Genomic DNA, 68035 nt, shown 5'->3' on the forward strand with positions numbered 1-68035 from the left:
GAAATTTTTTCCTAATACATTTTACTGCTACTATTCTCTTTCCAGGAAGTCTGTAACCACTGGCCACGGTGCCGAAGGTTCCCTTTCCGATGATGTCTTTCAAACAGTACCTTGACATTTTCTGTGTCCAAGTTGCTCGTCAGGCATACTCATGGATTCTCTTGTAGTTTCCAACTTAAGCTGTCAATGGTATTCTCCTATATGCAGTCGAATCTGGACATCTGCCCATTTAATTAGTTTGGTTGCCCAGCAACCAAACTCTTGTGAATTGTAACAGGCATTTATGACATCATTATAATGTCATGCAGTATGACATCACCCCCATTGCTCTTTGATGTGAGTGATGTCATCAGTCTGATAGTGTGTCACAGCCACTGATGACCAGTGACATTCTAGAATCTTCCAAAACTATGACAACCATCAAAACACAACAGTCCTTCAAATTACAAAGAACATTTAATGTGCTTGGCTTGTTCAGCAAAGCATGGCATTAGTGTAAATACTGACGTGCCATTAAAAGGGCACAGCATAAGGACAATGCATAAAACAATAAAATAAAATGTTAAGGTATTAATTTCATTTTGTAAGGTCACTCTATGCGAAGCATACAGTTTACATTTTCAGTTATACATTAGCACCAAGAGGCAAATTCCATTTTAAAAGACACTATACTGTTTAAGTAGAATTATATATTGGAATATATTAGATAGATTTTGATAGATTTTACAGTCATTCTAACCTATGCAGTCAGAAGAATGAAAGTCAAAATAAAACAGCTGCATTTGTCATCTAAAAAACAAACACAAGGCTCTTGTGGTGTAACAATAACACAACCAGATGACAAATGTAGTTTGTAACATGATGTTTAATTTGTCTTTATGTAGTAACAGCGTAGAACAATAATAATATACACTGCTCAAAAAAATAAAGGGAACACTTCAACAACACAATGTAACTAGTCAGTCACACTTCTGCGAAATTAACCTGTCCAGTTAGGCAGCAACACTTTTTGTGAATCAATTTCAGCTGCTGTTGTGCAAATGGAACAGACAACAGGTGGAAATGAGAGGCAATTATCAAGACAAACCCTATATAGGAGTGTTTGGGTGGGCCCATAATGCAGACGGCTTTTTAGGTGAGGCGGGTGTTTGAATTTGTTTTTTGTAAAACTTGTGTGGTTGTTGTTTTGCTGCATGACACACTTTGTCTGATTTCAGAGACAGACTCTGACAGTTTTTGTCATTGTCATTTTGACGTTTTAAATTCACTGGTGTAATTGAGGTTTCATTGTTCCATTAATGCAGCCAAAGTCGTTCTGGCTCAGATGCAGCAAAACAGATCCAAACCATGATAATACCATCACCATGTTTATCAGATGGAATAGAGTCATATACTGGACTGAAATGTCATTTTTTAAGACAAATAATTCTCTTCTGGTCTCATCTGTGCTAAAAATATTTTCCCAGCAGACCTCTGGTTTGTCAACATAATCTTTTGAGTGAAACAGCGCCCCGGGAGTGACCGTGGAAAACGTTTGTGGACAGAAGTCACACATCAGAAAAGAGGGTCATTCAGGAGAAATAAGAAGTTTTAATTAGTTACTTTTAAAATTATTATTTAAAGTTGCTGCTTATAGTGAAAAATGAACCACCCATCCATCCATCCATTTTCAACCGCTTATCCGGCTGTCTAACAATTCTTTACATTTCTTTTTTTTATCGCTAAATGTGATTTCCAGACCGATAGATGGCGGAATACGCTGCCATTTAAATGCGAAGCGGAGAAGAAGAACAGAAGGAGGGTTGTTTTTAGCGTCAGTGTGCAGCAGCAGCCGAGGAAGAAGTCTGTTTATATTTGGGCTTCAGTTTCGAACCCGTTCTGCTGTTTTTCCTTCATATCTGGTTAAACAAGGTAAAAGCAAACTCCGCCATGTTTGATTCTGCTTCGTGTTTCAACAAAATGGAAAATGTATACCGGAAACGATGATTTGTGATCATCAAGGCTCGGTTTATCTGTAATATTCTTTTTTGTGTTTTGTTGTGTAAAGTTTGTGAGGTGGAGGCATTAGTTAAGACATTGCTGTACAGGTGAGAGCAGGACAGGTGAACCTGCTCCCTTCCTGTATACAGACACGTGAGGATCAGAAAAGTTGATTAACCGCAGAGAAAATTGCATCAAACTCTCTCATGTCTCTCTTTCTGGTCGGTTTTCATTGCTGAGTTCTGTAATCACAGAAAAGTATTCCCCCTGTACTGGGGCCCATTATTCTCGTGATAGACACGTTATGGCCTAACATTGTCTATTTCTGTCTTGGTCTCTGCAGGCAGAATGGCGGTCTGTCAGCGATTGTTGATCCACATTCTACTTTTCGCTTCCTCTTTGGCTCATAATGACTTCTTCACATCCATTGGTGAGTCAGTCCACTCTTTGCTCTCACAACTCTGACTTCTCTGCGGCCCTCTGTCTTTGTCTTTGTTGTGTTGGTGGTGATGGTGAACTTTGTTTTTTTTTCTCAGGTCAGATGACAGACCTGCTGTTCCTGGAGAAGGACCTGATCACCTGTCTGAAGAGCTACATCAGAGCAGAGGAGGACAAACTGGAGCAGGTCAAAAAGTAAGACATGCTTCATCATTCTTTAAAGCTAGAAACAGTTCTCAGGATTCATTCTGGGAGTTTCAGTTTCCTGATTATTTGTTATGAACAGGAACACTCTGTTTTACCAGAGTAAATATTTTTCCTGAAACACTATCAGACCTTCTTCCTCCTGTATTGCTGTTTTTGAGGTGTGGCTGCAGGTTCTGTACTCAGAAGCTTTTCGTAGTGTGATGATGTACAGGTAACAGGTCACTATCACAAAGGAAACATTAAAACACCATTCTGTGTGTATGTGCTTCCAGATGGGCAGACAAACTGAACATCCTCTCCAATGCTGCCATTGAAGACCCTGAAGGTTTCCTGGGACACCCGGTGAACGCCTTCAAATTAATTAAGAGGCTCAACACAGAGTGGGGGGAGCTGGAGAACCTGGTGCTCACAGACATGTCTGATGGTACACACACACACAGCAGCATAAAAATCAGGCAATGGATGGAAAATGGAAATTATACATATTTCCATAAACTGAAACCATGCAGAAACAGAGTGTATGGTTGTGTGATGGTCTGTTTTGCTTTTTTTAGTGTTTATCTCCAACCTCACCATCCAAAAGCAATACTTCCCTAATGATGACGACCAGACTGGAGCTGCCAAAGCTCTGATGAGACTTCAGGACACCTACCAGCTGGACACCAACACCATCTCCACTGGAGACCTGCCAGGTTAGTGAAATCATAAGCTGCAAATTATTATGACCCCCACAGCTGTTCAGGGTCGTTTAGGAGTACCTATTACATTTAAAACTACCTCCTATCTCCTACTAATGGAAGCATGTACACATATATACACTTGATATGAAATCTTAGGACCAAGGAACAATTACAAGTTTTTTGTAAATTTTACCAGGTTGTAAAAAAAAAAGAAGAAATGGTAAAATTAGAAAAATTAGACTAGTAACTTTTTCTCCTAAGTTTTTGATTAGCAGTATATTACAGTAGCCCAGTAGCTTCAACCAACTTAGTGCCAAAAATTATTTTAGGCGTTTGACAAAGCACCAAGAACAATTAAACATGTCCCAGTTGTCCTGCAGAACAGGCACCGAGGTGATGGTGCTTTCCTCCTTCAGCTGTCGCCATAGCTTTTGTCCCCCTCTCGTCTGCTCAGGCGCATCCTCAGACACCTCCCTCCGGAGCACCCTGACAGTGGATGACTGCTTTGACCTCGGGAAGGTGGCGTACTCAGAGGCGGACTACTACCACACAGAGCTGTGGATGACTCAGGCCTTGAAGCAGCTGGACAAGGGAGAGACATCCAGCATCGTGGACACTGTCACCATCCTGGACTATCTGAGCTACTCTGTCTACCAGCAGGGGAAGCTGCAGAGAGCGCTGGACTTCACCAGAAGGCTGCTGAAGCTTAGTCAGTACCATCATACACACAGCAATATGAATATGCCCAAAACAGTGATGTTATTGTCTGGTTCTGTGACTGGTTCTGTCTGGTTAGACCCGGCACACCAGCGAGCCAATGGGAACCTGAAATATTTTGAATACCAGCTGGCCAAACAGATCAAGGTGGAGGAGAGGGGGGAGGAAGAGCAGGACAGACAGAGGAGGGAGACCCGGGGGCGACCTGATGACTACTTGCCAGAGAGGAAGGGTTATGAGCAGCTGTGTCGGGGTGAAGGCATCAGGATGGTGGGGAAGATGAGAACAAACTAAAACATTAAGACAAAATCAACATCATCTTACTCTCTGCTTTCTGTGCTCCTGTCAGACTCCTCACAGACAGAGCCGTCTCTTCTGTCGTTACTATGACAACAACCACCACCCAAGGTACGTGATTGGTCCAGTGAGACAGGAAGATGAGTGGGACCAGCCCCATATCGTCCGCTATCACAACATCTTGTCAGACAAAGAGATGGAGAAAGTCAAAGAGCTGGCCAAACCCAGGGTGAGTCACAGCATCAGCTCAGCTCATGTACTGCTGCAATAGTTTATTTATCATTTTTATGAATTTATAAATATACACCATGTGGTGAGTCCATTTGCAGTGTTACCTTACAAAGTACTATAGTTGCATGTTGATCATAGCAGCAAAAACTCGCCTAGGCCTAAATATGACTTGTGGAAGGGGTGGTTCAGGTGCAGGAAGTCTCCTCAGATAATCTCAGCAGGCCGTCTGTCAGGGTGTCTGCCTGTAACTGTCGGCCGATTGGCTCCACAGCTGCATCGAGCCACCATCTCTAACCCCTTAACTGGTGTGCTGGAGACGGCCCACTACCGCATCAGCAAGAGGTAAGATTCGCCTGAGCAGGAAGGGCATCTGTGGGCAGACTTCAGGCGGGTCTGCCCCCTCTGCCTTCCTCCCCTTCCCTCTCTTTTTCGGCTGATGTCCTGGCAAGAAAAAAAAACTACAGAACTGTAAAGTGTACAAATATACAGCCCATTTTTAGTTAACTTACCTATTGTTAAATACGTCACTGTATTTAGCTGAATTAGATTGAGGCCTCATTAATAACATATGGGAACCTGGTTTTGCCTCAGCTCTTGCCAAGAATAAAGCCTGTTGATGAAGATTCTCAGTCATCCAGGTCATCATACGTAGAGAAGATTGAAGCAAGGCATCTGGACTTGTAGAGTTTTCTAGAAGACGTTTCTCTGCTCATCCAAGCAGCTTCATCAGTTCTAACTGTTTGGTGGGGAAACATGGTTTATATGTGGTTACAGACCTATGTGGGTGGGTCTGGGAAAAAACTTAAAAAACTTAAAAACAATAGCACTAAATGTTTCCATACTTACAGTATCATCATATCACAAGTAAGTATGGAAACATTTAGTGCTATTGTTTTAAGTTTTTTAAGTTTTTTCCCAGACCCACCCACATAGGTCTGTAACCACATATAAACCATGTTTCCCCACCAAACAGTTAGAACTGATGAAGCTGCTTGGATGAGCAGCGAAACGTCTTCAAGAAAACTCTACAAGTCCAGACGCCTTGCTTCAATCTTCTCTACCCAAGAATAAAGCCATTTTTCTGCTGTGGAGGGAAGAAAGGGAGACAAGTCTTGTTTGACTAATCAGCTTTTTCATGGAGGCACCAGGTGAATCGGACAGCTTGGCTAGCATCACCTTTAAATCAACTGACCAACATTCATTCGATACTACAGTGATTGCACGAATCTTCATTTACCCATCCCAACACTGAGTTATTCTATCTTTGTGTAGAAAATTATTCACAGTTTTGAATTCTCCGAGCTGATTCAGCATCTGAGCTCCTGCTGCCTTCAACACTGCACTGTTTCTGTCTCAGCTAGTGACCTACCTCTCTCTGTCTTCCTTCTCTCTCTCTCTCTCTCTCTCTCTCTCTCTCTCGCTCTCTCTCTGTAATATAATATAATTGGCAAGCTAGCTCAGACGTGCCACGGTGCATGACCCTCAGACAGGCAAACTGACCACGGCCCATTACAGAGTCTCCAAGAGGTAAGAGCTGGATGGTGGTGTCACAGCACTGCTGCAGCTTTGTCAGTTTGATCCTCTGCTCTGTGTCATAACCATAGACTGTATATAAAGGAAAATGAAGCCAAAACACAACAGTGATGTGTGCTGCCACAGCACAGCTGACGCACGCTTCTTAGTGTGTGTTTGCACGCGCGCATGCATGTGTGTATGCTCTTTAGGGCCACTATGCACATACAGCAGCGGTGAATTTTATAAACGCCACCATGTAGAGACAGAAACCAAATGTCACAGTGCATGTAAGATAAATAACATAAGTTGGCGGGCTGCCCCCCTAATATATAATAAGGGGAAACATTGCTTTGTTTGTTTGTTAGTTGTGTCGTGGTTGTGTTGCAATATGGTGAGAAAGGCAAAGCAGCCTAGCAGTTAAAAATAAATGTGTTTAAAAAGACTGTCCCCATCCCCTGGGTTTAAAGTAAATAAATTGATTGAATTGAAAGATGGCACAACCCTCTGTTTTAACTGTTAGATTTGAAATTAAACTGTGGTTGATTTTGTTTGCATATAGGGGGAATCTGCTGCATCTCCTTTGTACTAATAGCCAGTGATCCTGTATCTGGGTCACATGGTTCGTTCCACTGTCCCACCCCTGCAATAGAATAGCAACAAGTCCTGAACACAGAGGGAAATCACTTTTAATGCTGTCTGGATGCTTACATTCATTTTATGGTCTAGCCATTTTCCCCCTTGACTTCACATTGTCCATCTTTATATGCAGTCTATGGTCATAACAACCTGGTTCTGTCCATTACCTTGCCTAGGCGTTGTCTCTTTCCTCATACTGTCCCAACATTTTGCCATGTGTATACACCAGGGATGTTCAGCCTTCTGCGAGGGCCTGATTTAATAATGCGAAAGTGTCCGAGGGCCAACAGTTCCAGACATTATTTCAAACAATAAATGATGTGCATGCTGTTATTTAAAAATTTAATTTCACATAGCAAAGTAACAACGTTTAAGCATTTAGTTGAGCAGTTCACAACATACCGGTGCATGTTATCTGAATTTACAGCATGAATGTAAAACATTCAGAGACTGTGTTATTGCGAAAATTGAACATCAGGCAAGTTATTGACACTAATGTGAAGGTGAGATATGATCAGTAGCCTGGATATGGCGGGTCTGGTTTAAAGCTGCATTATTGATTGTATGTAGCTGGCTGTCTGCTCTCATCCTGTTGCAGCGCACACATACTGGTAACTCCATGTCCACAGCTATCGCAGACAAATTACTTTGTGAAATGGAAATGGTCGTTACAGTGTTCAGGAAAGGTTGCAGTTTGTCATGCTCCTGCTGTGTCTAATAAAATGTTTATTTTTTTGCAGAAAAAGGTTTTACGATAATTAATACATTAATATAATAAATAATAATATTACAACATATTATTTTTATTTATTTTACAAGAGCATCTGGCCTTCATAGTGTCTGCCGAGAGAAATTCTGGTCCTTGGAGAACTGTTGTTGACACCTGCTGTACAGGATTGTACTTAAACATAGATAAACAGAGAACTATCATTGGCAGATGTTGGGAATGTATGGCACTGTAGTAACATTTTTTTACATAGGTCATCAAATGATTGATAATAATTTGTCTCCATAGAAGAACCATTTCAAATTTAAATTTAGTCTCAGGCCCTTCCTTTCTTCAGCCTCCTCCCCTTTGAGTCCATCTGCTGTCCCCCTCCTCTCAGTAGCCTTCAGTATGCTTGTTTCTAACTAAAACTGGTGTCAGTTGGTGTCCTGCTCTGTCCTCTCAGTGCCTGGCTTGGAGCATTTGAACATCCAGTGGTGGACAAGCTTAACCAGAGGATTGAGGACATCACTGGCTTGGATGTCACCACTGCCGAGGACCTGCAGGTGAAATCTCTTTGTCCTTTAGTTTTTATTAAGACATAAAAATGTAAACCAACGTCAGGGACCCCTGCAGAAAGAAGTTTATTATAATTTCTTTATGTTGTATTTAATGCAGGTGGCTAATTATGGAGTTGGAGGCCAGTATGAACCTCATTTCGACTTTGGACGGGTAAATGAAATTATTTAAAGATGATGATGTGATGGTGGTGGGAACTACAGACGGAAAACCACTGACGTGTCTGTTTCCTTCTGTACGCTGTTGTAGAAAGATGAACCTGATGCGTTTGAAGAGCTGGGGACTGGGAACAGGATCGCCACATGGCTCTTTTATGTGAGTGATGTCGCTCGTTTTAATCGTGTCCTTCTGGTCTCGTTACTCACCCTCTCCTCCTTCCTGCTGCAGATGAGTGATGTACAGGCAGGGGGCGCCACAGTCTTTACTGACATCGGAGCTGCTGTCCTACCCAAAAAGGTACAGTCAATCACTCACTCAATCAACCTTTATTTATATAGCACTTTTTATACAATAACATTTGTAACACAAATTGCTTTCCAAAGTTAACCCATCGTCCCACCCTACCCAGTGCACTCACACACACTTTGCGAGGGTCATAAGACTTCCATAAGAAAAGCAAAGGGCCATGTTTTTTTCATAAATAATATAAATTGGAGACCACTGGCACAGGTATCCATCTTCAAATAAACTGAATTGAAATTCATAAATATACTCTTGTTACATTTTTATCATTGTCATTTGCTGTCATTTACTGCTTACTCCTCTGTCCTCTCCTCTCCCTATCCTTTTTAAGAGCATGCTTTACCATACATTTCAGCATAGTCGCGCAGCATTTTTAAAGTGTAGACAGCACAACTGTGTTTCTCCAAAGAGTAGATGGGATTACTGCAGTACTGCAGCGGGGAAGAGACTTGGAGGGTTGGGAAGACGTTACCAGTAATGCCATGCTCAACAGTTGACTTTTGCTGCCTGTTAATTTTTGGGTGGATGGTCGGTTGTGGGCTAGACGGGCCCCGGGCCATACTTTCCCCAGGTGATCAACACCAGTGATCAACAGTGGCTGCAAAGCACCACAAATGCACCCGGTTGCCTTATTTCAAGCACAAAGCTCGAAAATCGACCTGATGTCTCAGTCATACAGTGACGTGTAATGTGACTGTGTGCCTCCAGGGGACGGCAGTGTTCTGGTACAATCTGTATCCCAGTGGAGAGGGAGACTATCGGACCCGGCACGCTGCCTGTCCTGTGCTTGTTGGGAATAAGTGGGGTGAGTTCATCACACATTTTGAGAGATAATTTTTAATTGTTTCAATGTATTTAAGCAGTACACTCAGAGGTTGGAGTTTCAGCCTTAATTAAGATTCATTGCAGTTTTAATTGATTAAATAAACTGTATGTCCATCGTTGGATCAAAACAGAATCTTAGAGCAGATCTATCAACAAATCTGTTTCTTTTCTGCAGTATCTAATAAATGGATCCATGAACGAGGACAGGAGTTCCGGAGGCGCTGTGGCCTTCAGGAGACGGACTGACGAGGAACTATCCTCCTTCATCTCAGATACCCTCTTCCTCTACTTCCTCAACCTCCCTGCATGCTGCTGAGTATGGCTGCACATGTGATCTGACACATGTATTTTTATCTCTACTGAGTGTGTGTGTGTGCGTGTGTGTAAGAGAAATGGTCTGTGTGAGATATATCACATCCACCACTGATCAGAATCCGGTTTGTGATGCTGATTTTCAGGCGTTAGAGCCTCATGTTTTGTGCACACTGAACTCTGAAGTGTGCACCGTCTGAGGTAAAAAAAAAAACACTCAAGACTGCAGCTTTCACCCAATCTAGTGGCGTATATAAACTGACTGATCTGAGGATTGTTTGCATGTTACAAAGCCAGTGCCTTCTGTTATACTTACGGTAATCCTTGTGAATGTTAACATTGTTCTTGTTTGGGTTTTTTTCCCGCTCATTTGGCACAAAGGCCAAATACTCGAAGCTGGATTTTACTGCAGCCAAACTGTTTTCATGAATTGATAAGCAGAAAATTCAAGAGAAACAAAGTGTTCTTATTCTCCTTTTAAAGACTGTGTTTTAGCCATGCTACACTCCTCTCGCACTTTAAGAATAAGAGTTTGTAGACCCTCACATGCCATTTACAGAAAAAGATTTTTTATGCAGGCAAATTAATTTTATATAGACAAAATTATAATCCAGAAGTGACCTAAGGCTTTTATTATGAAAACACTTAAGTTTGGCAAGATTACCACACTTTATTTCTCTCTGTCTATGTGACTGGCCCACCTACTGTCACCTACACCCCCTTTATCCACCAATGCAGAATATGTGAGTGCGCTCAATGCTCTTTCAGCCTTGAGGTCATTCACTCACTGCAGGGACAACAACAGATAAATGCTGACATTTAGAGAGGGAACACTATGTACCCACCCACATTATCTCTTCTCCCTACTGTATCAATACTTGTTTGTCCTATTTAACTCTAATATATGCACTGTTGTAAACTCTTTAGGAGGTGTGTAAAAACTGATTATTAGTGAATCTTTGTCGTTGAATTGAATCCATCATCTGTGTTACTTCCACATAGTAAAAAATGGAGGTGGATCCTGAGGCCTTAAACAAAAAATATCCATTTTCACTTCTACAGTCTTTTCTATGGTATTCTCAAACTGGCTGGTTTGTCTTTAAGTTCTACATTGTTAAGATTTTTTTAACTCTGTTGGTAAATTTGGAAGCCTATCTTCAGAGTGATGCTAATACTCACATGTACAAAAATAAGGAAACTCAAAAAAAATGTGAGGTAGCAACTTGATGTACTGTTTAAGACTCATCATTTGAGGCTACACATTCTGTTACTTTACACAAAGGGTCAGTGAAGACTGAATTCACGGGCAGCATTAACACTGTCAATGTAAAAGGAATGTAATGGATGGTGTTCTGTGCACTTTATTTTTTGGATCAGAGTAAATATTGCTGCAAGAAGAATACAGCTTCGAGACATCTGTCGACATTTCAAACCCCGAACAGAATGCTCATTTTATAGCCATGGGTGTGTTTTTTAATTCACCTTTACATATTCATTTTACTTAATGAGACTTTAAATACATTTTATTCACACTTAAAATATTTTATGCCACACAATGATTGTTGTACAAAAAAAAATACATTTAATTAAGTAGTTAGTAAAATAAGATTGTTATAGCACACACTGTTCACAGCAAGATGTCACTGACTGTTTAGATGTGTTCTTTGGTTTCAGACGGCTTTTTCTCGGCACTTAGATGACCTGAGAGTTTTTAAATAACAGTCTAATTAGTTCCTGTTGATAAGCAACACAATTAGGTGTCTACTGAAGTAATTGTAGAGGTCCATTAAGGCACCGGCAGGGAGTAGTCCAACGAGTGGTTTCCTTCACGGAGACGTCCAAAACAACTGAGCAACAGGTCCACAGCTGTTCTTACTGTAGATTGGATGTCTTCTTCTGTTTGACCCCTCAAAGGATTCACCTCCACCAGGTCCACAGCTGAGAGAAGACCTACGAAGCAAGTAAGGGTTTAGTTTTGAATCTATTTGTGCTCATTCTGATAATTTTTGTGGTTGTTTGGAGTCTCTTTAAGGCCACTTTAAAACCTATAGTTGTTTTGAATCTTTCTGTGGCCATTATAAGTTTCTCTGCTGTCGTTTTTAGTCTCTTTATGGTCAGTTAAGGGGGGTACCCTTATGTCTATGAACCATCACTTTTTTCAATAAATGTTTGCAAAAATTTGACTAAGAACATTATAATACCCCTCCTTGAACTGAAAGGAAAGGTGCTCCCTGGCTGGGCAGCCCGCTCTCATGCGCCCCGTCAATAACAATACTAATTTGTGGCCACAATTTATTTATTTTTTGACCATGTCATCAGAGGGGCTCCGTAGTTTTGGGCATGCTGGGTCAATATACAAAAATACTACAGCAAAATAGGTTCAAAACAATGAAGCTTCCCAGCTCTTAAAAACTTTTTTAATGCATTAAAGCACATAAAGGGGAGACCCTTATGTGTTTTGGGCATGCTGGGTATAGATACAGTCACTTGTTGATATGGACTCAGCCAAGGGTATAACAGGTATCATAGGGCCGATAAAATCTTTACGTTTATCATAGCTATGCTGCTATAGTGCTATATAGGGTTAGAGTTGAGGGTTACGGCTGACTGTCAGCAGGAAGGTTCTCCCTTATGAGCCGGGTCCTGTTCAAGGTTTCTTCCTGTTAAAAGGAAGTTTTTCCTTGCCACTGTTGCTCTTAAGGGGGTTCAGACTCTGAGTCTCTGTGAAGCGCTTTGAGACAATTCTGAGTGTAAAATGCGCTATATAAATAAAATTGAATTTAGTTGAATTTATAGTCAGACCAGACCCAGTCAGCCAGGCCAACACAGGTAAGTATGAGGTAATTAGAGCTATTGTTTTGTGAGTTTCGCCCAGACCCACCCACTGAGGTCCTCCACCACAAAAAAAAACATGTTCCCACACCAAACAGTTTGAACTGATGAAGCTGCTTGGATGAGCAGCCAAACGTCTTCGAGAAAACTCTACAAGTCCAGACGCCTTGCTTCAGTCATCTCAACATTGGGTTAGTATGCAAAAATACTAATACTAACCTAAAATATTGCAAAGAACATCATAGATTCAAAATCACTTAACCCCTTAAGTGATTTTGAAATATTTGTACCCTTATGTCTTTTTCACTTGTTGGGTCATTATGAATCATCACTTCATGTATGCTGATATACTACTAAATATTATTGAAAAACACATTATAGGTCCAAAGATAGCTAGTCAAAATGTTCTTTTAATTTTTCAAGTCACTTAAAGGGGTACAAACATCTTGCGTCATTACAAACATCATGTTTTCAATAGATTTATGTAAAAATACTATTAAATATTATTGAAAAGCACATTATAGGTTTCCTATTTGACCTATAATGTGCTTTTTTTAGCGTGTCAAAATTTGTTACATTTTTCAATTTAAAAAAAAATGTGTGTATGTCAGATTTGTTTTTCGTTTTTCTAACATGTTTTGTTTGTAGAAATATTGTAGTATAGTATGTAAAACATTTTATATCGGAGTCTCTCTGTGGTCATGATGAATCTCTTTATGGTCAATGTCTGTCTCTGTTAGATTTTTTGGTCTGACTGTGTTGGCTGTCTTACCTGTCTGACAGAGGTGTTCAGTGATGTAGACCCCCTCTCTGTAAGTGAGTCCTCCAACTACAGGTGTCCCAGTTGCGGGGGTAACAGATGGGTCAATGGCATCAATGTCGTAGCTCAGGTGAATTGGTTTCCTTCCTCTTAAAATAAGTAAAAAAAACATCAGTTGTTGTTGTTGGTTAACAGCAGTGAATCTAACAGAAATCTCACTCAGTGTGCATGTATGGTTACCTGGCCGACAGGTATTCACATGTTTCCTCCATGACTCTTGCCACGCCAAGCCGATCCATCTCTGACATGGAAAACGCTTTCACACCAAGCAGCTTCAGGATGTAACTGAGGAGGAAGCCAACAGCTGTAATAAGAGGTCTGTATGTTACACCGACACATTACAGAATGTGCTACACAGAAAAATGGTGGTCTGAGATGGATTTACTGCTCTGCAGGATCCACGTCTCTTAGACCAATGTACACCAGATCTCTGGCCGACACACATGGCTTGATCCATGAGAAGTTTGGTAAGACTGGAATCTGATGTCACAAGAAGAGTTAAAGATTCAGTGTCACTGTGAATGTTTGATGGACAAACATGTCATGAGTTGCACTCACCTTGGAGTGCAACTCATGGAGGAGGTAGGACATGGGCTGCCCATGCAGGTTTCCTGTGTACGAGGTCAGTGGGGTGTTGATGTCAGCGTGGGCGTCAACCCACACAACACTCAGCTCCCCGACTGCTGCAGAGTGACCATGGATAGAGCCGATTGCCAGACTGAGGATGTGAAACAGAAACATTTCTTTCACAGTTTAGGTCTTAGGGCTTTTGTCTCCAGGTGAACTACAGGGGATCGGTTAGCATTAAGCTAAGGTTTTTTGACCTGTGGTCTCCTCCCAGCATCACAGCTGTGTGTCCATCCCTCTTCACACCCTGCACCGCCTCTGACAGCCTCTGGTTGGCACTGCCGACTGCCCTCACACCCTTCACCGTTCCCACTGGCTCGTCAACAGTCACGTCTTCAAACATCAAGTTCCCATAATCCTTCACTGCACAGCCTGCACACACAGCGCCAACATTTTTTTTCTTTTAGATATTCATAATCTAACGTTTGTAGCCCAATTTCCCAGCATGCACTCTGTCAGCAGCAAAGCAGCAGTTATGTTGCAATACAAAATAAACAGCTTTCTACAGACTGAATAAGCAACCTATTAAACATCCCAGTTACTGAGTACCATCATCTGAACCTGCATTTGCAAAAACACATTTCCTCTGACCACGAAGGAGTCTCTGTGAGGCAAAAGGCAGACAGCAGAGCAGAACTGTAGTGTATAAAATGGAGATGCATTCACTGACTTGTTGATCTATACACACACATCTATTTCTGTAGTGTGTTTATGTTTGTTATTGGAGGATGAAGGTCAGCCTCTCCTGTGTTCCATTAATAAAACAGAGTGTATGCAGCATGAGTCAGATCACACACACACACTAATGTTTCCGACAGCGCTGCACTGACCTACACTGTTTGTGTAACCAACTTTGTCCAAATATTAATGTCACTTTAATCTAACCATATCTCATCATGAACCTCATTTTACTATAACCATAATATAACTTCACCTAAACCCAAAATTCATAGTGAAATGTTAAAGTCTTTCTAATCTATTTTAACTTAACATAATTTAAATGTATCTAACCTACTGTCAAAATGGGCAGCGCTGCTGCAGGCAGGACAGCAGAGCCGAGAGAGTGAGAGAATAAGGTTTAAGATGGTCAATACAAAGTCCAAGCTACTGACATGTTACGGGCAGAGAGCTGGAGTTTACTTGTTGCTGTAACAGAGTTCTGGTCTGGTAAATGTGGCCCAATCAGGTCAGGAGAGGGAGAGAGCTATGACAGATTTTTATTAATTTATTAATAAAAGCTTTGTATTCTGGTCTTCATAACTCTCATAGTCTAATTTATAAATATTAACAATTTACCTCAGGGATTAATTAAGTATATCTCGCTATTACCTAGATAAAAATCTAATAACTTTTGTTAAACTGATAATAAAAATAAAAATATATACATATAATAAATTCATAAAACATTTCAGTAGTAAATAATCTCATTTTTTTAATCTGGGTTGAATTGAACTATACCCAGTAATCACGGCCCTGTCACAAACACGTATCATACGTGTAACTGGAAACAATTAACACCCCCATAGCCCAATAATTAACAAACAGTACAGTGACTGAAGGCGGCCGCGTCCTCCTCCTCCTCCTGACGTAGGCTCTTGTGTGTGCCCTGTGGAAAATCCAGTCAGGCTGTGATGCACGTCGGGATCAGGTCAGAAAAGATATAGGTGGACGGAGACCAAAATGTCCGGCTCCGACCTCAATCTAACTTTAAACTGTCCCTAACATTCATTGAACTAATATTTCATTGATGTTAATCTAACCTTCATTTGAAATTAAACATTTTGAAACTTATCAAACCTTGACCTAAAACTAATATAGCCTAACTTGTATTACTTTTATATTTATAATCAGAGGTCGCACTTATTCTAACATCAATCTGACGTTAAATTAACTCAGCCAATCAGTGTCCACGATCTGAACAAGCCGTTTGCGGTCACCTAGATGCTGCAGTCGGGACAGAAGTCCTGCGGCTCTGATCCGGTCCGGTCCTCCCTCCACTCCGCCTCTAGGCTGCAGCACACATTAAAAAACAGAAGTTGTTCACACACATACACGTACACACACACAGTCTGTCCTCGCGCACTCACCTGTCCTTTGGAGAAAGGTGCTCCGATAATTCCCACTGAACGCTGCAGCTCATGATAATAACGATGGTGAAGGCGGCAGGTACGTTTCACCGTCAACGCGAGCTGCAGCAGCGTCCTCACGCTCCTCATTGTGACGAACACACACCGTCACTGACCGGCTGTGCTCGAGCCACCTAAAAACTACACGTGACGTCAGGGAGACACCGCGGGGACGGGAGGAGGCTGATGGGCAGTGCTGTCAAGCAGGCGTTAAGTTAATCTACGTCACTCTTTGTACTGCAGTAACGTGTCTTTTTAATAATTACAAAAAACTTTTTAAAGTGTATTTGAAACATGCTGTAATCTCACCTGGAGAGGCCATCATGTTCTCTGGTGTATTATGTCTCCTGGTATCTCCTCCATGCTCTGGACACTGTGCTGACAGACACAGCAAACCTTCTTGCCACAGCTCTCACTGATGTTCCATCCTGGACGAGCTGCACTACCTGAGCAACTTGTGTGGGTTGTAGACACCGCCTCATGCTACCTCTAGGGGTGAGAGCACTGACAAAATGCAAAAGTGATCAAACATCAGGCAGAAAGGATGAGAGCAGAGAAATGGTCTGTGGTCAGCACCTGCAGAACCTCTCATTTATAGGGGTTGTCTTGATAACTGCCTCTTAGTTCCACCAGTTGTCTGTTCCATTTGCAGTGTTGTTTCCTAACTGGACAGGCTGATTTCACAGAAGAGTGATTGACTTGGAGTTACAATGTGTTCTTATGTGTTCCCTTTTTTAAGTAGTGTATAAGTTATTTATTTTCTTTCAATGCACTATGTACAGCCTTCAAAGACAAAAATGTAGCACATTTGGTTAATGTTTTCACATCCAGGCTTCTGAACCAGGGACATTGATTCTTTTCAGGATGTTAATGAGTTAACATATACAACATATAACACTCAATGCAAATCAATCCAGTGTTCAGACAGAAGAAATGGAATCACTTATTCGTGTCATCCAACATTTATTTCAAAAAACAAAAATACAGCATTTGTTTTTATTGTATTTCTTCTACCTTTGCTCTAAATTGTGTATATATTTATGTTTGTGTATTTGTGTTAGAAGTAGCTCTGCAGTGGCTCCCCCAGAATGTTCTCCATTTCCTGGACAACCCTCTGGACTTGATGCTCAACCTCCTCACACTCATCTGGAAAAGAAACACACACACAATGTTCCAGGTTAACATCTTAGTGCTGCAAATGTAAAATGAGTGTTTGCAGTTGAAATTTCAGTACTACATCTAATTTAAGATGACTGTATGTGTGCTTACCCTCCATAAGTTCAGCCAAAAAGGGGATGGTCTCTGGCAGCAACACCATGTAGTTCTCCTTCAGCTTGGACGCAAGCTCCATCAGCATCAACAGGGAGGAGAACCGTACCTGTTGGAGGGTTGAGGGGTGATAATATTCCATTATTAAAGCTACACATATAAAGCATAGAATCAGCTTGTCAGGTATGGCGCTCACCTTTGCATTAGCGTGTCTGGTCTTGAGGAGAATCTGGTAATTGAGGGTTTTCCACTGAGAGTCATCAGCCAAAGCCACAGAGAACTGACCCACACAGGGAACCAAGTGTTGGGTCACCCTTTTCTGGTAAACCTGCTCCTCGCCCAGACAGTTCTCCAGCTAGATTCAAACAAACAGTCAGATATCGACCCGAAATTCACTGAAAAAAAATTGAAAACTGCTTTAGCAGCTTCTCACCTGGTCAACCAGCGGGCTCAGCAGGGCGTCAGTTCGCTCTTTACTCAGGAAATGCTGAGTGTCATACAGGAAGATTTTGTAGAGACAGTCCAGAACGTACTGGAGCAGTAGACAGCTCTTCTCGACAGCGCGAGAAGAGACAAACAGAAGCTCATCTGACAGACATGAAAAATAATGAGTCAGCTGATCTATTCCATCTCTACCTTGATATTTTGTGAATATTAGAGCAATAACCAGTTTAAGTAAGAACTGGATCCTTTTCAGTTACAGACAGAAATGTAGATAATAATAACTTTAAAGCATTTACTTTTAAAATGTTTAAACCCCAAATGCAGTGTTGAAAAAAAATAAGGAAAAAGGAAATAAATATTAAAAAGCTATAAATACAATTAGTGAAAACTTTAAAAGAATATAACAAAAAAGTAATTAAGAAAGGGATAAATAATAAACAGTAATAATAACAACAATTTAATAAATAATAATTACCTGTCTTGGAGCTGTTGATCTGTCGCAGCAGGTCTGCAAATGGTTTAACAAGGTTTCCTGCAAATAGGACGAAAAGTCCTTTGAGCCGCTCAGCAATGCAGTCGGACAGCCGACAGAACGTCAGCTGACGATCTTTGTTGTCTGATTTACTCCAGTCAAACAGCTGCAAGACAAACCAAGAAACATTTACAGTTATTGTCTGACAGCTCTTCAGCTGAAACATCATCATCAAGACTATTATTGTAGTGAGGTTACCTTAAAGAAGAGTGGCCTGAATGTAACCTCAGACAGTTTCATCACCATGGTGATCAGACAGTCAATCACGCTGCCCTCGATTTGTGACGTCTTCTTCAGATCACCCTGAAAACAACAAAGAGTTTCAGCTGCAGAAACGACTCTGCTATGCGGTCACACACTGGCTATGTGTCACCTGCAGGTGACAGTGTGTGTGACTACATGTATTATATTATATTATATATGTCAGACCTGGCAGTGTTCAGCACGGAAGTCTAGAGCGGTCAGGAAAAAGGTGGTAAGCTCTGACTGATGGAAGTTCAGCTGGTCTTTCTCCATGTGACCAATATGTTCTTTTAGGATGTTCATCAGCGCCCCCAGCTGGCCCTGCAGGGATACAAAAACATCCTTATGTCGATGATGTGCAGTCAAATGAAAAACAGGTTTGTAGAGGCTGTATGATAGAAATTAAAATGACATGGTCACCAACCTTTTTATCGACAACCATGTTGCTGTAACATTTGGTGAGGGTGGGCAGTAGGACCCTGGGCGGTAGCTTGGTAGCCAGGGTGCTCCTCAGGGAGGTTAAACGTATGGAGAGCTGGGCTGAAGTGGAGGAGGAGGTCGAAGGGGAAGATGTCTCTACTAGTCGAGTCAGCCGACACACCTGCAGGAGAAGGAGTTAATTATGTTGTTTCTCCTCCTGTATCGAGATGCATTATGTGATACGCAGGTCTCAGTGACAAAACAAAGAAAAATAACACTGCTTTTTTTCTTTCAGGCATCTTACCTGTAAAGTGGTGTCCTGCAGGTAGGGACTGATGAAGTGAGGCAGAGTCTCTGTGACTCGCTGCAGAGCAGTGACAGCGCTCAGCAGGTAGACCTCATTGGTCAGCAGCTCCATCCTGTCTGCGAGGGCATGCAGCACCGCTGGCATCAACCTGAGAAGCACAAAGTTGTCCAGGTAATCAGCAGGTGAGGGTCAGATATTTGACTGCAACTAAAATCTCATTGTCACGTTGTTCTAACCTTGGTAACTGTGGGATGGTGAGAGTCTTCAAGGTGCTGGCCACCTCAGCAATGCAGAGCAAAGCGCTGCCCGTCACATTCTTCTCTTCCTCTGCTATTGTGACAATTTCCACCGCCTGCTGCAGGACAGGGACAAATGCCTCCTGGTGGTCGGAGCCAAAACTGCGGCAGAGCAGTTTGAGGCTGAAGAGTGCTGTCTGCCGGTTGATGGCCTGTTCTGCCTCCTCCGTGGCCTTACCGTGTACTTTACCCACGATGGCCAGCAGGTCTCCAATCAGCTGTAAGATTGCCGTTGCCTGGACAAAGAAAGACAAAAATCTAATTGAGGAACAAAAACTAAAAAATGATAATCTTGTATGAATTTAAACTTCACTCTAAAAACAATACATCTTTAAATTGCATTCAGTTACCTGCTGCTCGTCCCACTGTGTTCTTTGCTGCAGTTTGTTGTTTAGCAGCTCCATGGCCTTCCTCCTGACTGACGGCAGCTGATTTCCCATCAGCCCCCTCGTCACAGTGATAAAGGTGTCAGTGGGTAACAGAGCATTCACCTGGGGAGCAGCAAACAACAATACAAATGCATTTATAAAGAAGTTTAAAAAACAAATTAAAAGTGTTCCTAAATGCAACACAAACCTTATCCAGAAGATCATAGGATTTATTGAGCAGAACTCTCCAGAACTTAGCAGTGGGTTTATCAGTGTTCTCCTCTACGCAGCGAGCTACACTGTGGATGTAGCGTAGTATCTCCTCCAGCAGCCTGGAACAAACACACAGCATATGTTCATGCAATGCAAACTCATGTTGTCCTGTTACAAGCTCACATCACCTCAACACTCACGTCTGCTGAAGTGGCTGCAGAGCTGCATCAACGACATCACCACCATCCGAAACCTGAAACACACGCACAGCTAATGGTTTCAACTCAGCTGTCATAAAAACAATCTACATTTATAATTGTGAGTGCTGCATTTGTGTCACCAAAAAACAATTTCCCACCTTGCTGATGAAGCTGGACGAGCCGAGCAGCTGAGCCATGAAGGAGACGGAGAGGAACTTAAAGTGTCGCAACTCTTTGCCGCTGTGAGCCTCTACGCTGAAGATCAGCTCCTCCACCTTCTCATCCTCATCTTTCTTCTTAGTTCCTCGCTGACCGACACTTCGCTTCACCGAAGCTGCAAAAGGCAGAAACACCAAAAATAAAACTCTTTTTAGAGGGTTTGCTGCTATTACTTTATGTCAAATACTTCCAATGTCTGTGTTGTCTCACCATCCTCTTTGTCATTCGGTAGCTGTAGCAGGAAGTTTAGGATGTTGATGAGAGTGGTGAGCTGGTCGCTGACATCAAACTGACAGCACAGAGAAATCCAGAAGTCCACGTCTCTTTCCAAAGCAGCATCCTACGTGAAAAAAATGGTATGTAAAAGAGTATGTAAAAGAAAACGCATACAAGTAACCATAAAAAACAGCAGAACAAAAAAAGTTCTTACCCTCTCGCTGGCAGAGCTTGCAGCCTGAGTGGCATGCAGCTTGAACAGGAGGAGTATCAGCACCCAGAGGAAGTGGGCAGGGCCCAGCGTGGTCACCAGCTGACTAAGGATGGGTAGCCGCCTGTGATCAGGCACGTGAGGCAGTGCATCAGCAAACACGTGCACAATCTTCGTCACCACGGCAACAACATGAGAGGAAGAAGTTCCATCAGAGAGCTGGTGTGCCTGAAGAAGAAGGATGGGCCACCCACAGGTAAATCATTAAGGGTCTCTAGTTTATGTCTCAAATCTTTAAACACAACAGGCTGGAAAGTAAAACTGATGATCAAAGATTGACTCACCTTAATCAGTGCAGGTATGACCATCTGCACCGTCTTATCAATGACTTTGAAGCTGTAGGCGTCATCCAGGCGCATGATGTTTGCTCCCATGAAGGTGAAGATGGGCATGATGTTATGGAGGACTTTCTCCTGCAGGAAGAGGAGAAGACATGGATGGTCAACTTTATTATTTACAGTTCACACAAGAGGAGCTGCTTAAACCTTAAACATACTTGACTGTGACTGATATGAAAAGAGAGAAGAAGCACTCACAGGGAAGATGGAGGCCACGGTGCCCAGCAGCAGCAAAGCGTGGTGGTGAGTCTGCGGCATGTCAGATGCTCTGATGCACTGAACCACCAGCTCCACATTGAACTTGTCTTCATCTAGGACTTCTGCAGAGGGATAACAGCACATCGAGTCAACACACACACACAAAGCTCTGCATCCTGCTTTTCCATCTCTGCTGACCCACCTGCAGCCACAGGTCCTCCATCAGGTGACAGCTTGTAGCAGATGTTGAGCAGACAGCTGAGAAGCAGCTGCTTAGTATACTCCATGTTGGTGTGATCACTGGAACTGGGCTCCAGACTCCTGAGTAAAAACAATCAATCAATCTGAGGCTGCAGATGACTGTTCACAATGCTTGTTTCAAACGGACGCAACCGTGAAGTTACCTGGCAAGCAGAGAGAACAGAACTGGCACCAACATCTGGGCTCTCTTCAGCTTCTTCTTGTGCTGTAGCAGCTCCAGGATGAGAGTGATTCTCTGCCATGACACAGAACCCCCCTCAGGACCTACCTCACTGCTCACCTGAGGTTTCCTAATGAGAGAAAACAGTTTCAATTGAACAAATCTGCTGCAATTAACAGAATGCTATTTTGCACTAAATACGACACCCAGGTGCTGCACAACCATGTTACTGACAAGTTATTTTACCTCTGTGCCATTTTACTCCGGCGGGTTTGCTGCACTGTCACAGTGACTTTGTGTTTTTCTGGAGGAGCAAGCTCATTGGCCACCAGCTGACCATCGGCAGCAATCTGTAAAATTAAACAACAGGTTTGAGGATTGAATTCAAACAGAATTTTTATGGCTCAAAAGCCATAAAATCCAGTTGAGTCCAAATGCTTCAACTGATGATTTTATTAGTCAATATTAAAATTAACTTCTTGATTCAAGTCATGAGTTTGTAAAAAGGATGCCGCTCACCACTTTGAAAACACTGCTGACAGTGTTTGCCACCTGTGGACTCCTGCTCTCCACCAGCAGGTCGAACATAACAGATAGCAACTTCTGCTGAACATTTTCGTCTCCTAGAGCTGAGAAGAATGGCTTTGTGATCTGCAGAAATGAAAGAGACACATGTGACTAAGAGATAGCAGGTAGGTGTACTATCCTGGTTCTGACAGAGTTTTTATTTCTGTTTTAATCTCTGCTTTACACACATATTTAAAGCAGATTTCATGACACACTGACCTGTTCCAGAGCGATGATCTGGCAGCAGGGGACATCTGGGTGCTGCTGGGTTAAGGTCCTCAGAACTCGGATGAACAGATCCCGACAGTTCTGATCCTTGGCCAGCAAGGGGGCTGAGCTGTCGTTGTACTTGCACAGGACAAGCTGCATCAGCTGGGCTTCACCTCGCAGCAGAGTGGGTGTATCAGGCCCATTTTGTTCCAGGAGGCGATCCAGAAGAGGAAGTAAGACAGAGAGGACAGACTGGGAGGAAAAGACAGGAAGGTCACTCAGGCGATTGTGAAATTAGAATATTTTATACTTCATTTTATTTTGTTTGCGGTCTTACCGGTCCATTGACCTGGCTCAGTGCTTGCAGCAGTGTGGCAGCACTGTACGAGGGGCAGCTGGGACTCGGTATGGTCAGCAGCAGCTGCTGCAATGATGACTGCAGCTTCTTCTGCTGCTGCTGCTGCTTTGCTTTATTGGTCAAAGACTCCTCATGAAGCAAGCCGAGAGCCTGCAGGGGCCAAAATCAGACTGAACAAATGTCTCATGTCTACACTCATCAGATTATCCTGATGAATTCTTGAGGCATGAGGGACTAGTAATATCTTTTGAAAAATGAATAATCGACCCTCTACTTGCCTGAACACTTTGAGTCTAATTAGGACAACAGCTCCCACTTTATTAAAATAATTGTAGATAAAATGAAATGTGAAGTAAAAGGTTAAAAGTCCTCACTGTGCTCAGGTACGAAGGGTCTGCGATAATCTCCTCTGAAGTCTTTAGAAGCCTCTCTGCGACTGGCTGGAAGGGAGAGGTGCTGACAACTGATACGATCTGCAGGGTGGCAAGAGCTGCTCGTCGAACCTCACGTATAGGTGAGATGAGGCAACACAGCAAGGATGGTACCACTAATGCACACACAGCAAAATATTACTTTGAAGCCCTAAATCAAGGACTGCAGAATTCATATTTAATTTGAACTTCCTTTTATCATTTACATAATTGAAAAATTCTATAATTTAGATTTTATTTTTTTAATTACCTGGTGAGTCAGCAGATGCTAGCTCATCTAGCGTGGCAGCAGGTTGGACACTAAGCAGAGCTCGGCCCATGTACAGAGCCTGAGTCTGCAGGATGGCGTCCACCTTCACATCCAGTTGGTCTCCAAGGTTACTGGTGTATCCCCACAGCACACACAGGAACTTGAAAAGCATAACAGGTTCATGCAGGTGGACCTGATGGAGACAAGAAGTTTAATGAAACAAAAAAGGGAGAATTAATCCTAAACCATCGACAGAAAATGTTGTCCGACCTGGACGAGCAGTTTCATCAAGTCTCTGAAGCTGCGGGCCATTGGTCCAGCTGCAGCACCAGTGATGATGACACTGAAGAGACGGCAGAGGATTCCAAGGTAACAGCAGGTGTTTGCATCCAGCTTCTCTGGGTTCCACCACACCTCACCTGCAGAAAGGCACAACTTGCTGATTTTTTTTGCACACTTTTCTAATAAAACAAACCAAACTCTGCAGGGTTGCTACCTTTAAAGGAGGCATCGTGACACCTGAGAGAACAAATAAAGCCTCTGAGCAGAGAGATTAAAGTGACATTAAACTCTCCATCCAGCCGCTTGCCTGGATTCTGCCCACATTTGCTCAGGTAAAGAGTCAGGCCTTCAGAGAGGGATGAGGGCTCAGCAACAAGATGATCAGCATCCTGTTAAAACATGCAAACATGATAATCTTGAATTTCCCCGTAGTATAAAAGTATACAATTTAAGTCTATCTAGCCATATATGACATTGAGACAAGGAAACACAAACTGAGCTGTCGACATGTTAAAGGCTAGTTAAGGTTTGACTGACCAGGATGTCATTGTTTCTGATAACATCCAGCAGGGGGAGCTCCAGCACCACAAAAACTCTCTGTGCAGCGTGCAGGTGTTGTGTTTCACTTAATTCCCTCAGGCCGAGCAGCAATGTCTGGGTAAGCACCAAGAAGGACACCCTCTCTCTGAGGCTGGATCCTCGCTGCTGCTCCACCAGTGCGGCCAACTTCTCCAGCTGACACATAGACAGACATCAAATCTAATTTTTATGCCTGAAACCAATATTTTAACAACTTCAGAGAGAACACACTGGTTAAAATCAGAGACTAAAGATCTCAACTCACAGCATCCCGCTTGGAGAAGTGCTCCATGTTTGCCAGGTTCTTTGTCAGCGTGGAGATGAGGCGTTCGTTGGCCAACCCTACAAAGCTGGGTTCAGAGCTTCTTTTCATCAGTTCCTCCAGCTCTGTAGACAGAACAAACATTTTCAGCTTGACTAATGGAAACTTCTACTGTAAAGCAGGTGCAGGAAAACACACTGTATCTCTTTTACCTTGTGCCCAGTTCAGAGTTAGTGGGTGTTGGGTGAGGAAAGAGGATTGGGCAATGCCGCAGGCGAGGTCAGGCTGGGCTGAGGTAATCACCAGGAAGGGGAAAAGGTTCCAGCCCATTTTCTGCATCAGTTCGGTGTCTCCCTTTCCAAGCCGGGGGTCAGACAATAAACGCACAACCTCCATTAACACTGGCAGCCTGGAGGAAAAAGCGGATTTGGGGTCCATCATTTCAAGTCTACATGATTAAAATAACAACATGTGTACATCACTGACCAGTGCTCAGCCGCTAATAGATCCACTCTGTGCAAAAGAGACAGTAAACATGATGCAACGTCCTCACGGTCCAAAACATCAAATAATATCTGAAAAATAAACACAAAACCATTAATACATCATCATACACAGAAAAGCAGCACCAGCCATCAACTCACTGACCTCAAGCACTTTGAGAGCTGCAGCTACAACCTCTGGAATGTCATCCTTCAAACGGTCCGTGACAGCATCTTTCAGGAAGGTTTCATCCAAACTGTGCTGCTGCTGAGAAGAAATGTGGTCAAAATGTGTAGTTGTTGATGCTTGTGTTGTGAATAACTGGTTAATAGAAGAAGAGAAGAAACAATAAGGGAAATCTGCTGCCTTACCTGCTCCGAAGTAATGATGCCCATCAGATGCTCCACAGCCAAGACTCTGACTGAAGGTTGTGGGTGTTTCAGACTGAGCAGCAACGAAGTACCTGAGTCACCCAAAATCTACAGACACACAAAAATATAAAAGGCTATAAATTAGCTTTCAGAAAATCAGACTGTTTTGTCACTTTAAAGTATACTAAAAACATTTCCTTTAGGACACGCACACAAATTGTACCTGGTATTTTCCACTGCTCATGGACAGAGAGAGAAACTGATGGAAGAGATGCTTCTGCTGTGTGCTGCTGGCGTCTGGTACATGACCTTCGAGTACGCTGTCCAGAGCCCTGCAGTACCTGACGGAGGAGGTAACATGCCATAAACAAAATATGAAACACTTGGCTTATGCCATTGTACTAAATTATATTTTAAAGAAATGTCACAGCAGCATACTTGGACTCAAACAGGTGAACCAATGGCAGCAAACGTTGGTCAAGGGCTGACATGTTTTCAGCAGAGAGCTCTGTTTGACTCAGATACTCATCTAGCAGCAGCCTGCAGGAAGAAGACAGAATGATTGAACTGAACACAGAATCAAATAAATAAGACTTGTTCACATCTAAAGACTCCATGAGCTTTACCGAGCCACAGTTTGATCTAGGTCTTTGGTCAGGGGAACAGACTTCAGGATGGACTCCAACACACTGAGCTCGTCTGTCTCTGCCTCACCTGTAACGGAGGACAGATAGTTATGTCTGATCAGACCTCTAAAAACACTCAGATCTATGAGTTTGATAAGACATGGGATCCTATATTGAAGTACTTTAACAAGTGATCGTTCACAGACCCTGGCTGACAAAAAGTCTTACTGTATAGAACTTTTTTCTTCTTTCTTGTTTGATTATTTACCTTTTTTCTTATTATTTAACCATGACCATGAATTATTAGCGCAGACATAGATGTGTGTTCTGACTGTTATGTTACAGTTGTGAATGTGTTTTTTTGTTGTTGCTGCTATAAATGCTGTACCTTCAAATTAATATATATATTAAAAAAACATTCAGATCTAAATGTTGCTGATCTCACCTGAGCTGCTGGCAAACACGCTGTGGACCAGGTGAGGCAGCAAGTAACGCAGCAGAGGACTGACATCATGAACTGCTGCCATGACCTGCAGTGTAGAAACCAGCGTCGGCATCAAGCACAGGCGGCTTACAGCTCTGCACAGACAGGAGAGAGAGAGAGAGAGAGAGAGTGCATCACACATGCACCGAACATGTTGACAAAAATACTAACCACGGGTGCTGCTGGTCTCATTCTGTCCTACCTGGGTCCAGCAGAGCCCTTCTTCTGGTTCTGCAGCAACACTATCAGGCAGCCAAGACCCTCCTTTGCAAGGACAGGCTCCTTGACCAGGGACTTGCTGATGTGCACAGCGAGGCTGTCAACTAGACTCGCCTCCATCACTACCTTTACTGCCAGCTGACACACAATCATGTAGGTGGCAGCTTTGTAGTCAGACAGGGGCGACTTCAGACCCTAAGGAGACAACAGGACAGAAAACACACAACATGAATGTTTAGTGCAGATACAGGGCCAACAAACCAAAGCACAAATATCAAGTTAAGGAAGGCTGACGTGACTTTCAGTATAAGGAATGCTGGCAAAACATCACACTGTGTTTTGATGTGTCAGTTACCCTCTGGACATATGGCAGCAGTTTGGAGATAATGGTGTCAGACACTTTGTCCACAGCATCCAGAGCAGGAACGATTGTGGCGGCATAGAAGGAGAAGATCACTCTGAGCTGGGAGCAATTTCCTGAGTGTCCTGAGTAAGCCTGAAAATACACACACAATTTTTAACTGTAGATCACAGAGTGGTTTTATTAGCACGCTAATAATAACTAGCAAATAGTAAAAATTAAACATCTCACACAGGAATCCATCTTAGGACCACTGTGCTTTCATAAAGTGTTTCTGCTCTGTGATCTAGGTTACCTGAATGGACCTGGTCACCATGGAGCAGATGAAGTCCATGAAGCTCAGGTCCGTGTAGCAGTGAGTGATCAAAGTTCCTCTGGACAATGGCACACCTGGTTTCTGAAGCACAAACAGCGCATAATAACATATTACAGGTATATCACTTATATCAGCAGCAGCAGAATCTGAGCTGTGATCAGTTTCTAACCTGCAGGCACTGCAGCCAGTTCCAGCGGTTGGTGGCATCTTTGATCTTGAGGAGCTGCAGCACTCGAACAAATACCTTGGTGTCATGATAAGGCAACGCACAGGCCAGCAGGCTGTCAACGTTATACAGCTGGATATGGAAGCTGCAAAATACATACACATCAAATGTCCAATTACTCAGAAAAAAACTGCTGACTGCACAAAAAACATTCTAACTGTCGAAATGATGCAATATGCTGTGCAGTGTACCGGTGAACCAGCCACTCGATGCACTTGTGAGCTGGTTTGAGGAGGAAGTATGGGCAGAGGCGGGTGAGAAAAAGCGAAATGCTGGCATCCAGCTTCTCGTTGACCTCTTTGGACTGGACACTTCGTTCTAAAGTCATTGAGGATTGGCTAAAAATGGTGTCCTGGAACTCCAGGAAGGCAGGTTCAATTCCCAGCAGCTCCTCCAGCCCTGTGCAGCCTGAATGAGTGCAACACAGGAGAGGATGGTTACAGGGAAAAGACTATAGAAAACTGGAGCAGGACAAGGAGGATAAATATTCACCAAGGGCATAGAAGGTGCTTCTGTCCATGGTCGCAGCATCTTTGGGGTCAAAGAGGAGAGAAGTGACATCTCTACGGGTGAGCAAGTTGGGATCACTCTGAGGCAAAGCAAGCCTCTTCAGCTGGAGAGCCAACGAAGTCATGATGTCTGATGATTAACCTGACAGAAAGAAAAATATTACATACTTATAATGAATGGCAGACAACATTTAAACACAGATTTTAAGTAAAGATCAAACATCTAATATTCGTTTTATTCACCTGTGGTGAATTATGGTAAAAAAAAAAACTTTATAACTTGACTGTAAAACTGCTTAATTAAAATGTAAACTTTTGCCAGACAGGGCACTTCTATTCACTTCTATTAACATTCCTAATGCAAAAGGGCATCCTAAATTTAGAGTTTTCCTAATGGAGTCCGGCATGTAAAATGGTTCTAGGCCAGAAAATTAGCACGCTTCTTGTCTGCTGTATTCTGACTGTATTCCAGAGTAGTAATAGGCTCTAGTATTTGCGGCTGGTTAATGTCTGAAAAGATTTAAACTACATCAACTGTGATGTTTTACGACATGAATGTTAGCTAACTCTCGAATAATTCAGAACAACATTCGCAGTATGAATATAAGTATATAATTACATAGTTAAAAAAATAAAAAATAAAAACAAACCTGCTTTCTTAGAGTTAACACAACGCATGGGTGTACCAGCAGCCCATGAAGGTGCACGTTGTTGGTGGACTGACCCGGAAAATTTTACATCCGGTTCACAGTGATGCGATGCCCATCTACTTCCGCATCCGCCAAAAGATCGCCGTTTACTGGCACCTTTTATTTTGAAATGATGAAGTGTTTTTTTTTGCATATCACGCCGGTGCACAAATATATTGCTTTTATAAAGATACATTTCCCATTTAAGTTTTATTAACCTTTAAAATAATAATAATATTTTTTATAAAGTTTTCGCCAGAGTCATTCACCCCTCCCACCGCGCGGGGGCAACAATCACTGTTGTCGCTATAAAAACCGCACAGCACGAAGCAGAAATTCCAGGGTACCCGGCTGTTTATTCGTAACTTGTCTTTAAGTTTGTTAGTTGACAAATAGGAAAAAATGTCTCTCTGAAATGAATATATGCAAAGAAGAGTTTATAGCCGCTGCGCCAATAGACAAAAGACGCCGTTTAACAGAAATTTGAACTAAACAGTATTTGTTTGATACTTGTTCAGCCAACTATTTCGTCTGATCTGTTCTTTGAGTGGTTCCAGCTCGTCGGAAGCTCCGCTGTGGGTAAGTGCTCTGTTCTTGCGCTGTTCTTGTGCTCCTATTTCAGATTTTACTGCGGCAGATGGGTAGCTAAAGCTAACTTTAGCAAGTGCACTGTTCTTTTTTCGCGGCGCTCCGCCCGTCTCGGAGTTTCATTGGTCCGCAACGTCGTCATTCCTCTGAGCTCTACGCTGATTGGCTGGGAGATGACAGACAGTTATTAAATGGCTGCTGACACGTGGGTGTGTGAATCTACCATAATGATAAATTAATGTAGAAAAATAATATCAGCGAAAAATTATCGTGTTTATTACTATGTTATTGGAATTTATTTGTATCTTTTTAACTTATGAGCCTGGATAATGGTACAAATATGAGAATGTAATTACTTTATTCTTGATAATAAGCCAAGTCTCTGGTAATCCAGAGACTTAGCTTGGCCGCTCAGAGGGAGTGTCTGCAAGGTTCAGGTGAGCTGCAGCTGCTGTCACAGGTGGATTAAGTGAAACCACGGTGTTCACCTGCAGCTGCTGTTGGTAAGTTCCTGCTACAGTTTTCCCGTAGTTTGTCCGATCTGTGCTAATCTTCTTCCACATGTTGAACGTGCTTATTTTCTGGGCTAGGCTGATCATGGTACATGTTCTACAAATAGCTATAGAATTGCATCATGCACAAAAAAAGATAAAACTGCCAGTCGGCAATATCAGAAAACTAAAAACGTATTAAATGAAAAGGTAATCAAATAAATCTGATATTTCTACAGGAAGAAAAATCCCAGAAATTGGTGGATTTCTTTGTCTTGGTGTAAATATGTTTTGTATTTATTGTATTGATAATCTCTGTACTTGTTGTGATGTCACAGTGTGTGGGCGGGGTCTATTTGGCTCACTGACCCACAGCTCAAACGGGAAGTCTAAGCAGGTTTAAAGGTGAACTTGAACTGCTGTCATGCAGTTTGCTGTGTATGCGTTCACTTCCTACTGTGTGTTTGTTTGTTAATGTTATTGGTGATGTGTGTACATGGTGGCTCTTGTTCCTGTAATGATAGACGAGGATGTGGATCTGCAGAGCTGGGGCTGGACTGACCTGTGTGTATCTTCAGCCTCATCCTACTACTGTGTGTTCTGTCGTGTCCGTGGTGTCTTCTTCTGTAGTGTTAGTGCTTGTTGGTATGTAGGTCAGGTTGGCTCAGTGTCTGATAAGGTTACAAGGATTTGTGCAGAGCTGTGTGTGTGTTGTGATCAGGCTGAAAGTGAACACTGCTGTGTGTTGTGAAGCTGTGATTGATCAATATATCAGGATGTTGTGTTTTTCTGCATTTTTATGGAAATCTTTCTCAGCAAAAACGCTAAAGTTTCAGTTTTTCTTTGACACACATCCAGTGATTGCACCTTCATGTGTAGTTGCTGTGTTTTACCCTTAGGTGGCAGGTCGGTTGACTGTCTTTTGCACCTTTTCTCCCTGTCAGCTCCAGCTACTTTTCATTGGTGTCAGACTCTGAAAAGGAGCAGCCCACTGTCTCCTTTGATCAGACAGGAGCCATGTCCAGACGCAGCCTGCGGATCGATGATGGCCTGTTGGACCGCAGTCTGCCGCACAGCAGCGCCTCCTTCAGTGTGGGAGGAGGCAGCTGGAGGAGCAGCAGGTAGGTCAGGAAGTCTGAGACCCTGTCTTTTCTTCACATCTGTTCTTTCCTATTTTTTAATTTTCTTCCCTCTTCAGGTCATTGAATTCTCGTCGTTCTCAGCAGCATTCTGTCTCCTGCTCAGAGTCCCTCCTCCACACTCCTCGTAAACCAGCTAGCCTACACAACAGCAGCCTCCACAGCATGGCATCTGATGCCTCCCTGCTTTCCTCACTGCTGGATGAGTCCTCGGTCCATGAGGCTACAGTGGTGGACAACTTCTGGGGTATGGTTTCCCCTTAACTCCTTTGTCCTCCCTCTGTCTCTTTTCGCTTATGAAGTTAGACATGCAGAAGTTTTAATGCTCATTTCTGTCCTCAGGTTTGGACCATGATTTGGATCCCAAAGGTGAGTTCATACTCCTGTTTTCTGTTGGACTTAATCAAAACAAAGTCTCTTTTCTCCTCTCTGTTGCAGAAAACACCATTTTAGCGGAGCAGAGCAGCATTGTGGCTAACAGCACTCTGATTGGTTCAGAAAACCACTGTGCCAAACACCCAGTCCAGACGCTCAGCAGAGTTTACTGTAAAGACTGTGAGCTTCATTCCAACAGTAAGGAGTCTGCCTCCTCCAAATACACCTCCTCATTAGTAAAGATGGGACCAGGAGGATCCCATCCTGGAGACTCGGAAGGTTCCACCATCTACGGCAGGGATCGTAACCGCAAGAGTAGAATAGGTGAGGACTCCTTCTCCTCCTTCTAGATGTCTGGAATGGTATAGTTCATGCTTTTACTGTCAGTGAGTGATCACTAATAATAATGATGTGCTTGGGGTTATTGCATAAAGCTGTAAGATGTTACAAGTGGATTGTTTTGTAGCTGGACAAACTGGACTTTCAGAGCCTCAGTTTGTTTTCGAAAGTCATGGCTCCTCTTTCATTTTCTGCAGCTTGAGGTCAATGTCTTCAGAACACTATGCCATGAGTCCAGTCTTTGAAAATGTGATTTTGTCTTTTAGCAGGTTTACTGTTTATGTGGGACTCTGGTGTGAATGTGTGCTGGAGGGCAGCAGCTGCTGTAATATCCCTGCTCACTGTGGTTTACCAACAGCTTCTGCTGCAGAAACCTCATGATGTGACAGGTAGAAAGACCTCTTGTGTTTATCAGCTGGGCAGGAAATTAACCAAGCTGACAAAGATCTAAAACTCAATTATAAACCTGTAGTTAACTTCCTGACCTGCTCTGTATGGTTCTACCATTTGTCAGTCACTCTACGAACATGTTTTGTATAAATCAATGTATGTAAATCCTCACTTCCTGTTTGATAACAACCAGCATGTGAATTCGCACTGAGGTATTACAGTTGCTTATGTTCCGAGGTTTGGCTTTTCCAGATGCGCTGCAGCTGTGGCTGGACTCCTCTGTGTTGTGGGTAAGGAGAGCCGCAGCCTCCCTTGTGTCTGTACTGATTCACAGCTGGCAGCTTTGTCAGGGGTCAAAGGTCACAGAGGACAACATCCAGACTGGTAGCCAAAATGGAGGTACTGACTCTGAGAGAGTCTTTATGGGAGGTGGTGGAATTTACGCGTTCACTTTTCCTATTTTGTTAGGCACTGGTGTCAGTCGTTCATGTGACAGCTTGTGAGGGTTTCACTTTGATCAGGTGTATCTGTGGTACTTCTGTAAACAGATGTTTGGGGCTCTTGATCTCATCATGACGTAGTTTTCCTGCTGTGTTTCCCTCTTAAACAAAAACAATGGGCCACACCCTTCACTTTGGCTGTTTCCTTGGCAAAATGCAAATCTCCCTCCCTCCATGCAGCTGCTGTTGGTCCTCAGCTCACAGGTCGGATGTGTACGCGGTGTTGACCTGCTGCTGTGACTGTCCCTTGGCTCCAGGTGAGTCCTGACTCTGTTTCCTCTCTTTGTTTCAGCTCAATCCAGACACTGTGGGGTCATGAGCCTGAAGGAGCCTCATTCCAATGGATCTCTATGTAAGTTGATATATAAGACCATATAACTGAGACCTCATCAAACTTAAATCTGCACATCTCAGTTAAACGAAATGTTTGCAGTAACAAGATTAATACACAAAAATAGGAAGCCAAGATTAACTCACCTGTGACCAGCAGTCACATGACAATAATTTAGCAAATGTTTGGCTGACCTGAGAAAAATGTACAGGTGATGCACAAAAACAGGTTTGTAGAGGGTTTGTGTTACTGTGCAAAAAACTGTCTTGAGTTCTCTCTGCTTGTAGCCATTGTGCTTTCTTTCCAGACAGGTGCAAGCTTGTTTAGTATCTCATTGATTTTAATTGTTTGTTTTTAATGCATAACTTCACATAAACAAACGGGTGCATTTTTACATGTCCATGAGTCAGGGAGGCGACCCAGTTTCTAGAGAAACATGTTAAACGCTCTGCCGCACTCTTGACTCAACAGGTGACGACTGTAAGGAGAAACAGCGCTCTGAGACGGATATGGTCAGCGCCTCTTCATCCTCACCTTCATGGTCGTCTCTGGTTTCCTATTTGTTGTGGTTTATATGGAGAGCTACTGTTTTCACAGGTTAAATAATTAAGACTGAACAACCTATTGTGGATTATTGTGTAGTCCTTAAATGGCATGATAACTATAGACACCTGTGATTCCTGTGGAGCTGCTGTTGTGATGCATACTCCTCTTTGCTCCTGCAGCTTCAAGTCTCTTTCAGCTGACTCACAGTGCAGCTTCAGCCCTCTGGCCTCTGACCAGGAAAATCTTTTCTGCTTTATGGAGCGCAGAACGCTCTGCAGGTTAATGCCGTCGTGTTTGTCGTGTGACTTATTGAAACTCTGATTCCTTAGCTTTCAGTGTTTGGATCCTCTTGTGGTTGTATTGGTGTAGTTTGTAGTAAGTTTCTGTAGTTTTGAAAGGTCACCCTCCTTCCTCTGCTCATCTTTTTTTTTTTTTTTTTTTTTTTTTTTTTTTTTTTACCTCTATGTGCAGTGTTGTAGATCAGTCATTGATCTGTGCCTTCTCTCCCTACCTGTTAGGTTGAGGTCAGAGCCCATGTGGACATGCTCTGTGCATCTTGTACTGTGGTAGCTGTAGTCTGACTAATCTTGTTTTCCTCATGCTTTACCTTTCCTGCAGCTGAAAAATCTCAATTTGTCCTCTGATGCAATTGATGTCTGTTTCATTGTGTGTCTCCAGGTCAGAGAGTAGGTGATGCATTCAGGTGGCTCTGCAGACGATGGCAGCACAAATCCTGGCAGGTTTTCACTACTTACTATCCAAGAATGTCTAAGCTGGAAAAATGTATTGAATTCCTTCAAAAAGTGAACTTTTAACACTGCATTTGTCCACTAAGCAGAGACACTGATACTGTTTCCTAAATCAATTCTCTTTTAATATGTGTAATAAATGTAAGATGTGTTTAATTTCCCTGCAGGTTTCCTCTCAGATTATTGATTGTCATCCTGCTGCTTCTCCTTTTTGGTGAGTTCCTACACTGTTTATTTACAGTTTATTAATCTTCTCATCCTAATTTATTTTTAGCACTGATTTAGTAATTGTAAAGGAAGATGTTATAGTAAGTGTTTTTTTTTTTTGTTTTTTAAATTTAAAGAGTGCATTTTTAGTGCTTCTACTCCAGTTTTTTTTTCCAGTGGAATGTACAGTGTTACTGTTAAAAGAACACTTCAGTGTAGTGAGCAAGTGCTAATAAACAGGACTCTTGGTTCTGTCTCTTCAGGCCTATGTTGGTTTGGTCCAGCTGGTTTGCAGTCCGTGTTTCTAGCTGTCCACTTTGCAGAGTGTAGGACGGCACTCTCCAACATTCCCGGTCTCTCGTCTGTCTATGGCATTGTGTCCTCTCGGAGCCAGTCAGCAGATGTTGCCACTGTGAAGGAGCTGAAGGAAGTCCAGCCCTACGTGGAGCCGCTCTACAGTCCACCCCCACAAACGGAGGAGAAGGTGCCAACAACACAGTTGCAAAGAGTCATCTTTTTTCATGCAGTGTAACTGGTAAAGATGGCCAGATTTTTGCTTCTGAAATGTGTGCATTGTTTTCCAGGAAGAGTTGGGCACAGCAGGTGACTCTGAGCGGCTCCTTCATCTGGAGCGAAGCTTGGCTGCGTTGTGGGATCATGTTGAAGTTGGAGGGCGACAAGCTGAACAGAGACACGGGGAGGTGCTGCAGCTCTATACTGAACTCCGGCAGCAGCAGCTTCATTCTGCTCAGAGCAGCAGTGACGGTGTGGAGCCATGGTTGAACTCCGTGTTGGACCATCAGCTGTCTGACCTCAGGAGACAATTGGATGAGGAGAGACAACAACGGGAACAGGTGAGACATCAGGATGGCCAGGAAAAGGTAAAAATTCCTGTCTTGATTGTTTTTTGTTTCTAGATGCGACAGCAGGAGTTACTGCAGCACCGGAGTCAGTCATCTCGTCTGGACCAACTCGAGCTGCAGCTACAGACACTGGTGGCCAACACACAGGTAGACTGCATGAATATGGAGTATTTGACTCTGCAGTTTATCGAGTAGTTCACAGGGTACTTGTTTCTGTTATACAGGAAGTGCAGCGGCGACATGAAGCTGCAACAGGAGCCTCGTCCTCTCCAACAACACTTCCTGCTGCATTTAGGTAATCTTCATGGTCAATCAAATTAATGAGTAATCCCTGAGCCTCTGATGTTGTCTTTTATTTTTCTCTCCAGTGTTGGTGTGGACCAGCAGTCCCATGATGCCTTACTGGCAGAGGTTAAGCGGTTGGAAGCTGCTCTGGACGAAGTCAGGCGGGTAGTTGAGGGTCTGTCAAAGTCTCAGGATGGCTGCCGACAACTCTCCAGAATCCAGCAGCTGGTGAGAGAGAGAGAGGACACACATCTTTAGCAATTATGAAACCAGCACTAGTAAAGGATTTTTATTAAAACCCTTGGTTGATTTGCTTCATGTTTAGATTTCAGTGGAGGTTTCCGCTCAGGTCCAGGAGCAGGTTAGATCTCTTGTCTACGGCAATCAGCTAACACCAGGGGGGAACACTGCCACCCTCCCAGAGTCACTCCTCCAGTGGCTGTCGCAGAGATATGTCAGCAGCGCAGACCTGCAGGCAGCACTTGCCTCGCTGGAGCAGAGCCTCCTGCAAAACATCAGCATGAAGCTGGCACAGCAGCACAATGAGGGGATGGACAAAGAGGCTGTTCTACACACCGCTGGGCATGTTGGGGCCACTGTAACTCTGGAGGTGAAATTAAAAAAAAAATAAAATAAATTAACATATTAGGCCTCCTGCCAGTGTGACCACTTTATTTCTGGAAAAACCTTGAGATGATGGTTGGCTCGTCTTTTCCAGGATGTCCATGTAATGGTGAAGAATGCTCTGCGGCTATTTTCTCAGGATCAAACTGGCATGGCTGACTTTGCTCTGGAGTCCGGAGGTCAGAAACAAACTGCTGTTATTCTCTCCAGTTTAATTATTGCCAAGTTCAGTGTGGAAAATATCTGTCTGTACTTGTCCAACAGGAGGCAGCATCCTGAGCACTCGCTGCTCTGAGACATACGAGACCAAGGCGGCTCTGCTCAGCCTGTTCAGCATTCCTCTCTGGTATTTCTCTCAGTCTCCACGAGCTGTAATCCAGGTAGACCTGTTAGAAACATCGTCACATAAGCCGTAGTTTCATTAGTAGTGACTCAGTTGCTCAGTCTGCCTGCTCGTCCTGCAGCCTGATGTCCATCCAGGAAACTGCTGGGCCTTCAGAGGCTCCAAAGGCTTCCTGGTGATCCGGCTCTCTATGAGGATCCTCCCCACTGCCTTTACCCTGGAACACATCCACAAAGCCCTGGCTCCTAGTGGGACACTGCGCAGCGCCCCTCAAGAGTTCAGCGTTTATGTAAGAGATGGTGTCATGTTGTCGGAAGAGGTTCTCTCGGATTTAAACGGGAAACAAAATCTTTTTTACAGGGTCTGGATGATGAGCATCAGGAGAAAGGAAAGCTGCTGGGCACTTACACCTATGATGAGGACGGAGAAGCTCTGCAGACTTTCCCTGTCACTGTGAGTCATTTTACACACACAGTCATGTCCAGTGTGTTTTACTCCCATCTAGTGGTCAGGCTTGGATTACAACCAACTGGGTAACCTTTCCTGCATGTCAAGCAGCACTTCACTGGTTTTAGAGCAAGTCTTTCTTGTATTTGTATTGATTTGTTAATTAAGTGCTACTGTCCAAATATGGCAGGGCCCCTTAGAAGCAGATCTGCTCCATATGTTGATTCTTGAATATAAAACAACAAATGCAACACATAGTCAAAACAAGATCAGCACTCTGATCATCACGCCTCCGTCCCACTGGACAGAGCAAACATTTGTACTTTACGTGCCCACAAGTTGGCCCACTGGCCCAGGCCATGTGCACACTGCCAGCTCACGTACCCGCACTGATGAGAGACAAGTGGAATTGGCTACACTTGCTCCACCAGAAGTGCTTGTGAGTGATTTTTCAAGATGCTCCATGTTTGTAAAGAATGATTGATTCTGAGCTAGACTGTACCTATGCATGGACAGCCTATAAGGCTAGCTAACTGTATAATGCTGCTGGCAGGGATTTTATTAATTTCTGGGAGTGGGCTAAACCGTGTATCCATTAACAAAACTTTTTACTGTCACTATTTACGTTATCTTGAGGTGACTGATGGCTGATTTAGCCATTCACATGCTGGTCACAAGCTGGCTTATGATATGCTTACGCTTCTATAATTCAGAATTAAGTTCTGTCCATTGATGTCCTGCTAGGCGCAGCGCCTAGATTAAATGTATGTAGTTCAAATTGAATGCTTGAGGGTAGAATAGAAAGTGTTCCTTTTTTTTTTTTTTTTCTCCAGGAGGAGAATGATGACACCTTCCAAATCATCGAGGTGCAGATTTTGTCTAACTGGGGCCACAAGGAGTACACATGCATGTACCGCTTCAGAGTGCATGGGACACCCAGCTCCATCTGAGCATCCAGTGTAGTCTGTATCCCCTCTATTTTAAAAAGAACACACACAAGCAATGTGGAGGCAATGGACTGTACTGGCTGCCTGCTAAACTGTGCCTGAGTACCTGCAGACCTGGAGTTGGGTGTTTTTGATCCAAGTGACCCCCCCCCCCCCCCCAAGTGTTGTTTTACTGTGGATGTGTACATTTTCAGTTGATATTTTTATATCGATATTTTAGTGTTTTTGTTGCTGTTGATTTTCATGTTTTACCACCGGTTACTTTTATTGCATCCATGTTGTCGACTAGTAATACAGCTGCAAACAAAATGTCAATGTTTAGATCGTTTTTGCAGTAATGCATTAATATATATATTTCTGTGAAACAGTCACATTAATTACAATCAAATTGTTTCTGGTGTGATGAAATATACCGCAGCACTTCAGCATCAGTGTGTGAACGAACAGCTGTTTTATTTATTTTTCAGGTTAATGGAGGATTATTTTTATTTTTGTTAATGGTTGTCTGAAAACTTTTTTTTATGTTTTTGTATGTGACCCATCATAATAAAGATGTATTTATTTGACGTTTTCTAAGGTATTATGAGACTTTGAGAGTTTGAACTGAGACTGCTGAGAAGTAAAGGTGTGGACTCGGGTCAAATGACACGTGTGTGTTAGCTGTCAGCACAGCAGTCAGTCAAATGGATCCTCAAACAACATGCAGTATGCAGACAATGCAGGTCAAAGATTACACACAGATGTATTCAATGCTCAGCTAACTTTAGCTTGTCGCTACAGCTTATTATCTCAACATTGCATGGATGTACTGCATCCAGTTTATATGTTACTGCCCCCACATCACAGCCTCAATGATGTAGACACACAGACGATACAGACTACTGTCTGCACAATCTCTAGCCAATGCATCAATGCATTCTGTCTAAATATTTGAGCAGTACACAAAAAAATAACTCACTGTTATATGAGGAGCAAACTACTTTTAAATGCATTTTATGCATGACTATAAGTGATTTACTGACATCTGTTTTCCAGCTTGGTTCTTTTATAGACGTTACAGTGAGTTTCACATTACAGCCTTATCGTTTACAAACCTTTGCTCTTTTACTAATGTAGAAAAGGGCCTTGATATAACAGACTAAACTTAATATTGTGGTAATCATTATAGTGCTAAAGAAATTAAAGGTCAACAAAGTCAGGTCAGATTTAGTTGCACAGTTTTATACATTTTGTGACTTAATTTGTCCTCGTTATTATCAAATGTGTGACAAATACAGATTTAAAAAGTATACATGATCTGTCATTTAAATTCAATTTTATTTATTATTCTGTTGTTAAAAGGACTTGAAGGGAATTTGGACTTGACTCAGGCTTGTCATTATTGACTTGGGACTTGAGGACAAAGACTTGAGACTTGCTTGAGACCAGATGGTGACTTGGTCCCACCTCTGGCTGCTAGAAAATATACTGTATCTACCAAGCTTTATTGTTAACCTTCCTATTATTTGAAATTGTGTGAGAAGAGTTATGTTTGTGTGGTGGAGCTGGGGAGACTGTAAGTAATCTTCTTATGTAAGCGCTCATTTAATTCACTTTTCAGCGCTGCCTCTAATCCTCCGCCTCCTCCCTCACCCACCATCATGTTTTAATCCACAGATGAAGACGTCACTGCTCTGTGAAGCAGGAAGCACTCCTCTATCATTAGGGCTCCACCAACAGACCTCTGTTTCATAATGAAATTATCTTTTATGAACCAGAAACTACATTTATTGTGAGAGCGTGGAACTTCTTGACTTAAGTGGAAACATTAGAGAAAGATTTCACTAGAGAAAATATTCAAAGCTTTTTCACAAAGTGGATTGACAGTAGTTTACACAACACACAGTTTAACCTTAGAACAGCTTAACATTAGCTGTATTAGAATATATAATACAGTATTTAATGCTACATATGACTCCTTCATTCTCTCTCTCTCTCTCTCTCTCTCTCTCCTTGATCATCCCATGATGTCATTAAAGCAGAGAAAGCGAGAGAGAATGGTAGAGGGAGCCACGCTCAGACTGAAGCAGCTCTGTTGCTATTAAACTGGATGATTCTTCTCTGTTGACCGTTCTGAGGTTTTCTTGTTCGGCTGTGGATTGAACATGACGGAGCCTCACAGAAGCCTGAACAGTCCCACTGTGGAACTGAAGAGTCTGCAGCTGGGTGACCGCCAAGGTCAGTGTGTGTCATTTTACAATGAATGATCTTAGAAAGATCATTCATTTTTTTGCGTGAAAACTTGGCTTCACATTATGACTTTACAGTTAGATTAGTCTCCAAGAATATAACGCATATTGTACATAAGTGTGCAAAAGGGTGGAATCATGTTGTGTGTCTTGTGCCCAGTGATTTTAATTCAAAACTGGATGCCTGCTGGATGATCAAACACATCACCACATCATGGAGAGGCTGCTGTCTCTCTGTAGTAGCAGATTGTTGTTGAGCTGCTGAAGGTCTTCATCATGATGGCTGATGCCATAATCACTTTCTGAGTACAGATTTGTATTTTATGTTAATGTGCGCTTAGACATTCCATGCTTTAAAGGGTCAGAAAATGCTGCCTAGAGTCATTCTAGCTGTGAGGCGTTCAGGGGAACCAGGGCGAGGAAGAAAACGGGTTGCTCCGTTGATTCTGTTGTTCAGATGAAACCTGCTGTGCTGAGAATCACAAAAACTGCTTCAACATTACAGAGAAACTGAAACTTTATTCCAGTTCGCACAAGTAACTCGCCAGCCAAGGCCTTGAAATGGACTTGACTTCACAAAGAAGAAAGACTTTGGTAACTTTATGTAAATACAGGTAATTTGTGTGACATTGCTGCGATTTGAATAAGAATGTAAATGTGACAGAACAGAACAAAGAACAAGTCAGCAGCAAAATTAGATTGCAGGTTATTTGTGACCAGCACCTCTGTTTTCACAAAAATAAAAAAAATATCTAAGAAATCCCGACTGAACTTCACAATCACAACAGCTCTAAATGACACAGAAAATGAATAAATAGATCAGGACTAAAAAATATGAAAAAATGAAACACCGTGGGACTAAAACACTCGAGTGTAGTAGAGCTAAAATAAAAAGAGAATCTAAATGAATCTAAAATGCTTAAGATTAAGCAGATAAAGTTTCTCATTTTAGCACAACCACAGGGGTGAAGGGATGTGACCATGTGTGACTACTGCTCCTGTTTGTCAGGAAGTTTGGCAGCAGAGCATCAGCCTGCTCAATCTCCAAATCACTGTGGCTAATTACCTTCCCAAGAGGACTGAATAGATGCTTCACCACCTCCTTTCACTGACAGGATGGAGTGATGAAGAGGAGGAGGGTGGAAGAAAGTCTTTTCTCTGCTTTGGTGGTGTCTGTTTTTCTGACAGTGGTTTTATATAACTGTGAGTTCAGCCAGTCAGGAGCTTCTTTTAGCCTCTGGGTGTTTTGTAAATGTGGCCTCAGGGCTGTGGACTTACTCGTGTCCTCTTCGCCAGAAGTGGTGCTGCAGTCTGAACTGTCCTCGCCTCCTCAACAGGCTCCTTGTTCAGACGGTGAGCTCTCAGCGTCTCTGCTGACTGAAGCCTTTTGTCCACTCAGCCTGAAAAGATGCAGAATCCGAGGAGGGAGGGATGAAGAGTCAGAGCAGAGATGAATAAAGAGGGAGAGACAGAGCAGGCCTTCACACTCAACCATTATCGTAACAAATGTATTTAAAATTATTACAATTCATTGTGTGGGGAGGCAGCTGTGACAACATAAAAACAACGCAGAATATGATTCACTTAATGGGTCAATCCCTCACTCTGATAATCTCCTTACATCACGGAAGAGTCCCCCTCCCTCACAGCAGATGATGCACTGAACTGTTGCTCATCTTAATCTTTTAGCTGTAGCTCAACAGGCTTAAGCTTCAATAAACCAACAGTGGGATGATAGCTCCACTTATTGGTGTTGCAACACATTGATACATTGACTACAAAGATGGGGTTCAAATCCCCAGAAAAGGCTTGGAGTTCTGAACGTTAACACGCTTCACTATTCTCCAGGCACAGCATCTGCAGACAGCGGCATCGGGGACGTGGATGACCTGCCGGTTCCTCAACAGATCCGGATCAGTAACATCACCTGTGATTCTTTTAAGATCAGCTGGGACATGGACAGCAAAGGCCAAGACAGGATCACACACTACTTCATCGACCTCAACAAGAAGGAGAACAAAGGCTCCAACAAGTTCAAACACAAGGTAGGTGTGATAAAGTCTCTTAGCTGATCCTGGATTCCTTAATGGAATTCAACACTTCCAATTTTTACTGTCTCTTTTGTTTTTAGGATGTGCCAACTAAGCTGGTAGCGAAGACGGTTCCTCTCCCAATGACAGTCAGGGGTCACTGGTTCCTGAGTCCCCGCACAGAGTACACTGTGGCTGTCCAAACGGCTGCCAAACAGCCTGACGGTGACTACGCTGTCTCTCAGTGGAGCGAGATCATCGAGTTTTGTACTGCAGGTAGGACAGGAGCACCAAGTAAACCACCTCCCCTGTCACACAGTCACAGTTTGGTGTTGTAGTATTGACATAATAATCTATTACCTTAAGCCAAGTGAGTCTCCACGGGAACCACTGAAAAGATCATGTGTAATCTGACTGTCTGCAGATTACTCCACCATCCACCTGAACCAGCTGCTGCAGAAAGCGGAGGCAATCGCTGGCAGGATGCTGCCATTCACTGTCTTCTACAGAAACCAGCAGAGGGAGTACTTCCAACAAGATAGGTGTGTCCTGTGCCTCTGGCTGCACAAAAACACTGCATGCAGTGGGTTTTAACACTGTGTGTGCTGTGAACAGCACATCTTATCGTTCCAGAGACGCCCAGTGTTGCCACATGTTGCCTTCAGTAAAAGACAATAGTGGGAGCCATGGATCGCCCATCAGTGGCAAACTGGAGGGAATTTTCTTCAGCTGCAACACAGAGTTCAACACAGGAAACCCCCCACATGACTCCCCATATGGACCTTACCGCTTCCAGGTACCTGAACGCACCATTCAGATCCTTTCATGTCAGCATTTATACATTTGGTGGTTGTCCTTGGAAACGGTTTGGTACTAACAAAACAATACATGCCATCTGTCACAAGCCAAGAAAGATCTTTGAAAGCCAGCAGGGTTCCTAGGAGGATGCAAGCCAAGAGTTCTCTGAAGTCTTCCACAGCAGCATTTACTTAGCTACATTTTGTTTTCATTTTAGAACGAACTGCTGGAAATTCAGTTTAAAATAAAATCAGAACAATTGCCCCTCATTGTTTTTTGGATAATGTTTTACTCAAACTGCCAACAAAAGAGACAAAAACTCTTTCGTTCTTCTGAGGGTGGAGTCCAAAATTTGGGCTGAAACAGGAAAAAAAACACCAAGTAGGGACCATAATGTTCCTTTACTGCAGAGTGTGGCTGCAAATTAAGCAACAATATGTGTATTTGTGTCTGTACAGATCAGAGCAGACCTTCTCTTCAACCAGAACACCAACGTGTACTTTGGGGATTTCTACTGCATGTATACATCGTACCATTATGTCATCATAGTCCTGGCTCCTGACGGCTCCAAAGGAGACACTTTCTGTAAAGGGAGGCTTCCGGCCCTGGACAGATCCAGAAACTGCTTCCTGTCATGCACCACAGAGGATGATGGCTCGCTGTCTTTCCGACACGCGCAGGACGTCATCCTGGAAGTGATCTACACAGAGCCAGTGGATTTGTCTCTGGGAACAGTGGCCCAGATCAGTGGGCATCAGCTAATGAGCCTTTCGACTGTCAATGCCAAGAAAGACCCAAGCTGCAAGATTTGCAACATCAGTGTGGGACGTTAATTTATAACTAGCTATCATCCTTAGTAGCTAACAGCTAGACTGCTAACCAAACTCACCACCACTCTTTGTGTTAATTAAAGGTCAGTTGAGTGCTAGCAGAGCCTGGAACAACACCTGATAGCAGTTCATAGTGGTCTGTACTGATCAAAGCAATGATGATGACAAGCAGGAGGTCAGGTCATGTATTCATGAGAGAAAGCTTGGACTTGGGAGGCTGTCTCCTTTTCTTTTTTTGTAACACAAACGTGTTTATTTTCACTCTAATCAAGTTGTTGTGCCTAAACCAACCAAATCTGTATTTGAGCACTGTCACATGATAAGAGGGTTATTTATTTCATCTTTATGCAAATATTCTGCTGCTAGTGAACTTCCACAAACCCTGTTAATGTGTCAAAGATTTGTTTTTGTACCTCACCCATTTTAGTTATATTCAGACTTAAAATGGTCCATACTTATGGACGTGACCGTTTTGAGTGACAGGCAGTTTCCTGCTTCCATGATCCAAACTCTGTGCATTGTGATACAGAATGTCTACCACAGAACACACCATCTCATGTAGCAGCTGCTAAAGATACAGTGACATCATAGCATTTTTGTTTGCTTCCCATTTATTGTCAACAGATAATGATAGATTTTAGAACCCTCCATCAAATGTCAGCAGGCTGCTCACAATCAACAACTGACAGGAGTGAGAAAAGAGAGCAGAGAATGACAGACATCTGATGTTCTGCTCTACTTTCATTGCACAGGCCGGATTTTCATGCTGATGGTCTTCAGGGAGTAGTCGTTTCCCTTCCAGTAGAACCACTCTACCCCCACAGCAAAGAGGGAGTTGTCAGCCCCCCAGCGATAAATACCATTGGGGTTGGCATGATGACAGGTATTGTACCAGAACGCCCCCACATATTTTCTGGCACAGTTGTCAGGCCAGAGATCCTGGTCTTTGTCAAACGTGCTGAACTTCTGCCCATTGTGAGAAGCTAAAGAGTCTCCTGCAGAAACAACACACAGAGTTTGAACAATGGCATTAAATGTAGTCTTTGAATACGTTGTTATTAACTCACCTGCCCCTCCATCAGTGAATCCAGATACCTGCAGTATGTATCCGTCACACTCAGCACCCACCTTGAATGAAGAGTAGCGAGCAAACACCTTCTTCCCTTCAAAGTCCTCCATGTCAACCAGCAATTCATATTTGTCTTTGTCTGTCAGGGAGTGCATGTTGTCAAGACCTACACACACACACAGGCACAGTGATGATGAAGAAACAAGAACTGTTTTGTAGGCAGCTGTTGATCAATGACTGAAACACACTCACCGAGCCAGTACTCTCCAGCTGCACTACCAAAGCCCATCTTGTAGACATTCCAGGGTCTGTAGAAGTTCACTGATCCATCCATCCTCCTCTGGATCACCTGCAGGAGGACAGATGGACTCAATACATCTGTTTGTTTTATAACAGGAGGTGATCAAGTTAAAAAAAGTCAGTCGACACAGGCTCACCGTCCAGCGTCCTCCTTTTGTATCCATGTCACAGTACACCTACACACACACACACACACACACACACACACATGTCATATTAACCATTTGATGGAAATATAACGCAATATAACTCAATATAACTCTGTAACAATGCTTTGATGTCATCAGAGCCTGTGTCCCAGAGTGTACCTGGACAGCAGACCTGTCTCCCATGGGATATATGGTGTACACTCCGCTGGGTTTACTTTTCTCTTGCTCGTAGATGTTGCTGCAGTCCAACGGCTGATCCAGCTTGTTGCAACTGCTCATTAATGGAGCCATGATGAGGATGAAGACAAACAAGAGCTGCAATGCAACAGATGACATGTTTTGCCAGGACACATTGATGTGGAAGTTAGTCTGGATTTTCAGTAACGTGTGTGTGTCTGTGTACCTTCATTGTCTGCTGGGATTAACACCCTGAATGATAAGAACATAAAAAGAAAACAAAACATTTGATAATTGTGAGAGATGTAAAATACATTTTTCAATCCAAACCATAATCATTCATAAATTAAGTAAGGTAACATAAAGTAGTTAAATAGTAAATATTCTTTCTCTTAAGTGTGATGTCTCCTGATCTGAACTCACCTGAAATCACTTCTTCTAAAACTTCAGTCACTGTCACCTTGCGTCTGCCCGCCTGTCATGGTATTACTGCTTTTATAGGTTGAGACAGCAGGAAGTACATCAAATAATAATAATACCCCCTGCAATACTGACACATATGCCAGGAAAGTGGACACGTGTTTATAATACCTTACATATGAAATCTGAAGCTGACAGAAACACCCAATGATATTTGTCTTTCACCAGTTCCTTCTCCTGTTCAAACAGACATCATTGTCACAAGTGTTAACACATTACCGGTACTGTTATTTTGATCATAAATGAAAGACTTCATTGATCCAGTTGTGGTGGGGTGTCCTCCCCTGCCCAGCCCTAAGCCCTCTCCTAATCAGGGTCAATTCATAAGGCACCTGTGAGTGCAGATCTCCCTCTCTGCCTCCTGCTCTGTCTCTGCTGTGGTGCTGAGGGCTGTATTGCTCATGAGGGGTTTGACATAAGCTTTGTTATATCCAGTGGCTCACCTGCACTACTGCTGTTTTGCCCTGTGTTGTGACTTTTGTTTCCCTCTGTTTGCCTTTGTGAGGCCTTAGTTAACCCTTGTGCCTTAATTTGAATTAGTTTCTTTGTATTTAGTTGTGGCTGGTAGATTTAGGTTCCTTTTGTTGCTTTTCGCCTTGCGTTTAGGTCCCTTTGTTTGGTTTAGGTGCCTTTAGTTATTTTTTCTTTGATTTATTTTCCTTCAATTAGTTTTCTAGCCAACTGAGTTACCTTATATGATTATGTTGTATTTTTTTGTTGTATTTTTTGTTTATTTGATGGTTTAATTTTGTTTCTTTTTGAGATTCTTTTCTTACCTAGGCAGAGTGCTACTGTGGGGAGGCTAGGCACCTGTGGTGAGGGCCCTTCACAAATTTTAATATGAGTTAATTCACAGGGACACTGTAGACTGCACTATTTTGCTGTGAGGTTGTCGTGGGTTTTGATTTACACCAAGGGTGAGTAGTGGTGGCACTCCTGGCACACCATTGTATAGTCTGCCTCTCTGCATGCGGCCTCGGCCTAGTGTTTTAGTTGAGTTTTAAGGAGTTGAAAATAGATTCTTGTTTTAAAATTACTTGCTAATTGTAATAAAGTATGTTTTAATTACTTTGGTCAGTTATTTTTATTATATATTTGGTCAGTATTTTTTTTTGATTAATTCCTTTTTTTTCCTCTTTCAGCAGTTTCATTTGTGGCAGTCCGGGCTTCCATTTTGTTATTATTAAATATATTTGTAAACCTTTTAACACACATCTCCGCCTCAGTAATGAACCCGTGTGTCTTACATTCATACTTCAAATAAATCTGTGTTAAGAATTTCCTGGAGTGCAAGTCTCCAGGTGGCGTTGTTGCAACCTTTTCTTCCCTGTCCCTTGCCGCACAGTCATACTTCTCCGCAGTTCAGATCTGATTAAATGACACTCTGCCAGTATGTGTAATCTTTCTCCAGGTCTTAGCACTCCTCACTCTGTCTTTTCTGCAGAAGTGGAATTTTGGTCTTGGTCTACAACCTGACAGTCCGTTCCTGTGCAGTTCCAGACTTTGCTAAATTGTTCACAAGTATCTTAGCTGTTGTCTCTCACTAGTTTTCTTTCAGGAGCCTTCAAAGTGTTCTGCTCTGTTTAAACTTCTTGATGATGCCTCTGAGTTCTTGAAAGTTAAAACAGACAAACACTTGTTAAACAGAATTGGGGAATAATCAGAAAAAGAACTATATTTTCATTATTATGAAATAATGTTGCAGCTGTGTTTGAAGAGGAACATCACGAGAAACTTTGGGCAATGTATCAGTATTCTGACACCTTTGTGGTCATGCAACAGTAAATACAGAGGTGTCCCTCCTTTTCTTAAATATTTGATCATAATGTTTGCCGTCAGTGTCTGGTTCCTGAACAACAACAAGCAGCACTTTGACACAATGAAATACACTGTTTTATTTTGACAAACACACACTTTAAAAATCTGAAGATCATTTATAGTTGTCAAGATTTCCAAGATGGCAGCCAAGACAGGTCTGTGTTCAGTGTCAGTGCCAGATTTGTGTTTTATGTGTGAGATTTTCTTCTCATTTGGGTTTTTATGAGTGGTACTCTGCAATATTAACAAACTCTCTGCAGAGGGGGTCTCTGGTGGATACATGGTCATCAGATGACATTGGATTGTCACTGGCACCTGTTGGAGTAGTAATAGCAAACAGTTAACATTGTTAGCTTCCACCTTCCATCTATTTCCTCCTGCCATTAGACTGGCCCCCTTCCAAACCCAACAGGAAGTCCGCCATTTTGAAGTTTGCAGCCATTTTTTAAAAAACTATAATCACATGACACTGGTTGGATTTCTTTGTGTAACTGTTGTATTTTATTAGATCATTTGAAGTATTTTGACGTGGCTATAGATCTTAAGTTGCAGAGTAGATGCCTTGGACTGAAATCAGGTTGGCTGCAGAGACGGAGGCCTCGTCTTTCCACTGTGAAAAGATTATAACAAACATGGTGGGGTGTAAGTGATTAGCCATACAAAGTTATTGTAACACCTGTGAACATGGGGTAAATGTGAACATGGGCAGTGAACACTTTGTCTTCAAAGTTCATGTGTTAAAGCAGAAATGTGCTCCTAGTGTGCAGCTATTTGCATTTTATTGACAAGTCACTGACAATAACTTCAAGTTGAACAGATTTCGGTGGTGGAGACCACCATGCAAACGACCGTCATTTAGCTGACGGTGACGTCAATCTGCTGTCTTGATGTTAACGTTAGCATGTAGCATGTAGCATATAGCCTAGCAAATAGTTGGCAAGTAGCCGCCAAATGAATGACAGCTTGATGAGGCCACACGTGACGTCCGTTGACGTGGAACCATATGGTTTATACCGGTAGTCTTCTTCAAAACTTTGCAGATATAAATGTATAATATCTAAATACTATAAATCATAATATTTATATGTTTGCTGTCGTGATTACTACCAATATGAAGTGCAATTTAAATATTAATACACAACTACTTAGAAAACAATATGAACAAACATGCACCAGGCAAAAGATTGACACAGATAAATATGTAGAAGATTTTGGAGATGAAGTATACATTAAACGAAGAAACCAAGTAAAAATAATAAACATTTATTTAGGTGAAATTGCTTTGTGAAATGCATGCGTTGTCGCAGGCAATTTACATAACCACGAGCGGGCCCGCAAGTTGCATTACTATGGTGGTGTCCCTACGAAAATGCCCCACATTGACTTTCTATGGAGACAGTTTTCCGTGGTACTACTTTTCGTGTCGGAGCCACGTAATGCAGTGTTAACAATCCGTGTGTATGTCATGTATTTCTGTGAGATCAGGTTGGACAAAGGAGAACACTGGACTTAAATAGACAAAGGAAACACAGGTGAAGCACATTAGGGCAGGGCGAACAATCACAAAGGTGGGAACACAGGGGAAGTAAAACACACAGACAAACACAAGAGAGACCGGACTTTCAGAATAAAACAGTAACGGGACAGAACCAAAGTAACTTCACAAAGAGCCAGAAACAGGACAACACAGGGAGAAAATAACCAGAAAACTAAGAATTAAATAACAAAACAAGAGAATAACCCAAGCCATAAATAACCAAATCGTGACAAAATGGGTCTGATAACGTCTCTTACAAGCTATGCTACTTCAAGATGCATAGTTTGATAACTATGAGAAGTTAACATTTCAGGATAGTGGCAGCTACAACATAATGTCAACTTCATCTCAGCTAATCATTTTTATAACTTTAAACAAAACAAAATGGTTACATAATGCTTGAGCCCATTCATTCTTATTGTCTCCTTGTTTTAGGGCTTCATTTCACTATTGATACAGCTTCCCCTTTTATGAGCACACACTTTCCCAGACTGGTGAATAACCCAAAAGATGGTAACATTAAGCATACATTTCTAGTTGTATTATTGTTATTGCTCTCATGAACTGTTGAGACTAATCCAGGCCCTGACGTACCTGCACAATGTTTTACAGCTGCAGATTTTATGTGTAGATTTGGTCTTGGGATTATTCATATCAATGTATGGAGTCTACTCCCTAAACTGGACATGGTTAAGATCTGGATAAACTCAACAAATGCTGATATCGTAGTCTTATCTGAAACCTGGCTATATCAATTTGTAAATGATAAAGATATTTTCATCTCTGGCTATTACTATATTGATGGCCATAGAAAAGGTCTTGGAGTATCCATATATAATAAGCTTGAACTGTTAGCACTTGAGACTAAATTAGCCAGAAACCACCACATCATGTCAGTGGGATGTTACAGGCCTCCATCTGTACCTAGTAACTCTCTATCTACTCTTTTGAAACTTTTGATAACTGAAATACCATGAAATTGTACTGGTTGGTGATTTGGACTGGCTCACATCTGTGTCTGATCCACTGAAAGCACAATGTGAAGCTTTAAATTTCACACAATTAATTAACTCACCTACCAGACCTAATTTTAAATGCTCTCAAAAATCTACACTTATTGACTTATTTTAAACAAATATGCCTTTAAAATATGTTGCAGCAGGTGTTTTCTCTAATGATGTGTGATCAGTACGTGATGAGTTGCGAGACACAAGGGGTCCTAGAAGTGAGCATCGTTTTGTTGAAAAACATAATTGCACAAGCTTTTTCATACATGACTTGTACCATTTTTTAGACATTTAAAAAATAAATTTACCTCGCTTTTTTTGGAAAGAAAATCAGAAATCGTTTTTTCTATAAAAACAAAAAGTCTCAAAAGCCCTAAGACGTTCCGGGCAACCATCAAATCTTTGTCTGCTCACTGTAACTCTGTCAATCTGCCATCTAGTATACTTGTTGATGGCCTCAGGGTACGTGACAGAAGAGAAATGCTAAACTATCATTTTTTTTGCTCTCGTCTTCTGTTTAATTCTGACCATTCTACGGAAGTACCTCTGTCTCCTGATAGATTTATTTGGAATACAAGTTTTTAACTTCAGTCCTTTTACTATAACAGAGGTCACAAGGGCTTTAAAAGAACTCAATCCTAGAAAACCGGCTGGTTCAGACAACTTAGAGCCTTGTTTTCTAAAACTGGCAGCTGACATTATACCTGAACCATTGTGTCATTTTTTTAACCTTACTTTGATTCCAAATAACAAACCTAACACTTGCATCTCCTTTTGTGTGAAACTGAATTAGTGGAAACAACCTGTTGCCGAACATAGAGATCTGATGTATATTAATGCTTTTGCTCGCTGCCTCCACATGCTGGATGGTGTTTAACATGGGGCTCAAAGATTCATTACTGTGTCCCCTCACTCACCACAATTATTAGTCCCCAAAGTACCAACTGAACTGGGCAAGAAGGCATTTAGGTTCTCAGCACCTGTTGCCTGGAATAAATTGCATACGCAACATACGCATGGGGAGAAACCTAAACAGATTTTCACCAGAGAATGTTCTTGCCGAGTAGCAACAGTGCTAAGCAGCACACCACTGCTGCCATTCTTCACACTGGCATTACAGTGAATCCGGAAAGTATTCACAGTGCTGTGCTTTTTTCCCATTTTCTTGTGTTTACACATTTATTCCAAAATTGATTAAATTCATTTTTTACATCTAAATTCTACACACACCACCTCATAATGACAAAGTAAAACAAGTGTGTTCAGTGCAGTGGGGGTCTGAGAGCTCTAGAGGACCTGGTGTGAACAGTAAGAGGACTGAGGCTCTGAATGACCAGAAAGAGAACCCAGTCCTTTTTGTAATGAACTAAGTTGGTGTTTACGTTGGTCCACTTAAGGAGGACTGAGTTTGGTTCTTTTCAAAGGGACCAGGTGTGAAAACATCCAAAGTGAACACTAGGTGGCGAGCCTACCCAAGGAAATCTAACCTGCAAAGACTGAAACACACTGTTAGAGTTTGACCTAAACAAATTACAGTTTTTTCTAATTGCTTAAGCACATTTCTGTAACTATTGGGTATTTGTGCAAAACTCTACACACAAATAAAAAAACCTTACACCAAATCAGCAAAACATTGTAGATCTTTTGCAAAAGCTAATACATCTTGCCTAACTCTTCAAACCTTTGTAAAAATGGTATTTTTGTACCACACAGTTAACACAAACCATCATATTACTAAGCACACAATGTGCCAACTACACACTGATGGTATTAACTGAAAACACATCTGGCTTTTGCTTTCTCTGTGCACAAGGTCTGTCCATGTGAGGTCAAACTTTTGTCATAAATAGTTCTATAAACACACAGGGATTCAAATTTCAAGTATGAATGTTTATTCACACACATCAAAACAAACACAAGAAAACACAATTTCACTGAAAAAGAGAGAGAGAGAAAATCAGTCTCATTGTCTCTCTGGGTCCGGCCACAGAATTTCATCAACATCACATGCAATGTCTTCTAGTCCAAGGCACCGGGGAACATGTCTCCTGGAGTGCTGTATCCAGGCCTGACATGATGCCTGGTCCATATCCTCGCATGCCTCCTTCCAGATGCTGGATGTCTAGTAATTCTGTGGAGTAACAGTTTCAGTTTTACATGTACAGTATTGTTGTTTTTCTCATTAGAGTATGGTACACCTACAAAACTTAGTGTGAGGGAACTGTACTAACCCATTCTCATCAATATGTCCTTATGATGCTTGCTACAGTGTAGCAGCCCAGGCTGAACCCGTTGGCAGCTTCCCTCAGGGTCATTCCATGGTTGATCACATGATCCACTATTGTAGCTCTGATGACATCAGTAATTCTATTTCTTCTTACCCTTCCTCCTTCCTCTTCACCTCCTCGTCCTCTTCCTCTAAATTCACCTCCTAGTCTTCGTCCTCCTCCTCTTCCTCCTGCTTCCTCATGTCCTCATCCTCCTCTAATTCTCACTCTTCTCAGTTTCCTTCTCCCTCCATTGTTCTTCACACTGAAGCTTACCTGTGGCTTATTCACAGTGCTCATGCTGATTGCAAAGTGAACTAATGATGTAAAACAGTTCTCACAAGTGACAGTGTAGCCAGACAGTTGGCAAAATAGTGTAAATACCAGCCATACATGTGTGTAGTTTTACTAGGAGTGTGTTGATCATTTGGAAGTTGTGTGTAAAGCAGTGAGTTGTGTTTACAGTTCAGCAAAAAGAGTGCTGTGAAGTGGATTATATTTATACATTTGCAAATTGTGTGTTACAAAAGTGCAAATTGAGTGTAAAGCAGTTTTTTTGCTTTTAGTTTTGCAAACTCAGTGAGTGATTTTGCTAAAACTATTAATAGTTTTAGAAATTGTGCTATAAGAATCATTGATAGTGTTTAAGCAATCAGAAAAAACTGTAAACTGAGCTATTCATCGAATCAGGCTGAACTGAGATATTCAACACAATTCTTTAAGACTTTGAAGTTGTTAAAGTGTGAATGGGTAAAAGTATGATGTGCGACATGGTTAATGTATTTATTTTTCTTCTATATTTTCCTGTTAAAGTGAAACAATCACCCTAACTTACAGTTTTTTCTGATTGCTTAAACACTAACAATGATTCTTATAGCACAATTTCTAAAACTATTAATAGTTATAGCAAAATCACTCACTGAGTTTACAAAACTAAAAGCAAAAAAACTGCTTTACACTCAGTTTGCACTTTTGTAACACACAATTTGCAATTGTATAAATATAATCCACTTCACAGCACTCTTTTTGCTGAACTGTAAACACAACTCACTGCTTTACACACAACTTCCAAATGATCAACACACTCCTAGTAAAACTACACACATGTATGGCTGGTATTTACACTATTTTGCCAACTGTCTGGCTACACTGTCACATGTGAGAACTGTTTTACATCATTAGTTCACTTTGCAATCAGCATGAGCACTGTGAATAAGCCACAGGTAAGCTTCAGTGTGGAGAACAATGGAGGGAGAAGGAGACTGAGAAGAACGAGAATTAGAGGAGGAACATGAGGAAGAGGAGGAGGACGAAGACTAGGAGGTGAATTTAGAGGAAGAGGACGAGGAGGTGAAGAGGAAGGAGGAAGAGTAAGAAGAAATAGAATTACTGATGTCATCAGAGCTACAATAGTGGATCATGTGATCAACCATGGAATGACCCTGAGGGAAGCTGGACAACAGGTTCAGCCTGAGCCGCTACACTGTAGCAAGCATCATAAGGACATATTGATGAGAATGGGTTAGTACAGTTCCCTCACACTAAGTTTTGTAGGTGTACCATACTCTAATGAGAAAAACAACAATACTGTACATGTAAAACTGAAACTGTTACTCCACAGAATTACTAGACATCCAGCATCTGGAAGGAGGCATGCGAGGATATGGACCAGGCATCATGTCAGGCCTGGATACAGCACTCCAGGAGACATGTTCCCCGGTGCCTTGGACTAGAAGACATTGCATGTGACGTTGATGAAATTCTGTGGCCGGACCCAGAGAGACAAGACTGATTTTCTCTCTCTCTCTCTCTTTCAGTGAAATTGTATGTTTTCTTGTGTTTGTTTTGATGTGTGTGAATAAACATTCATACTTGAAATTTGAATCCCTGTGTTTATAGAACTATTTATGACAAAGGTTTGACCTCACATGGACACACCTTGTGCACAGAGAAAGCAAAAGCCAGATGTGTTTTCAGTTAATACCATCAGTGTGTAGTTGGCACATTGTGTGCTTAGTAATATGATGGTTTGTGTTAACTGTTTGGTACAAAAATACCATTTTTACAAAGGTTTGAAGAGTTAAGCAAGATGTATTAGCTTTTGCAAGAGATCTACAATGTTTTGCTGATTTGGTGTAAGGTTTTTTTATCTGTGTGTAGAGTTTTGCACAAATAGCCAATAGTTACAGAAATGTGCTTAAGCAATCAGAAAAAACTGTAAGCACACCTATATACTTGCCTGTTCTCTTAAAGGAAAAGAGTTACAGTTTTTTCTGATTGCTTAAACACTATCAATGATTCTTATAGCACAATTTCTAAAACTATTAATAGTTTTAACAAAATCACTCACTGAGTTTGCAAAACTAAAAGCAAAAAAACTGCTTTACACTCAGTTTGCACTTTTGTAACACACAATTTGCAATTGTATAAATATAATCAACTTCACAGCATCTTTTTGCTGAACTGTAAACACAACTCACTGCTTTACACACAACTTCCAAATGATCAACACACTCCTAGTAAAACTACACACATTTATGGCTGGTATTTACACTATTTTGCCAACTGTCTGGCTACACTGTCACATGTGAGAACTGTTTTACATCATTAGTTCACTTTGCAATCAGCATGAGCTCTGTAAATAAGACACAGGTAAACTTCAGTGTGTAGAACAATGGAGGGAGAAGGAAACTGAGAAGAGTGAGAATTAGAGGAGGAACATGAGGAAGAGGAGGAGGACAAAGACTAGGACGTGAATTTAGAGGAAGAGGACGAGGAGGTGAAGAGGAAGGAGGAAGGGTAAGATAGAATTACCGATGTCATCGGAGCTACAATAGTGGATCATGTGATCAACCATGGAATGACCCTGAGGGAAGCTGGACAACGGGTTCAACCTGAGCCGCTACACTGTAGCAAGCATCATAAGGAGATATTGATGAGAATGGGTTAGTACAGTTCCCTCACACTAAGTTTTGTAGGTGTACCATACTCTAATGAGAAAAACAACAATACTGTACATGTAAAACTGAAACTGTTTCTCCACAGAATTACTAGACATCCAGCATCTGGAAGGAGGCATGCGAGGATATGGACCAGGCATCATGTCAGGCCTGGATACGGCACTCCAGGAGACATGTTCCCCGGTGCCTTGGACTAGAAGACATTGCATGCGACGTTGATGAAATTCTGTGGCCGGACCCAGAGAGACAATGAGACTGATTTTCTCTCTCTCTCTCTCTTTCAGTGAAATTGTATGTTTTCTTGTGTTTGTTTTGATGTGTGTGAATAAACATTCATACTTGAAATCTGAATCCCTGTGTGTTTATAGAACTATTTATGACAAATGTTTGACCTCACATGGACAGACCTTGTGCACAGAGAAAGCAAAAGCCAGATGTGTTTTCAGTTAATACCATCAGTGTGTAGTTGGCACATTGTGTGCTTAGTAATATGATGGTTTGTGTTAACTGTGTGGTACAAAAATACCATTTTTACAAAGGTTTGAAGAGTTAAGCAAGATGTATTAGCTTTTGCAAGAGATTCAGTTCAATTCAATTCAGTTTTATTTATATAGCGCATATTACAATCAGACATTGTCTCAAAGCTTCACAGGAACCCCCCTAAGAGCACTGTGGCAAGGAAAAACTCCCTTTAAGAGGAAGAAACCTTGAGCAGGACCCGTCAACTTAAGGGGGAACCAGTCCTGCTGCTAGTCAGAGAGGATGAGGGAGAGAGAGAGAGAGAGAGAGAGAGGATGAAGGAGAAAGAGAGAGAGAGAGAGAGGAGCAAACATGATACAAACATGATACAGTACAGAGCAAACATGACAGCAAGATGAAACAGTGATTATATTGCAATAGATATCTATATATATCGTCGGTCCATGTAGATGCCATAATGGGGATAATTTATTTTGTGTATTTTTCCTTAATTTGGTTTATAAATTTGAATAAGTATTTGCCTAAGTTAGATGCAAATTGGCGTTATGTTTAAATTGCCAGTGGGCGGCCGCTCCATCTGTCCTTGGGTGGAGCCAAATTTATTTAGGTAAAGCACACAGGTGCACTTGGATTATATGGTTTGGGAAGGCTGTGTGGACGCCACGCCAAAAAGTTTTTGACCGTGTTTTGTAACCATTTGTTTTGACCGTGTGTTTCAACCACATAGTTTTTTGTTATAAAGATTCAAGAAATGGACTTCCGTGTGACTGAACAAAGACTGAAATAAACTAATGAACGAAGCCGAGCCGCATGTTGGATTCTCTCAATCAGCAACGAGTATGAACACGCGTCAGACAAAGCCTGTCACACACAGCCTAGGTGGCTTTGTTATTTCTGCTTAGAACATTGCCGCTACATTTTGATGAAGATTCTCAGTCATCCAGGTCATCATACGTAGAGAAGATTGAAGCAAGGCGTCTGGACTTGTAGAGTTTTCTAGAAGACGTTTCGCTGCTCATCCAAGCAGCTTCATCAGTTCTAACTGTTTGGTGGGGAAACATGGTTTATATGTGGTTACAGACCTAAGTGGGTGGGTCTGGGTAAAACTTACAAACAATAGCACTAAATGTTTCCATACTTACCTGTGATGTTCTGGCTGACTGGGCCAGGTGTGTCTAACGACTGGCTAACGACTATGAAACTGCCGGAGGGGGACTGGTTGACAGCCCTTTGTTCTTACTGTGAGTATGTGCAAACTTCCTGGGAATGGATGGAATCACTGCATTGTATGTGGTAGAAAGATGATGTCTGAGGCCACCACCTCTGTTAAGGGAAGGTTTTTCCAGCTTAACATAGATGGCTTCCTTAACTCCTCTTTCATACCACCTTTCCTCCCTGTCTAAAATGTGAACATTGTTGTCCTCAAAGGAGTGTCCTTTGTCTTTGAGGTGGAGGTGAACAGCTGAGTCTTGTCCTGAAGAGGTGGCTCTCCTGTGCTGAGCCATTCTTCTGTGGAGTGGTTGTTTGGTTTCTCCAATGTACAGATCAGAGCATTCCTCACTGCACTGGACTGCATATATCACATTGCTGTGTTTCTCCCTGGGAATCTTATCCTTCGGGTGAACCAGTCTCTGTCTCAGTGTTGTCATAGGTTTGAAATGGACCGGGATGTCATGGTTGTTGAAGATCCTGCGGAGTTTCTCTGATACTCCTGACACATATGGAATGGAGATGTTCTTTCTCCGCCTGGTGTTGTCCTTCTTCTTGTTGTTGGGGGGTCTTGTTTTTGTGGCTTTGATGAGTGCCCACTTCGGGTAGCCACATGTTTGCAGGGCCTTCCTGATGTGGTGTTGCTCCTTCTTCTTCCCCTCTGAGCTGGTGGGTACAGTTTGTGCTCTGTGCTGCAGGGTCCTGATGACTCCAAGTTTGTGTTCCAGTGGGTGGTGTGAATCAAACAACAGGTACTGGTCCGTGTGTGTGGGTTTCCTGTACACTTCCACATTGAGGCTCCTGTCTTCCTCAATATGTACTGTGCAGTCCAAGAAGGCCAGATTGTTGTCCTTGGTGTCCTCGCGAGTGAACTTGATGTTATTATCCACTGCGTTGATGTGTTCTGTGAACCGTTCCACTTCGTTAGTCTTGATTTTGACCCAGGTGTCATCCACATATCTAAACCAGTGGGTGGGGGTGGTTCCAGGATAGGAACTCAGGGCTCTTCTCTCCACTTCTTCCAAGTAGAGGTTGGCCACAATAGGAGACACAGGTGATCCCATCGCACAGCCGTGCTTCTGTCTGTAAAAGTTCCCGCTACATTCTAAGTCAAAAACTTTGAGCGGTGGCTGTTTGAGAGATTGTTGGACGTATGCCTGGTGAGCGCGCGGCCATAAATGCGCAACGCCGCTGAGAATGATCGTCAGGCAATTTAGATTTTTGTGGAATTCCGACTGAAGCAGAGGAGCAGTGCTCGACCGGCGGAGATCGCACCTTCGAGGTTCCTGTGGGAAACGTGGACTGTGATGTGGAGCGCTCGGCAGCGATGGAGGAAAATTCAGACGTCGCTGCAGCTGTTAGCGGTGACCAAAAGAGGGCGCGCAAGCTCACGGAGAAGGGTATGGATGAAAAACTCAGTCACTACGTCAATGCACGGAGGGTAAAGCTCAGGCAGCTCACTACAAAGGCTAATGACATTGAAGAGCTTATGGTGGATGACAGCAACTTTGAGAACATTAAGTTGAAATTAAAAGACCTTAATGCAACCTTGGCAGTGTTCAAAGAATTCAATAAAGCTGTCCTGCAGTATCTGCCTAAGGATAACTTCAATTCTGACCAGGATGAGTGGTTTATACCTAAGTTGGCCAAATTCCTTACATTCATTCAAGGTGTTGAGAAGTGGCTCCAGAATGTGCAAATCCATATTGAAAACCCTGACTTGGCTCAAGAGCCGACACATATGGACAGTGTCTCATTGGCATCCGTGAACAGTGGATCTAGGTCTGGTAGTGGATGCTCCAGCCGATCAGTGGCTTCTTCTGCCCGCTGCAGAGAGGAGGCAAAGCGAGCAGCTCTTGAGGTGAAGGCGGCTGCGTTGAAGCAAAGGGAAGCTCTTCTCCTTAAAGAGGCCCAGCTTTCTCTAGAGAAAGAGCGACTTGAGATTCAGACAGCATTGGCTGTGTCAAATGCAAAAATGAAGGTTTATGAAGAATATGAAGACCCACAAACGTGTGATGCAATGAATGAATATGTTGAAAAGGAAAATGCTGACGATGGTGGGATAAATTCACAAGGGGAGGCCCTTAAAGATATCCAAGAGCATTCTCAAATGTTTAGCAAGCCCTCAATGATAGATCTTGGTGCAAAACCTAAGTTTCATAGGCCTGTAAATAGCAACCCTCAATTGCAAATACCAGCGGAGGCTAATTTGGCTGCACAGGATGAGCAGCAGCAAAATCCAGCTATTACAAATGAACTTGTCACCATCCTCAGGCAACAGACTGGAATCACAGAAATGATTGCTAAACATCAGCGGTTAGCTTACCTGCCCCAACGTGATGTTCCCGTCTTCTGGGGCGACCCGCTTGAGTTTAGGTCTTTCCTGAGGGCCTTTGAACACGCAGTGATTTCCAAGACAGATGACAATGTTGACAAGCTTTATTTTCTGGAACAGTTTACAAGAGGTGAGCCTCATGACCTGGTAAAAAGCTGTCAGCACATGCCCCCAAATCGTGGCTACAGAGAAGCTATGCGGCTGCTGGAAGATTGTTATGGTGACCCCTTAAAGATTGCAACAGCCCTGAAAGAAAAGCTTTTTCAATGGCCACAAATGAAACAGGAAGATGCTAAAGCCCTCAACAGCTTTTCTCTATTTCTTGTGAGTTGTTCTAATGCCTTACAGGATGTAGACTATATGGATGAACTGGATAATCCAACTAATATGAGGGTTATTGTGTCAAAACTGCCATATAAAATAAGGGAAAAGTGGAGAACTTTGGCTTTTGAATTAAAGGAAAGAAAAAGAGGAAGAGTTAAATTTATGAATCTTGTCACATTTGTCGACAGAGAAGCAAAAATCATCAATGATCCGCTCTTCGGAGACCTGCGTTGTCCTGCTGCTGCAGAAATGAAGGAGAGAAAATTAAGCATAGTGGAAAAGGAGACAAAGAAAGATAGATCAAAAAGGAGCAGTTTTGCCACTAATGTAACTCTGTCTAAAGAATGTATAAATGATAAGTCTAAGGCCATCAGTGCTCAGAGTGGTTCTGCCTTCAACACGCCATGCCTTTTCTGCAAAAGAAATCACACCATGGTAGAATGCCACAGCCTCTTGGAAAAACCTCATAAGGAGAAGCTGGACATACTGAGAAAGATTGGGCTTTGTTTTGGTTGCTTAGCTAAAGGGCATGTAAGCCAACAGTGCAAAAGGAGAGCTACATGTCAGATATGTTCACAGAAGCACCCTGATTTGCTACATATTTATAAAAGTGAAAACATCTCAAAACGTGCAAATGCAGGCTGTCAAACAGAAAACAATTTCAATGGCCAAGCAGTCTCAAGTGCCTTAGTTAGCCTAAATCAAATTGCCACAGCCTCTGAGGGGGCCGGAGATGGCTGTATTTTGTCGATACTCCCAGTTTATGTAAAATCAAAATGGGGAACAAAGATTGTGGAAACGTATGCCTTTTTGGACCCTGGGAGCACGGGCACATTTTGCACTGACATGCTGGCAAAGCAGTTAAACTTGCAGGGCAAAGAGACAGAGCTTACCTTAAGCACAATGGGGTCAGTCAAACAGGTAAAAGGACGCATCATGAGAGACTTAGAAGTCTGTGGACTAGAAGAAAAAACATATATTGATCTTCCAAAGGCTTTCACACAACCAAGAATCCCTGTGGGAAAGGAAAACATTCCTCAACAAAAGGACATTGAAAGATGGTCTTACCTTAAGCAAGTGAAACTGCCCTTCATAAATGCAGATGTGGGATTGCTCATTGGCAATGATGTGACTGAAGCCTTTGAACCATGGGAGGTGAAACACAGCAGAAACAATGGTCCATATGCTGTAAAAACAATTCTAGGATGGACTGTCAATGGACCCCTTACAACACAGAAGGAGGGTGAGCGGCACCTCGTCTCTGTAAATCGCATCTCAGTGTGTACTGTGGAAAAATTGCTTGAGCAGCAATATGTGGTTGACTTTCCTGAACATCACTTTAAAGAGGAGACTGAAATGTCTGTGGAAGACCAGAGGTTTATGAATTCTGTGTCTAAATCTGTGAGCTTTAAGGATGGTCATTATTATATCAAGCTTCCAGCAAAAAGGACTGAACTCAGGATGCCAAACAATCGTGATGCAGCAGTCCAGCGTGCACTCACTCTGAAGAAAAGGTTGAGCAGAAATTCTGAATTCCACATAGAGTATACAGAATGCATTAGTGACATGCTAAAAAAGGGTTATGCAGTCAAGGTGCCTGAATCACAGCTCAGTCGACAGGATGGAAAGGTGTGGTACATTCCACATCATGGAGTGTACCATCCACAGAAGAAAAAGCTGCGTGTAGTGTTTGACTGTGCTGCTAGTTTTCGAGGAACTTCTCTGAATAAAGAGCTACTTCAAGGCCCAGACTTGACTAACACACTTGTGGGTGTGTTGACCCGATTTAGACAGGAGCAAGTGGCAATGATGGCCGACATCGAAGCCATGTATCATCAAGTCAGAGTTCCAGAGGACACAGACTTTCTGCGCTTCCTTTGGTGGCCAGGAGGGGATCTGACGCAGGAGATGGCTGAGTTTAAGATGGTGGTTCACTTGTTTGGCGCCACTTCTTCTGCTAGCTGCGCAAATTTTGCTTTGCGGAGAACAGCTCAAGACAACCGACCCAATTCTGAGAATGAAGCTGTGGACACTGTTTTAAAGAACTTTTATGTGGATGACTGCCTTAAAGCAGTTAGTAGTGAAAAGAATGCTATTGCTTTGAGGAAAGATCTAACAGCGCTATGTGCTTCAGGTGGATTCCATCTCACAAAGTGGACTAGCAATAGCCGTGCGCTGTTGAAAGCTGTGCCTGAAGATAACAGAGCTAAAGAAGTGAGAGTCGTTAACAAAGAGAAACCTGTAACACGAAGAGGTGTCTTGTCTATTGTAAGTTCTGTTTATGACCCACTTGGTTTCTTAGCTCCTGTTGTTCTTCCTGCAAAAATCCTTCTGCAAAGGTTGTCGAAAGCAAAGTTGTCTTGGGATGAAGAAATCCCTCAAGAATATGCAAAAGCTTGGTCTACCTGGGAGAACCAGCTCCCCCTGCTGTCTTCCTTTAAAATGAACAGATGCATTAAACCTGAAGAGTTTGGACAAGTTGCAGCTGCTCAGTTGAATCATTTTTCAGACGCCAGTGAACATGGATATGGAACAGTTTCCTACCTGAAGCTGACAAATAATAAAAATCAGGTGCACTGTGCCTTTATGATGGGAAAGGCTCGAGTAGCTCCCCTAAAACAAACTACCACTCCTAGAATGGAGCTTGCAGCTGCTGTGGTAGCCGTAAACATGGATAAAGTGTTGAGAAAGGAGCTTCAGATGGATCTTCAGCCGTCAGCTTTTTGGACGGATAGCACAGCTGTGCTAAAATACACTCAACAAAAATATAAACGCAACACTTTTGTTTTTGCTCCCATGTTTCATGAGATGGACTTGAAGATCTAAACTTCATTCCAGATACACAATATTACCTGATCTGTACACAATTCTTGGAAGCTGAAAATGTCCCAGTTCTTGCATGGCCAGCATACTCACCGGACATGTCACCCATTGAACATGTTTGGGATGTGCTTGACCGGCGTATACGACAGCGTGCACCAGTTCCCACTAATATCCAGCAACTTCGCACAGCCATTGAAGAGGAGTGGACCAACATTCCACAGGCCACAATAGACAATCTGATAAACTCTATGTGAAGAAGATGTGTTGCACTGCATGAGGCAAATGGTGGTCACACCAGATACTGACTGGTTCTGAGTCCCCAGACCGCCAATAAAGCAGAAACAAAATGCACATTTCAGGGTGGCCTTTTATTGTGGGCAGTTTGAGGTACACCTGTGCACTAATCATGATGTCAGATCAGCATCTTGATGTGGCACACCTGTGAGGTGGGATGGATTATCTCAGCAAAGCAGAAGTGCTCACTATCACACATTTAGACAGATTTGTGAACAATGTTTGAGAGGAATGGTAATATTGTGTATCTGGAATGAAGTTTAGATCTTCAAGTCCATCTCATGAAACATGGGAGCAAAAACAAAAGTGTTGCGTTTATATTTTTGTTGAGTGTATATTGCAAATGATGCACTGAGGCTGAAGACATTTGTTGCTAACAGAGTCGCGGTTATCAGGGAAGCTACAAGTGTCAACCAGTGGAATCATGTGGAAAGCTGTGAAAACCCAGCAGATTGTGCTTCACGTGGACTTCCAGCAAAGAAGTTTCTGGCCTACAAAACTTGGATAGAAGGACCCTCGTTCCTAAAAGGCCCATGCAGAATGAAAACAAATGGCTGCAGAGATTTTAAACTATCTGAAGATGATGATGAAGTGAGAAAGGCAGTTACAGTGTGTCATGCAAAGGTAACTGAAGGCCCATGTGCACTGGACAAGTTAATAAATCACTACTCAAGCTGGTGGCGCCTAAAAAGAGCCATAGCATGGATGCTCAGGGTCAAAGGTCAGCTGGTGTTCATATCCAAAAGAAGAAGAGGTTCTGACCCTACAATGGCACATCATGTCATCAACATTAGAAATCAGAGTCAAAAGGTCAAACCTTTATACCAAAGTCCTTTGACGGTAAAAGAGCTTGCGGCAGCAGAAGAAGAAATTGTTCGGCACTGTCAACACCAGAGCTTCAAAGCTGAGGTTGCTACTTTACAAAGAGGAAAGCTACTGGTTCCAAAGCAAAGCATGATCCGTAAGCTGGACCCAGTACTTCAAGATGGCTTACTGAGGGTTGGTGGCCGACTAAGTAGATCTGCTCTGCCAGAAGAATCCAAGCATCCTGTTATCATGCCAAAAAATCATCATGCAACAACATTGCTGCTGCGGGATGTACATGAAAGGACTGGCCACTCCGGCAGGAATTACATGCTAGCCCACCTCCGTCAAAGGTACTGGATACCTGCAGCAAATTAAGCAGTGAGAAAAATCCTCTCCAAGTGTGTGGCGTGCAAAAAGGATCAGGCTAGAGCCCAAAACCAAAAAATGGCTGACCTCCCTGTAGATAGGCTGTTACCCGATAACCCCCCCTTTACAGGTGTTGGCATGGACTACTTTGGGCCCATAGAGGTCAAGCGGGGTCGCAGCACTGTTAAAAGATATGGTGTGTTGTTTACTTGTCTAGCAACTCGTGCCCTGCACATTGAGGTTTCCCACACACTGGACACAGACTCATGTATAAATGCTCTTCGACGTTTCATGTGCAGAAGAGGTCAAGTGTCTCTTATAAGGTCAGACAATGGAACAAATCTAGTTGGAGCTGAAAGAGAGCTGCGTGCTTCCATACTGAAGATGAACCAAACAAAGATACATGATGTCCTTGCAAAAAGAGGAATTCAGTGGTTGTTTAATCCACCTGCTGGATCACACTATGGCGGAGTGTGGGAGAGGCAAGTGAGGCAGGTTAAAAAGGTCTTAAGGTCAGTGCTTCACGAACAGACAATAGATGATGAGTGTCTGCAAACTCTCCTTTGTGAAGTGGAAGCAATAATCAATGACAGGCCTATCACTGCATCTTCAGACGACCCAAATGACCTTGAAGCACTAACCCCAAATCATTTGTTGCTGCTGAAGAAGCAGCCATTGCTGCCGCCTGGGTTGTTCAATAAAGAAGACTGTTATGCACGTAGGAGATGGAAGCAGACTCAGAATCTCTCTGATTTATTCTGGAAAAGGTGGGTGCGAGAGTACCTACCTAGTTTGCAAGAGCGCCAGAAATGGAACCAGGAAAAGCAAAACCTCAAGCCTGGAGATGTCGTGCTGATCCTTGATGAAAAGGCCCCACGCAGTTCTTGGCGCTTAGGAAGAGTGGTACAAACTAGGCTGGATGCAAAGGGCCTGGTGCGAAGTGTATCCGTAAAGACAAAATCCAGTGTTCTGGAAAGGCCTGTGAGCAGGCTCTGCCTGCTCTGTGATGCCAGTTAAGGGGCGTAGGCGGATCGCTGCCCCATAAACAGGCACTTTGGACTGAATAATAATGTTCATATTATACTTGGTATATTGTACTCTATTTGTATTTGATGGCATGAACTCTTTAGTTATTGTTAAAATGGTTAAAACATTTAGGTTAAATAATTATGTGTCTTACAGCCCCATAATTAGGGGCCGGATGTGTAGATGCCATAATGGGGATAATTTATTTTGTGTATTTTTCCTTAATTTGGTTTATAAATTTGAATAAGTATTTGCCTAAGTTAGATGCAAATTGGCGTTATGTTTAAATTGCCAGTGGGCGGCCGCTCCATCTGTCCTTGGGTGGAGCCAAATTTATTTAGGTAAAGCACACAGGTGCACTTGGATTATATGGTTTGGGAAGGCTGTGTGGACGCCACGCCAAAAAGTTTTTGACCGTGTTTTGTAACCATTTGTTTTGACCGTGTGTTTCAACCACATAGTTTTTTGTTATAAAGATTCAAGAAATGGACTTCCGTGTGACTGAACAAAGACTGAAATAAACTAATGAACGAAGCCGAGCCGCATGTTGGATTCTCTCAATCAGCAACGAGTATGAACATGCGTCAGACAAAGCCTGTCACACACAGCCTAGGTGGCTTTGTTATTTCTGCTTAGAACATTGCCGCTACAGTCCATAAGTAGGAATAGTAATCTGATAGTAAAGATGAGCAGCAGGGGCTAGTGAAGTCGATGAGCACAGGAGAGACTGCAGGTCAGTATGCAGGTCTTGAGACCTGCAAAGAGAGAGAGCGAGAGCGAGGCACAGAACTACAAGGAAGACAGTTAACACAGATTATGAGACGATATTACCCAGTATGATCCAGACTAAGGAGAGTGGAGGAGAGGTCAGAGGGTGTTCAGAGGATCGTGTTTGTGCCCCCCGACAACGTAGAGCAAGAGAGACTTCACGGGCCGGACTGCAGGTCATCATCCAGGTCTTGAGACCAGTGTGAGCCAGACTAAGGAGAGAAAAGGAGAGGTTAGAGGGTGAGAGGGAAACTGCTCAGTGGATCATGTTTGTGCCCCCCGACAACGTAGGCCTAGAGCAGCATAGCTGTGCTACACACTAGGTCTAAGGCTAACTGTACGCCTTACTAAACAAAAAAGTTTTAAGTCTAGTCTTAAAGGTGGAGGCAGTGTCTGCCTCTCGGACCCAGATTGGTAACTGGTTCCATAATAGCGGTGCCTGATAGCTGAAAGCTCGTCCTCCCATTCTACTTCTATGAATCCTAGGAACTACTAGTAAACCTGCACTCAGAGATCTGAGTGTCCTATTAGGAACATATGGTACAATCAGGTCCTGCAGATACAATGGAGCAAGTCCATGAAGAGCCTTGTAGGTTAGAAGAAGGATCTTGAAGTGTATTCTTGAGTCCACTGGGAGCCAGTGAAGAGACACTAGGACAGGAGAGATATGATCCCTTTGGCTGCTTCCTGTCAGAACTCTAGCTGCTGCGTTCTGGATCAGCTGCAGACTGTTGATGGAGTAATGTGGACATCCTGACAATAAAGAGTTGCAGTAGTCCAGTCTTGAAGTGACAAAAGCATGGATGAGCTTTTCAGCATCACTCTGAGAGAGGATGCTCCTGATCTTAGTAATATTACGCAGGTGAAAGAAAGCGGTCCTGGAGACCTGCTTAATATGAGAGACAAACGACATGTCTTGATCAAAGATAACTCCAAGGTTCCTCACAGTCGTACTGGAGGCCAGATCTACAATGTTTTGCTGATTTGGTGTAAGGTTTTTTTATTTGTGTGTAGAGTTTTGCACAAATAGCCAATAGTTACAGAAATGTGCTTAAGCAATCAGAAAAAACTGTAACTCAAAGGAAACATAGAAGTAAATGGAGATAAATAAGGGGAAATTATCTAAAGCAGCTGTTTATAAAATGAGCCATTACTTAGAATATAAAAGACCGGTCTAAGACAAACAAACTAAACTAGAGCAAAACCAATAATTAAATTTATTTAAACCAGTTTAAATAATAAAGAACTAAACCCACAGAATATTTAAAGTTACAGTTTTTTCTGATTGCTTAAGCACATTTCTGTAACTATTGGCTATTTGTGCAAAACTCTACACACAAATTAAAAAACCTTACACCAAATCAGCAAAACATTGTAGATCTCTTGCAAAAGCTAATACATCTTGCTTAACTCTTCAAACCTTTGTAAAAATGGTATTTTTGTACCACACAGTTAACACAAACCATCATATTACTAAGCACACAATGTGCCAACTACACACTGATGGTATTAACTGAAAACACATCTGGCTTTTGCTTTCTCTGTGCACAAGGTCTGTCCATGTGAGGTCAAACTTTTGTCATAAATAGTTCTATAAACACACAGGGATTCAAATTTCAAG

At 42.5% G+C, this 68035-nt stretch overlaps 6 protein-coding genes and 1 long non-coding RNA gene across 21 annotated transcripts; 3 read left to right on the top strand and 4 right to left on the bottom strand.

The window, feature by feature from the left end:
- The first annotated feature begins 1784 nt into the window (after positions 1 to 1784).
- Positions 1785 to 10985, top strand: LOC114452704 (prolyl 4-hydroxylase subunit alpha-1-like). Of its 3 annotated transcripts, XM_028432201.1 has the most exons (16): positions 1785 to 1911; positions 2324 to 2410; positions 2517 to 2613; positions 2898 to 3049; positions 3180 to 3317; positions 3760 to 4014; positions 4102 to 4292; positions 4372 to 4548; positions 4822 to 4892; positions 6012 to 6077; positions 7874 to 7973; positions 8086 to 8139; positions 8236 to 8301; positions 8374 to 8442; positions 9157 to 9253; positions 9449 to 10985. In XM_028432201.1, exons 2-16 carry the CDS (start codon positions 2329 to 2331, stop codon positions 9517 to 9519), a joined length of 1686 nt encoding a protein of 561 aa, XP_028288002.1. In that variant the 5' UTR covers positions 1785 to 1911; positions 2324 to 2328; the 3' UTR covers positions 9520 to 10985. The 3 variants fall into 3 exon arrangements, with proteins under 3 accessions (XP_028288002.1, XP_028288000.1, XP_028288001.1); XM_028432199.1 differs by lacking the exon at positions 6012 to 6077; XM_028432200.1 differs by lacking the exon at positions 4822 to 4892 and having other exon boundaries at positions 6007 to 6077.
- A 50-nt stretch (positions 10986 to 11035) lies between these two features.
- Positions 11036 to 16134, bottom strand: arg1 (arginase 1). Its single transcript, XM_028432202.1, has 8 exons — positions 15952 to 16134; positions 15802 to 15874; positions 14062 to 14236; positions 13796 to 13955; positions 13623 to 13717; positions 13418 to 13522; positions 13190 to 13326; positions 11036 to 11535 (listed from the first exon to the last, which is right to left on the bottom strand). The coding sequence occupies exons 1-8, from the start codon at positions 16078 to 16080 to the stop codon at positions 11372 to 11374; spliced, it is 1038 nt and encodes a 345-aa protein (XP_028288003.1). The 5' UTR covers positions 16081 to 16134; the 3' UTR covers positions 11036 to 11371.
- Positions 16135 to 16942: 808 nt separating this feature from the next.
- Positions 16943 to 29224, bottom strand: heatr1 (HEAT repeat containing 1). 2 transcript variants are annotated; one of them, XM_028431690.1, is made up of 45 exons: positions 29130 to 29224; positions 28463 to 28621; positions 28162 to 28378; positions 27914 to 28055; positions 27724 to 27825; positions 27423 to 27563; positions 27051 to 27262; positions 26810 to 26943; positions 26365 to 26452; positions 26177 to 26278; positions 25962 to 26079; positions 25739 to 25846; positions 25533 to 25634; positions 25371 to 25459; positions 25097 to 25293; positions 24888 to 25009; positions 24581 to 24778; positions 24258 to 24432; positions 24032 to 24180; positions 23762 to 23954; positions 23455 to 23627; positions 23060 to 23230; positions 22732 to 22974; positions 22465 to 22596; positions 22192 to 22295; positions 21929 to 22075; positions 21727 to 21845; positions 21525 to 21646; positions 21273 to 21401; positions 20932 to 21156; positions 20712 to 20841; positions 20441 to 20616; positions 20283 to 20335; positions 20078 to 20201; positions 19852 to 19992; positions 19442 to 19737; positions 19203 to 19353; positions 18903 to 19079; positions 18665 to 18799; positions 18434 to 18538; positions 18179 to 18341; positions 17693 to 17847; positions 17456 to 17614; positions 17260 to 17368; positions 16943 to 17136 (listed from the first exon to the last, which is right to left on the bottom strand). In XM_028431690.1, the coding sequence occupies exons 2-45, from the start codon at positions 28602 to 28604 to the stop codon at positions 17048 to 17050; spliced, it is 6459 nt and encodes a 2152-aa protein (XP_028287491.1). In that variant the 5' UTR covers positions 28605 to 28621; positions 29130 to 29224; the 3' UTR covers positions 16943 to 17047. The 2 variants fall into 2 exon arrangements, with proteins under 2 accessions (XP_028287491.1, XP_028287492.1); XM_028431691.1 differs by having other exon boundaries at positions 16998 to 17136; positions 25533 to 25631.
- Positions 29225 to 29485: 261 nt separating this feature from the next.
- On the top strand, positions 29486 to 38804 carry LOC114451898 (SUN domain-containing protein 1-like). Of its 11 annotated transcripts, none has more exons than XM_028430865.1 (21): positions 29486 to 29747; positions 31192 to 31368; positions 31446 to 31633; positions 31729 to 31755; positions 31825 to 32085; positions 32367 to 32489; positions 32743 to 32889; positions 33283 to 33342; positions 34546 to 34603; positions 34784 to 34830; positions 35087 to 35307; positions 35408 to 35677; positions 35741 to 35833; positions 35911 to 35981; positions 36055 to 36199; positions 36297 to 36581; positions 36690 to 36774; positions 36860 to 36975; positions 37060 to 37227; positions 37299 to 37391; positions 38219 to 38804. In XM_028430865.1, the coding sequence occupies exons 2-21, from the start codon at positions 31265 to 31267 to the stop codon at positions 38333 to 38335; spliced, it is 2679 nt and encodes an 892-aa protein (XP_028286666.1). In that variant the 5' UTR covers positions 29486 to 29747; positions 31192 to 31264; the 3' UTR covers positions 38336 to 38804. The 11 variants fall into 11 exon arrangements, with proteins under 11 accessions (XP_028286666.1, XP_028286670.1, XP_028286667.1 ...); XM_028430869.1 differs by having other exon boundaries at positions 31493 to 31633; XM_028430866.1 differs by lacking the exon at positions 29486 to 29747 and adding an exon at positions 30162 to 30259.
- LOC114451901 (uncharacterized) lies at positions 34252 to 37063 on the bottom strand. The gene is made up of 3 exons (XR_003672220.1): positions 36659 to 37063; positions 36548 to 36575; positions 34252 to 36476 (listed from the first exon to the last, which is right to left on the bottom strand). It is a non-coding gene; the product is annotated as an uncharacterized LOC114451901 (long non-coding RNA).
- A 1672-nt stretch (positions 38805 to 40476) lies between the features above and the next one.
- On the top strand, positions 40477 to 44221 carry LOC114451617 (phytanoyl-CoA hydroxylase-interacting protein-like). The gene is made up of 6 exons (XM_028430381.1): positions 40477 to 40549; positions 42409 to 42605; positions 42692 to 42866; positions 43015 to 43132; positions 43224 to 43386; positions 43847 to 44221. The coding sequence occupies exons 1-6, from the start codon at positions 40477 to 40479 to the stop codon at positions 44219 to 44221; spliced, it is 1101 nt and encodes a 366-aa protein (XP_028286182.1).
- A 667-nt stretch (positions 44222 to 44888) lies between these two features.
- Positions 44889 to 46376, bottom strand: LOC114451899 (microfibril-associated glycoprotein 4-like). 2 transcript variants are annotated; one of them, XM_028430873.1, is made up of 7 exons: positions 46337 to 46376; positions 46140 to 46165; positions 45896 to 46051; positions 45725 to 45763; positions 45540 to 45636; positions 45286 to 45426; positions 44889 to 45213 (listed from the first exon to the last, which is right to left on the bottom strand). In XM_028430873.1, exons 2-7 carry the CDS (start codon positions 46143 to 46145, stop codon positions 44960 to 44962), a joined length of 693 nt encoding a protein of 230 aa, XP_028286674.1. In that variant the 5' UTR covers positions 46146 to 46165; positions 46337 to 46376; the 3' UTR covers positions 44889 to 44959. The 2 variants fall into 2 exon arrangements, with proteins under 2 accessions (XP_028286674.1, XP_028286673.1); XM_028430872.1 differs by having other exon boundaries at positions 45286 to 45453.
- Between the last annotated feature and the right edge of the window lie 21659 nt (positions 46377 to 68035).

The sequence above is a fragment of the Parambassis ranga genome, chromosome 19 (assembly GCF_900634625.1).
Source record: "Parambassis ranga chromosome 19, fParRan2.1, whole genome shotgun sequence".
Classification (NCBI taxonomy): Eukaryota; Metazoa; Chordata; class Actinopteri; family Ambassidae; genus Parambassis; species Parambassis ranga.

Bases quoted from the DNA above. Each gene is read 5' to 3' on its own strand.
- LOC114452704 (XM_028432201.1), top strand. From the start codon at position 2,329: ATGGCGGTCTGTCAGCGATTGTTGATCCACATTCTACTTTTCGCTTCC. The intron at 2,411-2,516 runs GTGAGTCAGTCC...TTTTTTTCTCAG, and splicing joins TGACTTCTTCACATCCATTG to GTCAGATGACAGACCTGCTG. The intron at 4,015-4,101 runs GTCAGTACCATC...CTGTCTGGTTAG, and splicing joins CAGAAGGCTGCTGAAGCTTA to ACCCGGCACACCAGCGAGCC.
- arg1 (XM_028432202.1), bottom strand. From the start codon at position 16,080: ATGAGGAGCGTGAGGACGCTGCTGCAGCTCGCGTTGACGGTGAAACGT. The intron at 15,875-15,951 runs GTGAGTGCGCGA...TGTGTGCTGCAG, and splicing joins CACCTTTCTCCAAAGGACAG to CCTAGAGGCGGAGTGGAGGG. The intron at 13,718-13,795 runs GTGAGTGCAACT...TTGTGACATCAG, and splicing joins TCCATGAGTTGCACTCCAAG to ATTCCAGTCTTACCAAACTT.
- heatr1 (XM_028431690.1), bottom strand. From the start codon at position 28,604: ATGACTTCGTTGGCTCTCCAGCTGAAGAGGCTTGCTTTGCCTCAGAGT. The intron at 22,975-23,059 runs GTAAGACCGCAA...TTTTCCTCCCAG, and splicing joins TGAGCCAGGTCAATGGACCG to TCTGTCCTCTCTGTCTTACT. The intron at 22,076-22,191 runs GTAAAATAACTT...TTCTCTCATTAG, and splicing joins CGGAGTAAAATGGCACAGAG to GAAACCTCAGGTGAGCAGTG.
- LOC114451898 (XM_028430860.1), top strand. From the start codon at position 30,744: ATGGTGGCTCTTGTTCCTGTAATGATAGACGAGGATGTGGATCTGCAG. The intron at 31,369-31,445 runs GTAGGTCAGGAA...TTCCCTCTTCAG, and splicing joins GGCAGCTGGAGGAGCAGCAG to GTCATTGAATTCTCGTCGTT. The intron at 37,228-37,298 runs GTAAGAGATGGT...TCTTTTTTACAG, and splicing joins CTCAAGAGTTCAGCGTTTAT to GGTCTGGATGATGAGCATCA.
- LOC114451617 (XM_028430381.1), top strand. From the start codon at position 40,477: ATGACGGAGCCTCACAGAAGCCTGAACAGTCCCACTGTGGAACTGAAG. The intron at 40,550-42,408 runs GTCAGTGTGTGT...ACTATTCTCCAG, and splicing joins GCAGCTGGGTGACCGCCAAG to GCACAGCATCTGCAGACAGC. The intron at 43,133-43,223 runs GTGTGTCCTGTG...TTATCGTTCCAG, and splicing joins GAGTACTTCCAACAAGATAG to AGACGCCCAGTGTTGCCACA.
- LOC114451899 (XM_028430872.1), bottom strand. The intron at 45,454-45,539 runs GTGAGTGTGTTT...GTGTGTGTGTAG, and splicing joins AGCTGGAGAGTACTGGCTCG to GTCTTGACAACATGCACTCC. The intron at 45,214-45,285 runs GTGAGTTAATAA...TTGTTTCTGCAG, and splicing joins ATTCACTGATGGAGGGGCAG to GAGACTCTTTAGCTTCTCAC.